The following is a 72089-nucleotide window of genomic DNA, read 5'->3' on the forward strand; positions in this document are numbered from 1 at the left end:
CATAATCTATCTATATATATATATATATATAGATTATTTTATTGTTTCTCTTTCCCTTCCTCTTTCTTCCCATTCTATGATATATATAATATGTAACATAATTCATACCATATAATATACATAATCAATGTAATATAATATAATATGTATATATTCCTTTATTGTTCCTCTCTCTCTTCCCACTCTCCCTCTTGTCACTCAGAGAGGCCCGCCTCTTCTTGCGCATGCGCTATGAGTCCCCTGCTTCAGAGCAGGAGGAAAGTGACGTCACTCTGCTTCTCCCCCCAACCAGAGCCGTGCGTCGCGGGGGAAACGACGTCACTGCTTTCTCCCACCTCAGGGTGGCGCGGAGAAGTGACGTCGCGCTCCTCTCTCTCTGTCTCTCCTTCTCTCTCTCTCTCTCTGAGCTGAGGAGGCTTTGGTCGCGGGGAGATGACGTGGAGCGGCCTGGGCCGGTCTCTGCCGTGTAGGTTTGCCGGAGCCGGGCCCACGTGAGGCGGCGAGCGGGGAGCGGGCGAGGGAGGACCGGGAGGGCCCTTCTCTGTGGCCGGGATGCGCCGAGCGACGCAGGTAGGCCGCAGGCCGAGGGGGCGGGTCCCCTCCTCCCTTTCTCTCAGAAGAGAAGGCAGAATAGAGTTAGGATGTGTGTATATATATATATATATATATACAAAACCCCCACAAACATAGTTACAGACTTGGCAGGATGCTCCATTTCCTTCGACTACTTGGAGTGCCTCTGGTGTCGCTGGAAGAAGGCCCTCCATTGTGCATGTGGCGGAGGCTCAGGCTGCATTGTAGTATTGGTTGATAGATTGATGGGTTGTATTTTTACCCAGATCTATCTCAACCACGAAAAATCCACTTATATCCACATACCAAAAAAGGGAAGTGCTAAAGACTGCTCAAACTTCAAGGGTCTGGAGAACAAGTCCTATGAGGAGCGGCTTAAGGAGCTGGGCATGTTTAGCCTGAAGAAGAGAAGGCCGAGAGGAGATATGATAGCCATGTATAAATATGTGAGAGGAAGCCACAGGGAGGAGGGAGCAAGCTTGTTTTCTGCTTCCCTGGAGACTAGGACGCGGAACAATGGCTTCAAACTACAAGAGAGGACATTCCATCTGAACATTAGGAAGAACTTCCTGACTGTGAGAGGCGTTCAGCAGTGGAACTCTCTGCCCCGGAGTGTGGTGGAGGCTCCTTCTTTGGAAGCTTTTAAACAGAGGCTGGATGGCCATCTGTCAGGGGTGATTTGAATGCAATATTCCTGCTTCTTGGCAGGGGGTTGGACTGGATGGCCCATGAGGTCTCTTCCAACTCTTTGATTCTATGATTCTAACGCTCAAGATCCTGCAAGGAAGACTCCAGCAATACATGGAGAGAGAGTTGCCAGATGTACAAGCTGGGTTTAGAAAAGGCAGAGGAACGAGAGACCAAACGGCCAATATCCAGATGCCTGCATCAATAGGAGCATAGTGTCTAGGTCCAGGGAAGTAATGCTACCCCTCTATTCCGCTTTGGTTAGACCACATCTGGAATATTGTGTCCAATTCTGGGCACCACAATTCAAGAGAGATATTGATAAGCTGGAATGTGTCCAGAGGAGGGCGACTAAAATGATAAAGGGTCTGGAGAACAAGCCCTATGAGGAGCAGCTTAAGGAGCTGGGCATGTTTAGTCTGAAGAAGAGAAGGCTGAGAGGAGATATGATAGCCATGTATAAACATGTGAGAGGAAGCCACAGGGAGGAGGGAACAAGCTTGTTTTCTGCTTCCTTGGAGACTACGACGCAGAACAATGGCTTCAAACTACAAGAAAGAAGAATACATCTGAACATGAGGAAGAACTTCCTGACTGAGAGCCGTTCAGCAGTGGAACACTCTGCCCCAGAGTGTGGTGGAGGCTCCTTCTTTAGAAGCTTTTAAAACAGAGGCTGGATGGCCATCTGTCAGGGGTGATTTGAATGCAATATTCCTGCTTCTTGGCAGGGGGTTGGACTGGATGGCCCATGAGGTCTCTTCCAACTCTATGATCCTAACCAGTCCATCCTCCAGGAAATAAAGCCCCACTGCTCATTGGAGGGAAGGATAGTAGAGGCAGAGATGAAGTACTTTGGCTACATAATGAGAAGACAGGAAAGCTTAGAGAAGACTGATGCTGGGGAAGATGGAAGGAAAAAGAAGGGGGGCTGATCAAGGGCAAGATGGATGGTATCCTTGAAGTGACTGTATTGACTTTGAAGGAGCTGGGGGTGGTGACGACTGACAGGGAGCTCTGGCGTGGACTGGTCCATGAAGTCACGAAGAGTTGGAAACGACTGAATAAATGAACAACAGCTATCTCAACCCCGAAGTGGACTCAGAGCGGTTTCCAAATTGGCAACAATTTGATGCCACATTAACATTAAAAACAAACAGAATACAATATACATTGAACATTAAATCATGAAAATCATAAAGCACTAGCTTATAAATACATTAAATGAGACGTTAAAAGCATTGCACATAGACCCAAAAGCATAATCCGGATGCTGTTCCAGTGACATTGCCATCGCTTCGCCCTGTCAACCTGTTCAAACTTATCTCCTCCTATTAATCATCTCGGAGTCTATGATAGTCTGGGGAGGCCCTGCTTTTGGTCCTGTTTTCTTCACAGGTGCGATTGGCAGGAATGAGAGACAGGGCCTTCTCAGTGGTGCCCCCCCCCCCAGCTGTGGAATTCCATCCCCAGGGACATCAGATCAGCCCCCTCCCGACCTTCCGTAGGAAAGTAAAAACCTGGCTTTGTGACCAAGCTTTTGGAGAACTTGAGAAATAGACATATGGAATTGATGTGCACTGACTAACTGGAACGGCCGGACTACATTTAAGGATCATGTGATTTAACTGCTAATGTATTGTTTTATATGTTTTAAATTGTTTTACTCTATTTTATAACTCTTTATATATCTGTAATTGTACATATCCTATGGCTTCATATGGTTGCCTACTTGTAAGCTGCCTTGAGTCTCTTCTGGGGTAGAGAAAGGCAGGGTAGAAATGCCATAAATAAAAAAATAAATAGCAGCATATAGCCCTGTACTGCCCTCCAAACATTTGGTTCCATAGCCAGGTTTTAACTTGCTTCCTAAAGGACAGGAGGAAAGGGAGGTCCACAGCCGAGAGGCCACTCTAGGCCCTGCCCCTCACCCCCACCAGCTGGACCTACAAGGAAGGTGGGACCAAGAGCATGCCCACCCCCACCCCGAAGATTTTAGCTCTCTGGATGGTTCATAGAGGGAGATATGTTCAGACAGGTAAGCTGGGCCAGAATAGTTTAGGGCACTGATTCTCAACCTGTGGATCCCCAGATGTTTTGGCTTTCAACTCCCAGAAATCCTAACAGTTGGTAAACACTTGGGGACCCACAAGTTGAGAACCACTGGTTTAGGGCTTTATAGGCTAAAGCCAGCACTTTAGTGTATAAAGTTTAGTAAGTGGTCTGTGGCTTGTTCTTCCCCACATTTGCATGTAGAGGACTCCACTTTTAGGCCCCTTGTCTTAAGATTGGTTCTGCACCTCGTGGTCCCAAAGCGCAGCCTGTTCAGCGTCTTCGAAGTCTGTGTGCCCAAGAGGGAGTTTCTCACTCGGTCTCAGCCGCTGATTGAGATTCCAGATTTTAGCCTGCCAGTTTTGGACTCTTGCTGAGGTGTTCCTGCAAATAAATAAACAAATAAATTTTATTTGTATTCTGCCCTATCTCCCCAAGGTCTACTAAAGAAATTCCTGAGATGTGCATTTTCAATTTTGGTTTGTTTTACGACACATTGATTATATTTTTCCCCCCAGAAATCTAAAATGCTCTGAAATGTTCTTGATGTGCTGTTGAGATAGTGACACCTTTGTTTTCTGATGGTTTTGTGCACAAAAGCTTTGTTTTATGCAGAAAATTATGAACATTATTGTCTATAAAATGACTATGTGTATAAGGTGTTTATGAAAAATAAATAAATGTCATGTTTAGACTTGGTCCCATCTTCAAGATATTATGTATATACCGACTATCCCTGTTTCAAAATGCTTGAGATTAGGTGTATTTTGGATTTAGAATTTTAAAGGGGTTTTTTGGGCAATATCTACACATACTGTTTATACATAGTGAGTTAGCTTGTAGTTGTAACCCAAGTCTATTATTTTAATATTTTAATTATTTTATCATGGTTCAATATATTTGTTATACATTGTTTATTTTATAGCAGATACATTTTATTCAATATAACCTACCATACTTTAACTTTTGGCATCTAGTAACCCAAGTCTAAACATGACATTTATTGATGTTTCAAAAATAAATGTAGTCTAAAGGAATTTTGTGCACAGTATTTTAATCATTTAGTGTATGAAACAAAATGTGTGCACATTGAAAACAAAGGTGTCACTATCTCAGCTATTCATGTGAATAATTTTGGACTCTTTTTGATTTTGGAATTCTGGATAAGGGATTCTCCATCTGTACTCCAGATTCAAAATCTGAAACACTTCTGGTCCCATGCATTTTGGATAAGAGACATCCAGCCTGAAGTGAGTTGAGGTGCCTTGGCAGCATATATACCTGGGTTGGGGACTGATCTTCTATACCCCTTTACCTCTGTAAAGTCTGACCTATTTGAGGAAAGGTCAAGCTGGGTTTTCTTGCCAAGAAAAACATAAGTCAGAAACGTCTTGAAGGCACACAACACAGGAATAGTAAACCTATTGAATCAATTCTTACATTGGAAATCATGATGGTTCAGTGGCTCTATTCTAGTTGACATAGCAGTTGGATTTAGGTCACAATTTAAAACCTAGCACTTGACATTGGAGAAAACTGATGAGCAGAGTGGAATATATAGAGCATTTGTAATTGATGCGTTATCACATAATAACCTTTAAATGTGACAAGGCATAGTTACAGTTGAGGATGTGTATGATTTTTCTTTTGAGAGAGAGAAAGTAATCTTCATACCTGCTGAGGAGAAGGGTGTGTGTGTGTGCAGTAATGTTGAAGTAGAAAGGTCTAGCTGTTTTGTATTGCAGCCTGATACCCCTGAGATGTGTTGGATTGCAGCTTCCCCAATCTCAAAGCTAATATGAGTTGTAATCCGACACATATCAAAGGCAGAATGGTAGAAAAAGTATTACTCTGTGTAGTGTACAACAATGTCTATAAGTGTTAATTTTGTCAGGTGAAGAAGAAGTTGCCCTGGGGTTTGCCATGCTGGGAGCAAATATCATTACTTGTTTTTTTTACCTAATGTAATATAGAGAGCCTGGACTTGGAAATTGCTGGTGAAAATCAGATATGAATAGATGTGTGTGTATACATTGGCAGTAAGCACTTGTCTAGAACAGTGGTAATCTCAATGGATCTCTTGCTTCAATGGACTATTGAACTGACGGCTATGGATTATTTGGAGAATGACATGAAATTGTGCATTGTTTTATGTATTTATAGCTGTTTTTAATGTAGGTTAAATGTATTTTATGTCATGTATTGTTTGGAACCGAATGGTGCCTGCTGGTAGTCGTCCTGAATGCCTCTTTGGAGGAGAGAAGGACGGGATAGAAATGCTCTTAATAAATAAATAAATACTTGGTTTTGATGACATTCTGGAAAACATGGTAATTCAGTGTTCAGTTATTATTTTGTAAGTACAGAATGTCGATCACAACTCCCTCATAATAGAATCCAGCAAGTGTGCTACATTGGTTAATATGTACACTTGTGTATGGTGACCCCAATGCATAATGCCTGAAATATCTTACTAGTTAGTAGCCTTGGTGAAAGAATTCTGATTATGCATAGAAATGGTCTAAAATGCCATTGATTCATTAGAAAGCTGTCTTATCAATAATCTTAGCAAGTACATGGAAGGTTTTTTGGAGGTTGGGCTTCATCTCTGTTCTCTGATGTGACCACAGCTCTCCAGGGCTTTCTGCAGATGTCTTTCCTATCATGCAGATATTTCTTGTCAGTAGCATAAACCCATGCTATGCTGTGCAAGAGTGTTCAGATAAATCAATAGTAATGTAAATAACCAATACTTTTTAGTGGAGTAGCAACTTTATAGGCTTGCTTATAGATAGTGTTAACTTGTCGAGTGGTGAGTTGTAGTTCAGATATGTTTTGGTTTATATGCTTTATATGTATGCAAGGTCTGGATATCTTAAGTAATCTTTGTTGAATTTAATGAGCTGCTGTGCAGAAACACAGTTATGTGAAACTGGTTTGTTGAATTGATTTGGATTGCAGTGTTGGCCATGCTTAAAAGTATTAGCTACTGAAATCACAAGGACTTCTGAATAAACATGCTGTAGGAGAGTTGAGAAGATAGAAAAAATGGTTGTTGAGTCACTTGAAATGTACGATAACAAATTGAAGGACTTGGAATTTTGAAGTGCCATTATTATTATTATTACTACTACTACTACTACTACTACTACTACTATTACTACTATTATTATGTTTATACCCCGCTTTCTCTCCACAAGGATACATTGTCCAAAGTATAGAACTAATTTGAGGAAGGAAGAACTGGACTAACTTGAGATCTTGTTTTCATAAAGATGCTTATTCAATCTTCTCTCTATTCTTCCCTGCCTTGTACAGTTGCTTTCCAGATAGTGCTCAATGTTGGTATGGAAATCTTGTACACACCTCAGATTTATGTGTATGAAGTACATAATGGTTTCGTATTTGGAAGTTGTGTGGGAAGTTAGAGGACAAAGCTGATGCAAGTCATTCTTCCCGACTTCATAATTCAGGGCCTGACGTGTAGCTACAAGTCAGTATCTTCTGACATTGGGACAAAGTCTAGGTTGCAGTATGCCAAAGGTGTGACAAACTAGAATTTCAGCAACTTAGGGAAGTCTTGTATTTGACAATTTGCTGGTAGACATAGACAATCAGAAATTCAGCACATGCAAGCACATGAACTGGCGCATGCAGGTGAATGAGGTGTTTGGTACAATAAAGACAGGTTCTCTTCCAATTCAACCAGCCTGGAAACACTGGATTGATTACTTCTTTACAGTGTGAAAAAAAAGGCAAAGATAGATAGAGATAGATAGACAGACAGACAGACACATACTAGCCAGTATAGCAACATACATTGCCTTTTTTGCAAGCTAGCTGTGTTGGTTATAGCCTTGTTGATTTACAGTATCAATTTAGAAGGTTTTGTTAGAAATCTTATAGTTGATAACTATGTTCTTCAAGGTAAAGTCCTGCAATGTTGGGATTTGAAATTGATGACTATAAGATATGAAAAGTGGCTTTTGCAGAGGGTTCTTGAATACCACTTTATAGTGCACAAAATATCTGGTACACACCTTGCTGTTTCTGACAGAATTACATGATCATAGAAGTGGGAGAGACCACAATGTCCATCTAGTCATGTAGGAATAAGCAACTAAAGCGTTCCTCAAAAATGCCCACCCACACTCTGTAGAAGACTTCAAAGGAGAGCCCACTCAGTTTATACAATATTATCCATTGTAAGCAGTCCAGTACAGCTTGAGAGTTCACATATTTCGGTAGCAGCAAGGTTTGCTGAACATGAATCTTACTGCTGTTCTTGCCTAGTAACATCTCTCTGAAAGTGTGAAGATATGCAGAAATTTTCCTGAACATGAAAACTTGAGATCACTATGGAAAGCAAAAAAGCATTTGTGAATAGGTTAAATTATTTTGGGGAAAGGGAGTAGCATACAACTTCCTAAACTTTTTATGGCTATGCCCTTGAGCTTTCCAGTTTCCTTAGACATCTCATTTTATTTATTTATTTAGAGTATTTATATCCCATCCTTCTCTCCCTCAGAGGGGGACTCAGGGTGGCTTACAAAAGGCAACCATTAGATGCCAGCAATGTATAAGTATAATATCACAATTAAAACATTTACGTACATTCAATTTAAGACAGTCTGCCCAGTTCAAACTCATGGCACTGGTCGGCTGGAAGTTGCAAATCACTTTTTAAATAGTTGCCTGTAACTCTTCCTCTTGCATTGTTACAGTCTACATTTTTAATAACCACAGATAGGTTTCTTACCACATCCACATTTTTGCTTTTTGTGTAGTCTGTATAGCTACTGGAATGACTCAGTAAAATAGCTGCTGTAAATGGACAATTACTGCCTTTCAACAACCTTTCTACTGTTTTTAGAATGGACTAGTCAAGTATTTTTTTTAAGCATTCTTAATTATAGTATAATCATTTTGAAGGCTAGCAATAATCACTATTTGCATTTGGTTTGGATGCTTCTTGAATAGCCAATATTTTGCCTGCTCTGCTTTGAGCTGTTTTGCTTCTTTACCATATTCTGCTCGCAAATAAGCTTATTGTTTTCATACATTCTCATTTTCACAATAATTATCCTCCTCCTTGTAGCAAAACGTTGCTTAGATTTGCCACAGTCCCCTGGCCAGATTTTTCCAGTGAGCCTCCTGGCGCTGACTCAGTTGCCCACTTCTGCTTTTAGGGTTTGCTTGTGTTGCTTATTTTACTTGCCAGTGCTGTGGTTGGCCAGTAAACTCTGGTACTTGAACAAAATGTCTCTAGTTTGCATTTTTGTTGAAAGTGCTGGCCAGCAGACAGAAGTGTTACAAAAACTAATTACACGTGGAAATAACGTGTAAGGAGAGATCCATCCAGCTTTGTCAGGTAGACTCTCCTGGTGATTTGTGCCATGTGAAAAATATGCTGTATTTAGTGTCATCAAAGCTTTTGAAGTGTGGGCAGAGCTCTGGGAAGGCTTCAGCAGTCTGTGGAATGTGCAGAAATTTCCAGCCATGAGAATTTCTGCTGTTCTCTGTTCTCTGGGGCAATGAAAACAGACTAATGAGTTGAACTTTCTGTTCTGTTTGTGCCCCCATGTTAGGTCTTTGATGTAGCACTTGGGTATTGGCATGAACGTTCTGGAATGGCGAAATGTTAAATAGGCTGTGTATGTGTATTCAAAAACTGCTTATTTGGCTAAAGCGTCTTGTCCCACCTAGGCAGACCAGTGTCGCCAATGTTATGAAGTCATGACTTGGCAGTCTGGGATCAAAAGTAAGGACTATATAAGGGGAGAGTGAGATTTTTTCTGGTTCTCATTGGAATGTGAAATGAGGAAAAACTAGCTAAAGGGGTAGGTAAGGGTGAAATAAGCTGAGCTAATGTGCTGTTTTTAACAAAGCAGTAAATTTGAGGGTTTTTAAAAAAATGAGAGTTGGAAGAGACTGCTCCGTTCAACTTGCTGCCATGCAGGAATACACAATCAAAGCACTCCAGACAGATAACCATTCGGCCTTTGTTTAAAATCCTTCAAAGAAAGTGATTCCACCACACCCCAAGGGAGCATATTCCACTGCCTAGGAACTCAGAACTGCTAGGAAGCTCTTCCTAATGTTTAGCTGGAAACTCTTTTCTTGTAGTTTAAAGTCATTGCTCAGTGCCCTAGTCTGCAGCCTGGAATCACATTGACTTTTTAAGCTGCTGCACCATATCTTTTTGGGACCATCCTACCTGCGTGACCGCATCTCTGTCTATGAACCCACACGCTCATTTTGGTCAGCTGGAGAGGCCCTGCTCATGATCCCGCCTGCGTCACAAGCGCGTCTGGTGGGGACACAAAACAGGGCCTTTTCTGTGGAGGCCCCCCGACTCTGGAACACCTTCCCCAAAGATCTTAGTCAGGCCTCTACACTGGCAGTCTTTAGAAAGAACCTGAAGACCTGGCTGTTCCGATGTGCCTTCCCAGAATAGGAAATCTCCAATACCAAGTCCCATAAACACTTCATTAAAACTAAGACTGCCGCACACTGCACACTGCACTTGCCCTATAAGCCTTATATACCACCTGTCAAATCAGCACTTTTAATCCTGTACCCATTACTCTGGTCCGGCCCAGTTTTATTGTGTCTTAGTGTATTGTTTATTGCTTGTTGTTTATATTGTTTATATTGTTTTTAATTTGCCTTTGGTTTGTATTGTTGTATTGTGTGTTGAGGCCTTGGCCTTTGTAAGCCGCATCGAGTCCTTCGGGAGATGCTAGCGGGGTACAAATAAAGTTTAATAATAATAATAATAATCTTGATGGATGTTGAGTGTGTGGTCTGTTAAGACTCCTACATCCCTTTCACGTGTCCTCTTGTCAAGCCAGGGGTCACCCATCTTATATCTATGCCCTTCATTTTTCCTGCCTCAGTGTAAAAGTAGAATGTGACAAATTTGTTGGATGTTTAATACTGGTTTTTAGATGTTAAGAAACTAAAGTTACCTTACGTTTCTCTCTGCAGAAATTGAGTTTGCTAGTTTAAATGTATTAAGGTCATTCTGCATTCTGTTACTTCCTTACAAAATAATTACTTCTGAAACTTAATGTATAGTTAAATTACTTGTGAAATCCTACTATAAGAAATCTTTGTAATATTTTGGTGTTTTATAATTTTGACTTCAGAAGTTTTTCTAAGACATTCAGTTGCTAGGAAGCACTGGCATTTACACCATCAGTTTGGACTGTTTCTGTCGCTGCTACAAGGATTGTTCTAATTTTCTGTTCATCAAGTTTTCTTTTGATGCCTTCTTCATAACAATAGCCTCTGTAATTTGTCATAATTTGACTCCTGCATTTCATATATTGTCTTCTTTTGTCCTTATTAGTTTTCCTATCTTTTCTCATGTACCATCACTCATTTTCTTATATCTGCTCTCTTTTGGAAGAGATCTGACACTTTTGTGAACTGGTCATCATTGCATGTTTCTCAGGATGACCTTTAGAGTACAAAATGCTGATTGTTCCTATGTCTAACTGTAACAAAAGATCACTTTATCTTTTGGACAGGCCATTGCATTACATTTTACTGTTGTATCCATACAAATGGATATCAGCAAGTAGAGTTGTCTGAAAATTGAGTGTGAGATATAGCAATATTTCTGGCAGTTATGGTCACTGAGCAGCTTGGCTCAGCCATCCAGGCCTCAGCGAAGGGCTTGCTAGTGCAGTGTGAAAACAATTGTAACTTCCAATCTGAAAAAGTGTAATGCTTTCTAAGGCCACTGTTGCAGCCTCTAAAGCTGAATATGAGTCTTAGTATACTCTTTTTACCACTTTGAGTAACAACATGCTTTCAATATAGTTATGAAGGGGTATGATATATCGCCCCCCCCCCCCAGTGTAGTTTTGAGTTTTGTAGATCTTCCTAGGTATTTTTCTAGCTCCAAAAAGTATTTCAAAAAAGTGAAAGCGAGTGCCCTATGGAGGGACACATGTAGAAACACTAGTTATGAGTCGTGTTTGACTCTGGAGGTTGGTGCTCATCTCCATTTCCAAGCCGAAGAGTTGGTGTTGTCCATAGACTCCTCCAAGGTCAGGTGGCCTGCATGACTGCAAGGAGTGCCTTTGCCTTCCCACCAATGCGGTACCTATTGATCTCACATTTGCATGTTTCTGAACTGCTAGGTTGGCAGAAACTTGGACTAAGAGCAGGAGCTCACCCCACTCCCTGGATTCAAACCGCTGACCTTTCAGTCAGCAAGTCAACCTGCTGCCCCACTGGGGGCATATGTGACCACACTTAAATCAGTTTTTTAAATTATAACCTGAGGATCCACTAACTAGAGCCAAGTGAATTGCTTTCCAAATGAGGAAGACATGCCAAGGAATCTGTTTTCATTCTAAAATTTAATTAATAGATCCCACAAAAAACCCATGCTACTTTCTCACGAAAGATCCATCATTGGTTTTTAGTCTGTTTTTTTCAGTGCAGCATTTAATGGTACAAGACAGAGCCGTTGTTATAGTTAAACAATTGACATTAAAAGTTCTTAGTGATATGCTGCAAAGTGTCCTGTGATCTACCAGCAGATTCCAATCTATTGTTTGTCTAGTTCTCCATAAGGCAGTGGTAACATGTAAATAAAGATATAGAATAGATAGAGCACTGAAGATTGGAGGAATAAATACTAGTCTGTAGCATTTTTTTTAATTACCCAATTAGAACTAGTCATCAGAATGGATAAAGTACTAAATACACTGTCTACTTCCCATGAGTTAAGACTAATGAATCAATGGAGCTTACATATGTGTTGACTTATCACTCAACAGTGGATTCAACACATCTGCTTCATTTCGACTGACAGTTGAATTAAGTGCAAAATGTTGTTTCCTGCATTGCATGGTAGACATTATAGTGAGATTGGCTCTGGATTAAGGAAAAAGTGATAGATCCTCTGGCATTCATCCTTCCCCAGAAATGTGTGCAGATGTATTTAAGTGTTTACATTACTGTACAGGTGGGAACAATAGAACTTGATGGGGAGTGGCTCCCTAAAATGTAACTTATTTTTCTTTTACTGTTGCAGCTTCATTTCAAGATCATAATGCAGCAGAAAAATGAAAGAACATAGGAAAAGTTTACAGCGGAGAAGTCGGTTGCTGGCCGGTTGTCGAGGATGGACTGCGGGATTTTGGGGGCTGAGGCAATATTGCTTCCAAAGAAAGCACCTTTCTGTCCTTAGAAGAAGGAGGCGGCATACTTGGAGGCCCGTTAGCCTTAAAGGAACTAAATTGTGCAGAAGGACGGCTCTTTGGATCCAGAAAAGAGGGGTTCCAGTGGTGTCTCTAAATGTAAACCTCTCGCAAATTGCCCCTCTAGAAAACCACACCTCTAAGCAAAAGAGAGTGAAAAATTCTTTCTCTGGATGCAAAAGCAGAGGACAGCTGGCAACGGGCAAAGAGGTTTTCAAGAAATTCATTTGGAGCAAACTACTAAATGAGTACAGTGGCACAAGGGTTGATATAGAGGCTTGCCAAGGCAAGCATGGTGGCGCTGAGGCCACTGTTGCAGCCTTTCCAGTAAAGGAGGGTGGTCTCACGCAGAATGGGAAAGGGCACGGTAATTATGGGAGCCATGAAATTGTTGTTCTAAATAACTCTCAAAGAAAACGGTGCTGCCGAAGACAACAACAAAATGGAACCTATCGCCTTTTGACTGTGAGGGGAAGGCCAACATTTAAACAGTGTACTTTACAAAGAAGATCCTTATTTATGATGTATAAGAAACTTTCTGTGATTAAGTTTCGGATTAGAATTGCAAAATCTCATCGTAAGCTTTGGAGGGGCAATACCGGCAAGTTGAACAAAAGCAAGCTGAACTGGGTGGACAAAGTCACCAGAGACCAGCAAGAGGACCTCCACCAAGGGACCTTCTCAGCTGGTTCTAGGACCTTGTCTCCCCCTTGGCAACCCAAAAGTCCCTCCTGCTGGGCCTTGCTCAGCTTGTCAGATATGAACAATCACATGCCAGGACCATTAATTGAAGAGAGTCAAACGCATCGGACCGATGCCTGTCTTACAGAGGATGCGCTGCTGCAGTGTAGCGAGCTACTTACAAAGGACCTTGCCTCCAGAGGCCAAAATGGTATTGCTGAAGCCTGCTTGCCAGGGCTTTGTGCGACAGCTTCTTTTAAAGCAGAGGCTGTGCACAAAGAGGATAAGGGGGAGGTGCCCCCATTGGACGGCTGCCCTGGCGATATTTTCATCTCTGTAATGGAGAAAGAGATCTCTGTTTCAGGTCTAGATGGCGAAGTGTCTAGTCAAGCTACAGGGGCCAGTGAGATTGTGCTGGAACCTGCCAAGGTGGACCTGGGCCCAAATGACAGCTTTGCCAATGGACCTGCTCTTGAGGAGATGGTGCAAAACGAAGACAGCCGCAGCCAAATGGAAGTGGAAGGACCTGCAAATGTGGACGTCTTTGGTGCAGAGCTCTTAGATCACCCGTACTGTAAAAGCCCTCTTGATGAGCCTCTGAGAGGAATCACAGGACAAAAAACAGGGACCCAAAAGAGTGGCAAAAGAAGCAATCAGAGAGCTTCTTGCGTCAGCGATGAGCAGTTGGCTGCATGGCTCTGTGGTATATATGTATTCTCTTTTCATGCTTATTATAGGTTTTGCTTAAATATCCCAGAACTGTGGCTGCCACTCTTAGTCCTCCAGATGTTTTAGATTTCCAAGTTCCAGAAGCTTCAAACAATGTGGCGTGTGGCCAGGGATTTGCAGAGTTGAAAAATGAAACACATGGGGGGATATGGGTTGATAACCATTGTCCTAGGAATTCTAAGTTGTTATAGGAGTGCTTTCTTCTAGCCACAACTGTTTCACTCTGCTCCATTTGTGTACATTTGAAATTGGGGTGTTGTCTATGGGGCACTGCAACTGGGCTGGCTTTTATGCCAAACCACCTACTGCAGCCCACCAGGAGTACAGTCTGGCAGGCCACAATAACCTGATCCTGGACTGTATTTGGCTTGTTGGGTGACAGATGGGAGAGGATGGCCCTTGGTTGATCATGCAAAATGGATTGATAATGGGTTGCCGTGAGTTTTCCGGGTTGTAAGGCTATGTTCTAGAAGCTTTCTCTCTTGATGTTTCATCCACATGGTAGGCATCCCCAGAGGTTGCGAGATCTGTTGGAAACTAAGCAAGTGAAGTTTATATATCTGTGGAATGTCCAGGGTGGGAGAAAGAACTCCCACAACCCAGAAAACTCACAGCAACCCAGTGATTCTGGCCATGAAAACCTTCGACAACACAATGGATTGATAATGTCTTAGCACTTTTGTTACATTTAATGAGCTCAGTATAATTCACCAAATGTGAATTTGGTCCCAGAACTTAACTGTTAGCTTAGAAGTCAAAGCCAAGCTCTGATTGCCATAATGAAAATTTCATACCATTGTGATCAGTGTGCTATTAACCACATTGTGCTTGCTGTGGGTATCAGTGTCTGCAAACAAAATCAAGGGGCAATTACCTTTCAGATCTTTTTCCTTGCTTCTTGTGTTACCAAACATTTGGGAGAACCAAGTCTTTGACATAACTTACATAAATTATATGGTCAGTGCTTTCTTTCAGTATGGCAATATTAAATTAGACAACTCTACAATTCATGGTTTAATTCAGTCTTCCACAAGCTGCTGCTTTTCTGGTTTATTGCACTACAATCCTCACTCTCTTTGATTGGGCTGGGTGATGATGATAACTGAGACATGGAAGGCTGTTTTGCCCATTTTGAATATAATACTGTCATTCTGAAAAAAGATGGTGGGCATCTGAGGTTTCTAAGTTGTAAGAGAACTGAAATGGCCTTTTGATCACTTAAAAACTTGCTTTCTGGAGCTATCAGGAATGCACTGGTGCATTCAGCGTCATACTTGTTGATGCACACTATTGCAGCTTGTAGTCATTTCTGGTATCCTGTTTGGATTTATGGGATTCCTTGAGAGTACATGGGTATGAAAATGGTTGTCCAAATGGACCTGACAAAATATTATTTTGCCAGCTGACCTCCATTTCTGTGTATTTATGTTGAACTTGTATAGTATGTATTTATTATTTTATTGACTTTATGTCCTGCCTTTCTCCCGAGATGAGACTTATAGTAATTTATAAAAGGATTAAGCTAAATCCTTTGTTTACAAAAGTTTTAAAAGGAAACAACATTTAAAAAGAAAAGCATAATTAAAAACAGTAAGAACATTTAAAGCATATGCAGGTGCACACAATTAGAGCTCATATTTGTCCACAGTTGCTATGGAAAGCACAAATGCAACACAGATTGTGGTAAATGTAAATGATACTTTTATGACACAAGGCCATATGCATTCCTAGGAATCTCATAGATACTCCCTCCATTGCAGATTTTGCTATTGCTCGGGAAGTGAGACTGTCTTGTTTAAATTAGACTTCCCTTCTGGGACATTTTGTATTCGTCTTACATTGAGTAAATGCTTTCAGTTCTACTTTCATGTTCCACTGTTAGCATGGTAGTTTAACACTGAGGCTAGCAGTTCAGCTGATAATTCTAAGTAGCTATGAATACTGGCATAGTCCACAGCGTGGAAATAATATGTATGCAAGCATTTGGATTGCTTCAGCATTCCTATAGAGATGTATGTGGGTGTTTACAGATGCAGGTACACACTGTTTGCATCTATATTCGTAGACATTTGCTATGGAAAACACAAAATAACACATATTGTTGGGAAAATCAGATGCAAATATGTAGCACTATCCTAAGCATTGGGTGGTAAACTTAAATCTAGGAACACAGGATAAAAAAAATCCCTGGTAAATGGAAGGGATAATCTTGAAGAATGGAAATGCTTAATGCTGCCTTCCTGCTTACTGTTTTTATCACTTCAGTCCTACATCAAGTAGTATGCATAAGTAGGATTTAAGACTGAATATCCCATTTCTTGTGCCACACTTCACTGTGGCAGGGAGTCAGTAGGTGTATTTTGCAAGGCAGTACTTTGGCAAGATAAATATAAAAAAAATCAATGCATTAGAGAAAAGTGTATGTCAAAATGAAAATAAAAATAAAATCTGTTATATTAGGTAAAATTATATATATAATACCCATTTTGGGAGAAATGCACAGGAAAATAAATACACATTTTCATGCAGACTTAAAATGATCACCGATATAGAAATCAAAATAGATGTAAGATGAAAAATGAAAAAAAAAGGAAAAAGAACATTAGATGAATTGAAATTAGCATGTTTGTCCATGTCTAGTGGAGAATTCCAAATCTGATTGATCATATGTTACATTCATGTTGTAGAGATGGTAATAGTGGCACTAACATGTTTAGCTGAAGTTCTAGCTGGTCACTGGTGGAATTGTGACTATAACTACTCAATAAGGAAAAATGTTTTGTAAAAAGTAAGGTACTAACACTGTAAACATTGTTTGATATTACTCATCAGATGGGTGCCAGATATAGGGTGGGATATATATGGTAATTAAGCTTTTGGTTTGTAGCACTTTGTCCTAGAAATATTTCATGGTCTGAGCAAAGTGTGTCTCATGGGCAACATGATACAGTTCCCCAATCCTCTGGACCCCCTTCACCCCAAAGTGTAGAGGCTCCTGATACTTAGACAGCTAATAATGCTTGCCATGCCTTGGCAAAGACAAGCCCCAGCTTGCTATGGCAATCAAATGCTATGCAAATACTCCCCTCCCTTTCTTCCATCTACCTCGCTCATTCCAAACACAGCATAAAATCTCAGCCCTTGCAAGTGTCACCCCCTCCTTTTATATCAGCCCTGCCTTAAAACATTCTTGCAAATGCTCCCACTTATTTGTTCCACCCCCCTACTCCAATTTAAAATCCCATTTCCTCCTTCCACTCTTTCCAATTAAAATTCCTGTCCCCCTTTTGCATACCTTTCAACCCCCTTCTTCCGTCTCATACTCACTCCAGTTTAAAATCTTGTCCTTGTGAAAATTCCCATCCATAACCCTCTGAGGTCTCATCTACACTGCCATATAATCCAGTTCAAATCAGATAATCTGGATTTTATATGACAATGGAGAAGGGGCCTCACTAGCTCCAGTCCTGACTTAAAACTGTACCCCGCCTCAAGCTGCAAAGAGAGACAGGTAGTAAATGTATTATTATTATTACAACTAAAATCTCATCCTTCACTTGCAAATGACCCCCCCCCCTTCCTTCCATTCCCTTGACTCCAACCCCAGTTTAAAATTCATCACACTATACATGGTTGAATGAATTTATTTTTAATTTAATTTTTAAAAAATGCAGCCCTTGAGTTAGTGCAAAATGCCCAAATGCTGCCCCAGCCCCACTGCAGTTGCCCAACCTGGTTAAAAAATCTGGTGATGAAATGGTATATTTAATTGGTGTGTACAATAGCTTTAAGAGTCAACCAAACAGTTATATGCACACAAGTGTTTCAGAAGGATTTGGCTTGCCTTTCCATGGCTCCTTTTTTGAATATCAGATTGAGTTAAGATGATTGCAAGAATAGGGAAGGGCTCCTCCACCACAAAAAAGAAAAGCACTTCAACATGTTCCAGCAAATGCTTTGTAGAAAATAGGTAATATTCACATGGGAAATGAAAAACTAGGTCAGGTAAGCCTGAAATAAGTATACAAAAAATTTTCAAACTGTCTAGAGACTATTTAAAAGCCTCTTCCAAAATCATCCAGGAAAATGTGCCTCCCCATTGGTGCTCAATTTTCTTATAATTTCTTTTTAGGTGGCCAAACCTAGACATTTTAGAAAACATTGTGTGTAGCTGGTGGTAGAAGCTTATCTGCTTTCCCCCTTCATTTGCTTAGCAAAGGATTCTGGAGGCAGCTGCTGTGTGCTTTCCCTGTTGTAGATAAGCACACCTGACTCCAGTAACATTGACTAGGCAGTGGTTCTCAACCTGGGATCCCCAAATGTTTTTGGCCTACAACTCTCAGAAATCCCAGCCAGTCTACCAGCTGTTAGGAGTTCTGGGAGTTGAAGGCCAAAGACCTCTGGTGCCCTCAGGTTGAGAACCACTGGGCTAGAGAATAATCCCATTCTTTCTGAGCTCCAGCTTTATAGCATTGGTCATTGCAAACACACTGCTGCATTCCAACCCTAAAGAGCTCAATTTCCCCAACCCTTCCTCACCATTCTAATAGTGACACTGTTCAAAACTTCCAGCTAGAAGGGACGAGGAGGATAAAGGGGGCATAAAAGCCTCTGCAAAAAAAGTGTTCCTTTGTTAGAGGTTTGTTACCTGAGGTGTACCTGTAACTGATTTGGAAGAAGTGCAGTCAGATTACTATCAAATTGCCTGTTTGTGTTTGCTGTGTTTTCCTTGTTTATCCATGTAACAGTGTGATGGCATACAACCAAGACCTCACTTTGGTTCAGAGGGTAGGCATATATGTATCTTCTTCCCCCCCAAGGCATGTAAATGATAACATGCTGAACAAAACTAGTCACATTTTGTTTGGAAACGCTTCACATCTAAAGTGCAGTTATTCAATTAATGCAGCTGTGTGACTCCGATCATTTTCTCTTCAACTTAGGAAACTCCATACCTAGATGGAGCCTCTGGCATGCTGATGAAAATGGTCCCTTGTTTATTTATCTTAGTTTAGAGATACTGACTTTCCTCTTAAACAAATTGTAGTGACCTATAAATGCATACAGCTTGCTGTGGCTAATGGGGGAGGTAGATATTGGTCTCGGATGAATACTTATTTTCTTGCAGCAGGCTCAAATTCATAAACAAAAAACATTTCAAACTCAGTATTGTTGCAATGTTTTCTTCAGTTCACCATCTGTGTTAGCTTCTGTGTTTGCTTCCTGACTTGAAAACTGATTGTAAAAACTCAAAACATAATAACACAAGCTGGTTTGGTTATTCTTTTTTTTACAAAAAAATCATTTCTATTAAAGGATTCCTAGATGAAGTCATGAAGAAATACGGCAGTTTAGTTCCTCTCTGTGAAAAGGATGTAATGGGAAGATTAAAGGAAATCTTTAATGAAGACTTTTCTCATCGGTTAGTTGATCTTTGTATAATTTTTAGCTCTTCTCCTTTGTACTCCAGATTCCATTGGCTGTTTTACACAGCTGCCTCTCTAATATGCTTGAATAACTTAGCATTGTCTCTTTTACTCTTGGTTTCTGTAAATCTGTTCCAGAAAGCCATTCATCACTAAGGAAATCATGAAGTATCAGACAAGGCATCCCAAATCTTCCACTTGCAATTTCCGGGTCTTCTATAATAAGCACATGCTAGATATGGATGACCTGACAACGCTGGATGGTCAGAACTGGCTAAATGATCAGGTGAAAACAAATTTGTTGTTCTGTTTTGTTTTTTTAATGACTTTTCGCAGTTCTCTCATCTGACTGTCACAGATTGTTGGTTTTTCTTGGGGGGGGGGGAGTGGAACATTTGTTTATTTATTATATTTGTATACCGCCCCTCTCAGCCCACAGGCGACTCAGGTTTTATTATTTTGCTATATTCATCTGGTGTTCTGAAAAGAGCTGTACAGTTCAGAAAAGTATTGCAATGATTAGCTTTGAGGGAGAACAGCTTTTTAAAGTAGCTGTATTTCTTGATGGGCATTTTCATGCTGAGATGAAAGGTTTTCTTTTGCCCAGCAAGGATTTTTTTTCATTAACTACATGCCTTTTGCAGCAAGGGTTTATTTAAAGACACCACAAAGCATATTCTGAAGATATTAAGGCTTCATTTGTGACTCAGGCACTCTCCTGCCTTTTTTCCAATTTCATATATCTTATTTCAATACTTAATGTTTTTAAAACATGTAGTCAAAGTAATAGGCTGTTGGTAATGGTTATTTTTCTAAACTGGCAAGCCATAAATCAGTTGGTATGGGGAAACCATCTTTATCTCCTATTGAAAAAAGGTGGTAAGCAGCAACACACCCAATCCTTTTAACTTTTACTGCAAATAGATCCATCTGTGGGCCACACTGGGGACCCTGGGAAGGCAGATTTTGTTGCGGTTTATGCAGAATATAGTCCAATGAAGACATAGTAGCATCACACAGTCGAAGGAAACATTTACTCTTATTCAGAAGAGTCAAAAACTTACATTTGTAGCATTGCATCAAAAATAAACCCATACAGAGTAACAAACTTACACAGTTCTTGTATGCATTACAAAACGCAGAGAGCATGGCTTCTCCAACTCTTGAAAGAGAGAGCCAGCATTTATCCTAAAACACACCCAGTTATACTCCACTGGGTGTGGTGCAAACTTACTGACCTTAATTAGCACCTGCATATAATGCTCTCTAGCATGAGGGTTTTTCTTTAATACATATATCTATTCCAACCTTGGTGTTGATCCTTTCAAAATTCACCCTGTTTTCAGTATACCTTAACAATTTATTTATTTACAGCTTTTATATTCCTCCCTTCTCACCCCGCAGGGGACTCAGGGCGGATTACAGTGTACACATATATGGCAAACATTCAATGCCAATTTTTGACTTACAAACATATACAGACATACACAGAGGCTATTTTTTCTGGCCGCCGGGGGAGGTGTTGCTTTCATCGTCCATCTGCGATGCTGATGAAGCACTTCCGCATTCCTGCATGCTTCCCTGCTGGAATGCTTTGCTGGAGTCTTCTTTATGGCCTCAAAAATCAGTTAATTTAGCCTCCCCACACTTTAAGGTGGTACCTTATTTTCCTACTTGACAGATGCAACTGTCTTTCGGGTTGCAAAGGTCGACAACAGGCTACACACAATTGGTTGGAAACCCACTCCAACCCGGGCTGGCTTCAAACTCATGACCTTTTGGTCAGAGTGATCTTAATGCAGCTGACACTCAGCCAGCTACGCCACAATCCTAGTGCTTTAAAATCTCCAGAAACGGAGGCTCCACCACCCTCCAAGGCAGCATATTCCGTTCTTCCTAATGTATGGGTGGAATCTTTTTTCATACTATTTGAAATCATTGCTCCTTGTCCTCCAGAGCAGCCAAAATAAGCTTGCTCCCTCCTCACCGTGACGTCCTTTGAAATAATGAAAGATGGCTGTCATGTCCCCTCTCAACCTTCTTTTCTCCAAACTAAACCTACCCAGCTCCCTAAGCCGCTTCTCATAGGGCTTGGCTTCCAAACCTTCGATCATTTTAATTGCCCTTCTCTGAACATGGTCTAGCTTGTTAACATCCTTCTTTATACTTCCAAGATGATAATTTTGGCCTTTCAGGTGTTTTTAACCTCAGCTCCCAGAATTCCTGATCTGGCTTTAATTTCTGGGACTTGATGTTCAAAACCTCCGGAGGACCATAGGTTGAGAAGCACTGATGTAAGGGAGGATGTTGATGATGGTAAACTCAAGTATGGGTATTATATCTCACAGCCACATAGGTTCAAGCCCAGGAGATGTAACATCAAGGCTTTGGGAGGGTTTTTAATAGCTAATTGTCAAAGATTTGTGCATTTCCTTTATAGATATCAGAGATCCCAAAACAATGCATTAACTGAACTTTAATCCTATGTATTCTCATTGCACATAGATGTGCTGTCCTGTAATTGCTACGAATACATTTGTGATCAAGATTCTTGTAAATCAGGACATTTAGGTGGCCAGTTTACTACCTTATTGTTTTGGATTCCCACTATTGAGATGAATTCAGGGCACTATGGAATGGGAGCTTCATGTTTTCACTGAAAAACTAAGCTAAAATTGCACCCCAGATGGCACAAAATTGCATTGTGACTTTTCTTCTCTGCCTTTCAATTGGTCAGAAGCCTATATTCTTGATGGCTATCTGCTGCAGAACATAAACGCTAACTGTACTTCAATGCAGTGATGATTTGGGTTGAAACTAATTGGACCATCACAATGCAACAGGATGTTTTGATGGGTGCCAAACTAGATCTTTTAATTGGGTGACAACTAAGACAGTGAAATTCTACAGCTGAAATGTTTAATCCATTCTAGTATTAGTATGTACTTTACAGTTAACATTCTTACTCAGTGGAATGAGAAAAAGAAGCTTCTAAAGATACTCAGTTGCACCAATAAAATAAAGACAAAACCCTAAACCCATGACAGCTTCCTTTTCATACTTGTCTGCTACATTAAGTGATGATCTGCATGGCTGCCTAAAAATGAAAAGTGAAAATTCCCTTAAAGATGTGAGCTTGGGACATGCTCTGTTTGTCTAGAAAAAAAAAGTATTTACATATTGTTTTATGTTTGTATATCTAAACCCCTGCAGCCGCTTTGATTATTTGCAGAACTCTTTGTGTGCTGCAGAATAGTAGCCTCTTTCTGTATTGAGAGAATAATTTCTGCTTCAGAAGGGGTGCAATCCATCAGTTTGGCAGCAGGCCAGGAAGTCATGCATCAATCATGTCTGCTATGTTAAAGTCCACAAAAACAGGCTGCCTTGTTTGATACCTACATAAAGGCTCCGAGTCTTCTTAAGTGTAGACAGATCTGTTAAATTTCAAATGAATCATCTGCCTTCAAGTGAGGAACAGGCCCAGTTAGTTCATCTCCAGTCCTGCCATTCGAGCTTGACCTCTATCACACTCAGTGTCCATATCTGGCCAAGCTTGAGAAGCTCAGATGGATAAAACCAATTACCTTTCATATCTATTTTCTTCCCTCCCTTTATGGAGTTCAAGGCAGCATAAGCAGCCCTGACCATTTCCTCTTTGCAAAATTCCTTCAAAGAAATATCAACTCCTTCTGTGGTTCAAATCCCAGTGTGGTGTACATTGATATGCATATGAAAATAAAATATGTTTTGGTGGAAACCAAATAGCTTAGGCCTAATTGCCACTCCTTTTTCTTGGGACGAGGCATAATTATTTTAATAAGTAATTTAATTCTTGCAAGAATACTCTCTGGAAGGCTATTGGGCGTAAGAAGGAGTCAACAGTATAGGCTCACCTTGCGAGGTACATTCCTAACCTTTCGTGCCTATATATGAATGTCATCAGAACAGAGAGAAAAATACATGAAAAAGCCTTTCATACATAAGAGAAGCTGGTCGTCCAGACTATCTTATTATCTTTTTAGTGGAAGAGTTGGATATATACTGGGGCAAAGTGTATATGGATAGTCTAGTCATGTCCAATTCCTGTGGAGTGGTGCTCATCTCCACTTCTAAACCGAAGAGCAGGTGTTGCCCGTAGATGCCTCCCAGGTCATGTGGCTGGCATAACCACACGGAGTGCCGTTACCTCCCCACTGGAGTGGTATCTATTCATCTATTCACAGTTGCATGCTTTCGAACTTCTAGGTTGGCAGATGCTCACTCTGCTCCGCAGATTTGAACAGCCAACCTTTTGGTCAGCAAGCTCAGCAGCTCAGAGGTTTAACCTGCTGCGCCACCGAGGGCTCCAACATGGATAGCTTACAAAGTCTCTCCCTATGATCTTATTTGGTGCAATGTAGCACTACCAGAAAGTCTTCTCCAGATGAGCTCAAAGACTGAGTGGGTTTATAAGACAGACTCTTGGGTATTTGGGTCACAAGTTCTGACTTAATGTTCCACAATTGATTAATTGGATATGTGCAGTTGGGTTTAGGTTGTTGAGCTTATTACCTTCTTCTGTAGAGGAAGAATTTCAAAATGTGAAGAGAACCTTAACTCTCTAAACTTTTTCAGATTATCAACATGTATGGTGAGCTAATAATGGATGCAGTCCCTGAAAAGGTAAGCATGCTTTCTTCGTTTTGCCTTTTATTATAAAGAATTTGCTCAATAGTATAGGAAGAGAGGTAGTCCACATGCGTCTCTTTCTTTTTAAAAGAGTACAAAGGTAACTGTTGCAGCATGTGTTTAGTGGGAATAGAGGCTGACAGAGAGAAAGCCCTAGCATATTGTCTTTTTCTGACTATGTTTTTATTGTGAACTTCTCTGCAACATGGGCAAAGGTCGGGTTCACATAGTTCCCCAGGGCAATAATGGTAGGTAATACATTTTATTTGTTACCTGCCTCTCCTCAAGGCAGTAGAAAAGGGTACAAAACAGACAATACATACAAATAAAACACATTAAAATATTAAAATTCATTAGACAAAGAAACACTAACACGAATAAAACATAAAGTTAAAATTCATGGTTTCAAATTGAGTAGGCCTGCCAAAAGAGATAAGTCTTTAATTGTGCCTTCAATTTAACTGTTGAATCATGTTTAACCATGGTGAGCCGCGGTGGCTCAGTGGGTTAAACCCTTGTGCCAGCTCAACTGTTGACCTGAAGGTTGGCGGTTTGAATCCGCAAGATGGGGTGAGCTCTCATCTGTCAGCTTCAGCTTCCCATGCAGGAACATGAGAGAAGCCTCCCACAGGATGGTAAAACATCTGGGTGTCTCCTGGGCAACATCCTTGCAGACGGCCATTTTTCTCACACCAAAAGTGACTTGCACTTTCTCAAGTTGTTTTTGACGCAATAAAAACCCCTTGGTGATTAAAGATAATAAATTGTAAGACAGGAGAGTCTCACTAAACTTGGGGTGGGGATATCTGACACCTACTGTTTGACAATAGAAAGTGACTGACTATCCTTAGTTGGCACTTTTAAAACACATGTTGGATAGATTACAGCATTGGCAAGGAGTGGACTAGGTGACAGTTGTGTTTTTGTGGAGATGTGACTACTAATTATTTGCTTCTCATTTTTGAGCCCATGGTTTTTGTAGAAATCCTGACTCAGAATAAGCTAGAGTTCCTTGTTTAGTCCTAGGGGCACTGTTTATTTTTCAGCATTTGGCTCACTGATCACTTTTTGTCTTTATAGGTTCATTTCTTCAACAGCTTTTTTCATAGACAGCTGGTAACCAAAGGCTATAATGGGGTAAAACGATGGACAAAAAAGGTATGTATCTACTTATTACTACTGAAATCTTGTAGCTGGTTAGTAATGCTGAACCATTTTAAAGGGGAGCATTTGTGTTAGAAGTATATTTCTTAGAAATGCCCCAGAGAAATGTGTGTTAGAAGTGTTCCTAAGTCTTGACCGGTGTTGTGCTAGGTCAATAAAATATATTTTAGAGTCCTGTAGTATTCTTAGCATAGGGTAGTATTCTTAGCATAGAACAAACCAATTTTCGTAATCTTTTTGTTACATAAAAGGTTCTAAGCTTCTGATGGTGTGATGGTTTCTGTTATCTTAATATGGGAAATACCTGGTTGAGATATGAGTGTATTCCTGCGTCGGCAAAAGAAAAAGACAGGTGACATGGGAAGCTAAAAAAACCTACAGGAAATGTTTGTATTAATATATACAGAGGGCCCTCAATATTCTTAGGGGATTGGTTGCAAGATGCAGATGGTCAAGTGCCTTGCATAAAAAGATGAGAACAGAACCTGAGCACTCGAAATAAAGTTTTATTATTATTATACCCTAACTGCCCCATATTCACCCCAAAGTTTGCAGCTTGCACATGCACATAACCAGCCTCCTGCTAACACTCTTCCTCACTCTCCCGTGTGTGAGCGAACCCCAGCCATCTCTTCCCACCTTGGCATCTATTTTCTGCTCTTCTTCCTTTGTGCCCCCCTTGGTCCCACCTCAGTGGCTTCACCATAGAACAACATACTTGTATTATATATGGCAATATGGCATTTGGATTTGGACTCTCTAGTGCTAACTTTTGTAAGGCCTTCAGTCATATGAAATCTAAAGTGGTTGTTGGTTGGAGGGAGACCTTGATGTTGACCAAGGTGCATTTTAAATACCTATAAGTACTCCTTTTGCTAATGTATAATTCATGATGTGGTCAGGATGTATGGATAGTTGTGGAATGGTGTTGATTAGAGAACCGAATTCGGACATGGGGAAAGAGACAGAGGGAACTGAATGGGATGTTCTGAAAAAAAGGCCTGCCTGATCAGAACCTTTAGCATTCCGCACTGTAGCATTTTGTTTCAGGACCCTTGTGAGTATTTGCTGGCATCTTTCAAACATAGGGTTTTTTATTTTCACCACCCCAAAAAAGCTACCTGGATTTTCTCAGATCATGCTTTGATCTATTGGTCATAAATATTTCACCTTTATTTTCCTACCCAGTTTCTATACCTTTAATAGAATTTCAGCAGGTGTAGCATGTCATGCAAACAGAACCTACTGACATTCCCTCTTTTACACAGCGATTAAAAGTACAGGAGCCAAGCCCAGGATTTTAACTGGAAACACTAATCTGGTGCATTGGATTGAACATAGCAGAACTGAATCAGAAAGGAATACTCTTGGGAATAAGAGTTGTTGCAATTGTCCAGTGTGTTGATTCTGTGTGTTTATTCTTTATTGGACAGTTATTATTTTAATAAGAAAAGATCTTGCTGGGAAGTTTATGAAAGGGATCCACGCAGGCTGCCTCAAAAGGAAGAAACTGAAAATTGTTTACAGAGAGTCCTTTTTTATGAAACAGTAAGCAATTTCTGCCCAATTCCTGTTAAATATAATTTTGGCATATTTCAGATTTTGGAATTCCAGATAAGGGATGCTTAACCTATATAAGACTGCTTAGTATCATCCAAACTATTAAGGCCATAAAAGTGCCAACCCCTCTTCCCAAACACAATCTAATTGCCCTTGTGCTCTTTTGAGGGCATTAGAGACATTTCATTTACATGGGGTGCATTGGAAATTGGTTTGTTGGTTTTTTTTTTTGTCGTGTCTGGAGCGACTTGAGAAACTGCAAGTCGCTTCTGGTGTGAGAGAATTGGCCGTCTGCAAGGACGTTGCCCAGGGGACGCCTGGATGATTTGATGTTTTTATCATCTTTGTGGGAGGCTTCTCTCTTGTTCCCGCATGAGGAGCTGGAGCTGATAGAGGGAGCTCATACACCTCTCCCCGGATTTGAACCTGCGACCTGTTGGTATTCAGTCCTACCGGCACAGGGGTTTAACTCACTGTGCAACCGGGGGCTCCTATTGGGAATTGGTGCCCTCAACTGTCTTCTGGGTTGCTAATATGATCCAGTGATCTTCTAAATTTGCCAGTCTTTGTTGAGAGCTAGGAGGGTTTATGGGCTGGATTTCCACCACTATTTAAAACATACAGGAAGTATCTCTGAAGAAACTTAGTTTAAATGGAGGTTGTACAAATTGTTGGTCCAGATATTGGACTATAATGCTGAGAAGCCCTAGCTAGCATAGGCAATGGAGCAAGGATACTGAGATTTACAGCACAACATCTTTGCAAGGCTACAAGTTGCCCAGTCCTGGTTTAAATCTGCTTTTCTTCCCTTCTTTCATGATTGTAATCTGTTGTTCAAATAACCTTGATTTTAAAAAAACAACAACAAATAAACACTGCACTGCTCTTACCACTGTGTTCCCAACATTTCCAGTGTTCTGCTCTTCTTTAGTTCCTCCATGTAATACAGAAGTAAAGTACTTATATATAAAAATGTGATCTCTTCAGTAGCTTGCCTGGGCCAACCCCCTCCAAATTCTTTGGGAGATAAAGTCAGTCCTTTATTGTAAGTATTCATTGAAAACAGGGCTTCATAAATTGAAATGTACCCGTTCTGCTACTTGGAATGGGAAATTAAATTGGATTTTGTTACTTAGCTTGCACAGAAGAACTCTCCTTTTGTTTGGCTCTTGCTTTGTATGTAGCATTTTGAGTTCGGCTGCAAAGGCCTGTCTCACCCGACTGGATTTTAATTAAACTTAAGGGTGCATACACTTTCCCCTAGAATAAGAGCATCTGATTTTTGCTCTCACAATGAAGATGCTCTTGTTCCTTCCTCAAGAAGTAGTTGATTTCCACTGTATGATTTCTGGGTACTGATGTAGTGTCCTGGTGTAGTCAGGAAACCCATCTTAAATCTCATCTCTGTCATGGATACTGTGAGGCTAACTAGCTATTAAATGACTAGACTCATTGACAATATTGACCTGTCATTTGGCAATCAGTGTAATGTATCTTCCCTAATTTGAACTAACAATTGCATTTAGATTTTGGGCAAGCTTCTTTCTTCTTAACCCAAGTATCATACCTGCACTGTGGGATAATATTGTCCTATGTTGCATTAAGGACTGCACCTTGATAATTTTTGTGATGTGCTTTGAACACTTGGAAGTCATATAGGTTGATTATCCCTTATCCAAAATGCCTGGGATCAAAAGTATCGGGATCAAGAGTATCCTTTATTTGAAATGCTTGGGACCAAATGTGTTCTGTATTTCAGATCCCCCCCTCCCGATTTTGGAATGCATGTAAATATATAATGAGATGGGAACTAAACCTAAACAGGAAATTCATTTATGTTTCATATATACCTTCTATAGCTCATACATATAGCCTGATGACAATTTTATATGAAAATTTAAATAATTCTGTACATGAAAGAAAGTTTGAGTACATTGAACTGTCAGAAATCAAAGGTGTCACTAGCTGAGTCATGCATGTGGATGATTTTGGCATATTTCAGATTTTGGAATTCCAGATAAGGGATGCTTAACCTATATAAGACTGCTTAGTATCATCCAAACTATTCTTTAAGGCAGTAATTGCCAACCTTGGATCCTCCAGCTGTTTTATACTTCAGTTCCCAGGAGCCTCTGTCAGCATGACAAATTCTTGAAGTCCAAAACATCTGGAACACCAAAGGTTTTAGTTTGACACTGTAATGACATCTGAGACTGCTTCTTTAGACCAGTAATGTCAAACTAGTGGTCTTCCAGGTGTTTTGGATTTTTGCTCCCAGAATTTGTGGCCATTAGACTGAGAGTTGGAGGCCCAAACATCTGGAGGGCCACAAGTTTGACACCTCTGGTTTAGATGTTTCTTCACGCTGGTGTTTATCATATTGTTTCCTCCCCATTTGTCATTGTGGGAATGGTTATTCTAATCAATTGCTTTGTCAGAAGATAAAGGATCTCTGTTTCTTTTAGCAGAAGTAGATTTTCCATTGTGTTCACATAAGCAAAAGCTTTGACCTCAATCCTACATCCTTCAGAATAGTATAAATATCTGTATGTGCTAAACTGAGACATCTACCCTGCCCTTGGCTTACTGATAAGTCCTTGAAACTGCCTTGCACAGCTGTTCCATGCTTCGTAGCAAACAAACACGCTCAGGAAAGTGTTTGGTTAAATCTGTTGTTGTTTGTTGTATTCTTTCTAACTTATGGTAGTTTGTGACTTACAGCAATCCTAAAGTGAACCTGTCATGGCATTTTCTGGGGCTGAGAGTGTGCAACTTGCCCAAGATCTCCTAGTGGGTTTCCTTGGCTGACCATGTAATTAGACCCTGGTTTCCATAGTCATAACCCATCATTCAAACCATTCCACCTTATTGCTTCTCTAAATCTGCATAGACCTAGGTGTAAAATAATTGGGGCATCACTAAGGTCATTCAAGGTGGTTTCAGGGGCCTTTTAGTAATTTGGGGTAGGTGAGTGCCGAGGAGAAGGAAGGGAATACCAACCCCTGCAGCCCTCCAAAAGGACTTCTGCACACGGAAGGGAGACTTACATGCAAATGTACCTACCAGAATTCTGACTTTTGTCTGCTGTCGCTTCACTGAAGATGTCACTAGATGGTAGGAGAGACACAGGCATGCTGCTGAAGACACCAGTCCCGTTTCTCTTTCTCTGCTGTATAATCAGAGGAGACTGAGCATATGATGTACTAAATATAGGACAATGTCACTGTGCTGAGGTTAGAATAGCAGAGACATGGCACTGCTAATACAGTGATATGTTGTGCATCCCTTCCTGTTGAAGAAGAAGAGACATACATGGAGATTTTTCTTCTCAGTGGCATGAATGTGTCTGTCATGGTGTCTAATTTTAACTCCCATTCAAATCCTTGCTCCCCTATTAATTTGAATCTTATAGATCCAGTTTTGACACTCCTGTCTTGATCCCTTCCATCACTCAAAACATGTCACATTTCTCCATTGTCACTGCAGCAATGCATGAGCTGCTCAGCCCCAGCCAGTATTTAGTTGGATGCTGTCATAGCAGAGATGTCCTATTTTCATATGCGGAAAGCCATACTTCCTTATTTAAGTACAGATAGAAACAGAAGTTCCATTTTTAAATGTGAGTATTGCTGAGCTCAGTAAATACAGGTCAACGTTCTAAACTTTTCAGGAAATGTGTTCCAGTCAACTCTAGATAGGAGGGCCAGCTTAGAGAAGACTGAACTGTTGGTTGAGTCATGCCATTTGGTTCTTTACTCAAGCATAGCTGTATGGTAGGAGGGAATTCTGCCAGGTTCAAGAAGGACTAACCTGCTGAAATTAAGAACAGTGTGCATTCAGAGTAGTTTAGGTAGGCGGCATGATACATGGGCTAAATGTGGTCATCTGCTTGACTTTGCCTGCATGCACTGCTGCCTCCAGAAAGAAGTGTGTGCCTTTTTTTAAAAGGCAAATTACTCTTTGTTTCCTGCAGACCTCATGGTGCTATAGAAATATGAAGATTTAGAAGAGAACTGGAAACATTAAATGGGACCTCACCATTTTATTTGCCCCAGATCATTTCTAAAAACAATATTACGGTTAGAGATTTATGTAGGATGGTGTGCAGCATTTCACATCTCTGTAATTGCTGGTCTTGGTTTCTTTCTTTTAGTTCTTTTTATAGGAAGGGGTGCTTCAGGCTTAGTACTATGGTGGAACCAGATGAGACAAAATTATCTTCTTCTTTGACTAGTATAGATAGGTTTTTACCTGCTTTAATTGATTTATTTTTGGCCTTCTTGTATTAGGGTTCTTTATAGTCCAGGTGCTCCTTATACTTCAAGACCTGGTAGCTTCATTTGTAATAATAATATTTAAAGAGTACATTCAATTTGTAATCACTTCCTGAGCAAACTATAACTTTAATAATTAAATAAAATAATGAAATTAAAATGAAATTTTAATTGCATTTTATTGTATTTTAACTTGAATTCATGACACAAATATTTACTTTCTTGTATTTGCCTTGTTTTTAAATTTTATTGAGCTGTGTTATGTTATTGTTTGCCATCTTGAGTCCCTATGGGGAGAAGTACAGGATTGAAATGAAGCAAGTGAAATTAAATAAAAATACATAAATAGAATACTTCTGTTCTGAACAAAGGTATACAACATTTTATGCTATCTAATTAAACAAGTGGCTTTCAGTCTTACTTAGACGATCCCTCGTAGCCTGAGGATGATAGTCCTCCAAGTCTAGTGTCTTGGCAGTAGTTCAGTAGGTGGCTGTGGAGCTCTATTCTTGATCCGCATGTTCAAGTGAGGATGTCTGTTTCCAAGTGGAAGGCGTTCCCGGTCAGGGTTGACTTGATGCACCTTCCTCTTGGCATATTTCTCCCTTTTGCCCTCCATTCATGCCTCTTCGACTTCCACAGCACTGCTGGTCATAGCTGACCTCCATTTAGAGTGCTCAAGGGCCAGGACTTCCCAGTTCTCGATGTCTAAGCCACAGTTTTTAAGGTTGGCTTTAAGCTCATCTTTAAGACTCTTTTTCTGTCCACCAACATTACATTTCCCATTTTTGAGTTGGGATTATACTAACGGCTTTGGGAGACGGTGATCGGGCATTTGGAGAACTTGGCCAGTCCAGCCATGTTTCAATCTATAAATCTTGCTTGTATCCCCCCTCATAGTTTTCCCTTTAATGTTATTTCAATTTCCCCAGAAAACAATTCCCCATGGCTTGAACTGCTGGGGTTAGACTCTAGGATCTTTTGCATAAAAAGTGCTTGCAAGCTCACCTTTAGCTGCAGTGTCCTAAGTATGCATGGGTAAGATTGATTTCCTGAAGAATGTGTGAACCAGGATTTTGTCGGAACTAGATCGTACACCCCATCTTCCAGGGTTCTTTTTGGAGTAATAGGAAGCTGCCTTAAACAGAGTTACAATCACTGGTCATGTAGTTTTGTATTATCAGCTCTGCCTGGCAGTGGCTCTATAGCAGGCAATAGCAAACTTTGGCCCTCCAGGTGTTTTGGACTTCAACTCCCACAATTCCTAACAGCCAGTAGACCTGAAGGGCTGAAGTTTGCCCATGCCTGCTCTATTGGGTTTCAGGCACAGTTCTTTCCTGACTTTACTTAGAGGCCTTTTTCTTATGCCATAGCAGTCAGTGGACCCACATTAATATTAAACATGAGGCCAGCCTTGCAAAAATGTTTGTCCTATCCATTAAGTGGCAATCCTTTTCACCTGCCTGGGGCTATTTCCATCTCTTCATATGCCTTCCAGATCTTCACTCATGGAGTGTATGCTGAACAGTGTTCCTTCATTGGTTTTTGACTGTGGCCTGCTGGCATATGTATTTGTGTACTGAAGGTTGTCTTTTAGAAATGCTAATTTCATGCTTAAAACTTAATGCCATCACATTGCACGCTGTCAAAAAAAAATATTGATTTTGAATAATTCAGCACGAAGAGATATAGGGCAGTAGCCGGTGCATGTTTTCCTGAAAATAAATTGAAGCTTCTGTTTAAACAAGCAAATGGTGTCAAATAAACGGCATCTGGAAGGAAAACAGAACGCGGAGTGACTGTGTAAGGTTTGGCCTACATCAGGAGCACCTGAGGTGGCAGAGCAGATTTGGTGTGTGTGTATTTTAATGTTATTTTGGTAGAAAGTGTTCAGAAATTATTGATTGAATTAAAAATATTTTATGCCACCTTTCCCCTTTTGAGGTGAAGCCCCCAACCCAACAATTCATGAGGCAAAACCTTGAAAACAAAAATGCATATAAAATCAAGTTAATTAAAACAGTATAAATATTTAAAACAGCTACTGACAGTTTAACTAATCTGTTTTCTTTTTAAATAAACAACCTGGAACAACCTGCATGAAAAGCAGTTGGGGAGGAGGCTATGTACATGAACGTTACTATAGAAAAGAGTCTATTGCTTATGCTTGCAAACCTAAGTGTGCCTACCAGCAGGGATCTGAGCCACAGAGTAAGAAACTCCTTCCCTTACTTGCTATGTAGGCATGAATTAGCAGGGAGTCTTGTGTGTATAGAAGCATTAAAAGTAGCATTCTCACATGATGTGCGTACTTCCCATGTGCACGGAGCTCCCAGTGGTGCAGTGAGTTAAACCCTTGTGCCAACAAGACACATAGGTCCACTATTACCAAAGTAGAACCATACCAAGCATATATTTCACAGCTTGTACAAGATACAATATCTTGTACAAGCTGTGATATATATGCTTGATATTGTTTTACTTCGGTAATAGTGGACCTGTGTGTCTTGTCTTAGGGAATCCACTTCGTTTCAGTTAAACCCTTGTGCCAGAAGGACTGAAGACTGACAGGTCGGAGGTATGAATCTGGGGAGAGCAGGGATGAGCTCCCTCTGTTAGCTCTAGCTCCTCATGTGGGGACGCAAGAGAAGCCTCCCACAAGGATGGAAAAAATCAAAACAACCGGGCATCTCCTGGGCAATGTCCTTGCAGACGGCCAGTTCTCGCATACCAGAATCAACTTGCTGTTTCTCAAGTCGCTCCTGACACCAAAAAAGTGCACTCTGATTAATTTCAGGCTGGGACTCACTTGGGTGGAATGGGAGAGAGGGGAGTGGAAAAACTGTGGTCTTGTTTCTTCCACATACCCTTCCCCTGACACCGATGGTAGTCCCATACCATTGAGCATATTCAGTTGGGCAGCGTAGTCTGCGTCCTGCCTGATTACTGTTAGAAATAGAGCATGGACAAGAACCTGTTCAGCTGGAATGGATGTTGGATTGCATTCCCCAGTATCTCAGACCACTGGTTATGTTGAATAGGTCTGCTTGGACCTACAATCCATCCATATGTGGAAGGCCACGTGATTCTCACATTTGCGTTAGAATCATAGTCATAGAGTTGGAAGAGTCCTTGTGGGCCATCTTGTTCAACCCCCTGCCAAGAAGCAGGAAATCACATTCAAAGCACCCCCTGACAGATGGCCATCCAGCCTCTGTTTAAAAGCCTCTAAAGAAGGAGCCTCCACGACACTCCAAGGCAAAGAGTTCCACAGCTGAACAGCTCTCATAGGTAGGAAGTTTTTCCTCATGTTCAGGTGGAATCTCCTTTCCTGAATCCATTTTTCCTTGTCCTAGTCTCCAGGGCAGAGCTTGCTCCCTCCTCCCTATGACTTCCCCTCACAGATTTAATAATGACCATAATGTCTCCTCTCAGTCTTCTCTTCTGCAGGCTAAACATGCCCAGCTTTTTAAGCCACTCCTCATATGACTCATTCTCCTTGATCATTTTAGTTGCCCTTCTCTGGACACATTACAGCTTGCCAACATCTTCCTTAAATTGTGGTGCTCAGAAGAAACCAAAGTAGGACTCAACCCCATACAGAGGTACCTTGAATGTAGATTGATCCTACAAGGGAAATGAAGCACTCTCAGCAATAGCTGGAGGGCCCACCATTAGATGAAATGTTAACAGTTTCATTGGCTTCATACAGCTGTTACAGAACATGCCTGTGTATTTAATGGGCACCAGGCAGTGGAAACACATCACTTCTATTTCTGCCTCTTAGGCTGCCTGCCCATTAGCTGTCAAGTCCATGTAAAGGGGGTAGTTAATGCTGGAGGCCCTAATTGGGAATGTAAGAAGTGAAGAAGAGGCTGGCTGCAGAATTTCAAAAGCCCCTTGAAGTTCCTCTCTTTGGCAAGGACAATCACCTGTCCCTCTCTGGCAGCCCACAAATGAGGAGGGAGAAGGGGGCAGCCACCAGAAAATGAAGGGGATTGCTGTCCCCATGTTTGCCTCAGGACATGCTCTCTTTCAGACCCAGCAGTAGATTCTGACTAAGAGAAAGTGACCCATTGACAGAGAGAAAGTTTCTTCAGCCTTCATCTTAGCCCTGACACTGTTTAGAGGACCACTTCTCTGTTGCCACAAAAGGGTTCAGTGATATTTTTGCTCTGTGTTCTGTATCACTGATAGGATGCTACCTAATATCATAAACCACCTTGACTAGAGTATTCTTGGGAAGGCAGGTCATAATGGTGTGTGTAAATGGCATCTATGAGAAGCATGTAAGGATGTTATTTCATGCTTCTGGATACAGGCGACATCATGTTTCAGTCTGCCCCATGGATTCATATTCCTTCCTGTGCCATTTGAGTATCTAGTGTGTCTGAGCATGTGAGTGTTGATGAAAGAGATGAAAAACAAGGGACAAAACTATCTGGACTGACAGGATGTATACTATCCATTCCACATGAGGGGATGTGTGTGTGTGTGTGTGTGTGTGGGTGAGAGAGAGAGAGAGAGAATATTACTCCTGTCAAGACCTCTGCTGATGTCCATAGAAGCTGCCCCCCCCCCCCAAAAAAACAGAAGTCTGTTTTGATTTCACATTGTCTTTCACTTGCCTTGCCATTGCCCAAACCTCTTCTGCCATAGCCATATTACTCAGAGGTTGGCTGCAACTGTCCTTTCCCTCTCAGTTCCTCCATCGCTGTGTCCTCAGTCTTTCCCTTGCTGTTGATTGTCCAGGTGCATGACTACTTCTGAATCTCGAGCAGCTTTAAGTAAACAGATGGTACTTTGTAGATTTGAATTAGTAGTTTGAAGGGTACTTGAAGAAGCCTTTGCCTTTCACGAAACATGTGCTCTTTGGAGTTGGAAGAACTCTTCTCTGAGGCTTTGCCTGCTTGGAAAGAACAAGTTGAGCGGGCTTGTTTCCACTCAGAAGGTTTGCTGGTAGCCCCATTTCTTGCAGAATTGCTGTTATGAAGTCAGAGCCAAGGATCTTAATTTGATTTGGCAGAAACCAAATTAGGACTCAATCTGCCGTTATCACCTTTATATGTCCTTTGAGAAGATACCGGGGGAAGGGGGTAAATTAGGAGGGTTCTTCTGTGTTGCAGTTTAGTTTGCTTTTATTTTTTGTGTGATCCGTACTAGTAATCTAATAACAAAGTTCTAAGGGCATTTCACACTATAAAGCAAATTAACAGTAGTGGTTCACCTGGATGTGATGACTGACTCAGTGGCTGTTATGGATTACAGCAGGTTTAAACTTTGCTCCAAGTCTAATTCTGCTCATTACGTGGTTTTATCTGTCCATTAAAAATGGAATAGGCGACTTTGGGTAATATTATTTGTGTAACCCTGGATCTGGCCAAGTAAACTGACGCAGTGGACAAGTATGTGCCAAGACTGGCTTACTGAGTGGAAGTGAAAGCCTCTATATTTCTAATCCTCCTCTTATAATTGCCAAAATACAAAACACCATGTATAGTTTCGCATAAATTGAAAAAAATAAACAAAAACACCCCACCCCACCCCAAATTAAGTTGATTTGTTCAAGGATCGGGTACAGTATTAACCTAGGCTTCCCACCAAAGTGGTGCCAGCAACATCTCTTTAGTGCTTCTCTGCCAAGAGAGTAGAGGCGCTTCTTTTAGACTCTCCTGACTATTGTGGTTCAGTCAGCTGATGACAATGAAGGGATTGTTATTCCAGCATCTGGGAGAGTGGATGGGTTTTTAAAATGAGGGGAATAAGGGGAGTTTAAATCCTGTCTGTGAGAATGGGCTTGAAAGGGAAACTTCCTCAGAGCCCAATAGACAGAGATGCATCAGCTGGCAAAGGCTTTTCTCCTAGTAGTTTCATAGCAACTTCAGATAAGGAGTTGGATGGGCAAGAAAGTTCACCTGAAAACACACCTGCACTCAGCAGAAATCTCAGACTTCATCTCAGGGAAGAAGCAAGCAAATTAAAAGGTCACAGAGACTGTGAGAAACGTCAGGAGAAAATGCCTCTAGAACATGGCCATATAGCCCGGAAAACCTACAACAACCCAATATGGGAAATGTTACAGGTGAGGCAGTTAAGGTCACAGACATAACTTCATGACTGTGGACCTCACATCAGAGAATTGTTCCCTTTAGAATTCAAATCAGACAATGCCGCAAAGCAGTGAGGATCTCAAACCTTGTTTCCAGTTCATGTTTTGAGTCTACAATCTTGGAAGTTTGGATTCATGTTTTGAGAAGTTTCTATAGTCTTGCTTTTGGATTCATATTCATGTTTTGATTCTTGTTTTTCGGGATTTATGCTCATGTTTGAATTCTGGTTTTCTTGTATCTTGTTTTCTTGAACAGATTTGGACTGTTTGGAGTGTTTTTTTTTCCTATTGCCAGTTTGGTTTGGCTTATTATTTGTTGACTGTTTTTCCCATTGGATCTTGCCTTTCTTATTTCTTCTGGTGGCTTTTCCTTTTTATATGTACTTTTTTCCAATAAACTGTTTTACTACTAATTTTGGATTTCTGGCTGCTGATGAGTGCAAGGTGAATTCTGGCAGGAGTGCATCACCTAGGATGGTCTAAGCCAGTGGTTCTCAACCTGCGGTCCCCAGATGTTTTTGGCCTTCAACTCCCCCAGAAATCCTAACAGCTGGTAAACTGGCTGGGATTTCTGGGAGTTGTAGCCCAAAAACATCTGGGGACCCCAGGTTGAGAACCTAAGCTTTGCCTTTTGCCTATCTATTCAGAGAAGGGGATGGTTACTTTTTTGATAAAAGTTAAGTTACAGTATTAACTCCTATAACCCTCCCCAAAGACATTAGACAGGCCCCCACACTGGCAGTCTTTAGGAAGAATTTGAAGACCTGGCTGTTCCGATGTGTCTTTCCAGAATAGGAAAACTCCAGTAAGCACTTTATTAGAGTCCCAGAAACACTTTATCAGAACTTTAAGATTCTCTGCACACTGCACTTCCTTGAAATCCGATAGATCACCTGTCACATCCAGCACTTTTTAATCTGTACCCATTACTTGGCCCGGCCCTGTTTTTATTGTGTTATGCTGTATTGTTTTGTTGTTTTTACTGTTATTGCTTTAATGTTTTTGATTTGCTTTGAATTGTATTGTTATGCTATTGTGTTGTTGAGGCCTTTGGCCTTTGTAAGCTGCATCGAGTCCTTTGGGAGATCCTAGCGGGGTACAAATAAAGTTTAATAATAATAATAATAATTAATAATAATATAAGGAAAGGAACCATTCCTTTATCTAAATAAAGTGACAAAAGGCAGTGGTGACACTAGGGTTGGAATAACCCCCATACATTGTCTTCCACATTATAATCTCATGTTTACTTCGGGGCCACTCAGAGCTGGGAGGAAATAGTTTACTCCTGAGTAAGCTAGTGGAAGATCACCAGGCCACCTCCTGTCTTGCCCATTGCTTTTTTATGACCAATCTTCTGTTTTTGTCAGGTGGACCTCTTCAAGAAGACTCTCTTGTTAATTCCCATTCATCTGGAAGTCCACTGGTCCCTAATTACTGTGAATCTTCCTAACCGTATTATTTCATTTTATGACTCTCAAGGCATTCATTTTAAGTTCTGTGTCGAGGTAAGAGCGACTGCTACAGCTGTTCTAATAATATATTCCAGTCTTTCCCAAAATAAGACTTGTTCTCTCATTCTGTTAAGATTTTGTCCGTTTGCAGTAATACTTCGGAAAGGAACACTTGCTAAATCTGTGAGTCACAGATACTCTTTGGCCGAAAGGGGAGAACATGAACTCTCTCAATTTGGTTGCTATAGAAACTGGTCCAGAGCCAGAACCCGAAACGTTTAGCACTGGCATGTTAAATAATTGTTAAAATATATTTGTTTCTGTTATGGCACTGGAAGAAAGTTACAGAACTAATACATTATTTTTATCTTTATTTGCATAGTGTATTTATTTAATCTTTTAAAAAAAACTGTTAAAAATTCTAAAAATGTCTTCTGGTTCACCAAATTAGCTGCAGATAATGAATTCCAAAATCCATTAATGATTACTTTCAAAAAAGCACTTGCTGTTTAATTATTGAAATCACAAAGTTTAAGATTATTATTCCTCATTTAAATGACTGTTAGTTTGTGCCTGTTATGTATCATGGTTATATCCTGCTTCTCGTTATAAGAATCTCAGGGCAGTGAATGTAGAATGGTTGCAAAGATGAACTACAGTATGGCCCCCATATCTGCAGGGGATATACAAAACCATGGATAATAGTGAACCATATGAAAATGAACTTCTAAGTTGGGTTGTTGAAGGTTTTTCTGGGCTATATGGCCGTGGTCTAGAGGCATTTTCTCCTGACGTTTCGCCTGCATCTATGGATGCAGTATCCTCAGGATGCTTGCCATAGATGCAGGCGAAACATCAGGAGAAAATGCCTCTAGACCATGGCCATATAGCCCGAGAAAACCTACAACAACCCAGTGATTCCGGCCGTGAAAGCCTTTGACAACTTCTAAGTTGTGCTGGAAGTCCTAGAAATGTTTAGAAAAGACATTTTGTGCAGGGGGAGAGGAATAAATGAAATTGTGGATATTGGTCCCACTGATATAAGTTCCATTGGATCCTTGATGCTAAGAGCTAGAGGCTTCCTTGAAGTCTACCCAGCATACTTTGCAAACTCAAGTTTCCCAGGTTCAAGTCATGACCAGTCAGGGAATCCAATGTGAGTCAAATGTTCTTCACTATATTGCATTGGAACATATGATGTGCAAGGAAACAGGTTTTCATGGAGCAATTTAAGTAGCCGTGATTCATATCTCCTCTTCCTTTCTTTTTTAAAAAAGAACATACGGAAATACTTGCTAACGGAAGCTAAAGAGAAGAATCATCCTGATTTCCTTCAGGGTTGGCAGACTGCTGTGACAAAGGTAAGTATCATATATGCATCATTTGGAGTGGTGCCTTTGTAAAGTGAAACGAAGTTATGCTCACAGGTCACCATCTTGGGTGAGTGAAGTTCTGTCTTTGTTCTCGGGAAGCTCTGAGAAGTACCCCATGGATATGAGTAGTTGGTAGGAAGGAGCAAAATCATGAGGATGCTGAGCAGAAGTAGGATGGGTTAAGCTTACCAGGCTCTCTACTCATCGCCTTTGGTACTCTGCTCTCTTTTACTTCTCTGTGAGATTCATACTGGAAATTTAATAGTTGCAAAATCTGTGGCATTTGTGGATCTTTCTTGCAAGTAGAAAGAACCTTCTAAAGATGTTTCTGATAAGAATACTACACCTAACAGTGGCTATACTTGGCTTCTTCCACATATTCTTTCTCGGTCCTAATTTCCACTGAAGAGGGTTGTTGTTATCAATGTAGTTGTTGCTTTCAAGTAATTTCTGACCTATGATATTGGGGTTTTCTGGGTTTGGGGATGTGTGTCTTGGCCAAAGTCATGCAGTGGGTTTTCATGTCTGAACCTTGATCTCCAGAATTGTCATTTAACACCAAAACCACTACACCACACCAGTATATAAAATATCATAAAATGAATGTGTTCTCTTAGCTAGGTCAGATTTCGAGACCAATTAATTTATTTTTCTGTGAATAGTCCATTCTGTCCAGATGTGATTTCTGGCTTGAAAGAGTCCAATAAGGAGACAAATTGAGTAGTGTGGGAACCATGCATTGTAATAGTGCAGTGCATGAAAACATCCTCTTAATATTCAGATGCATCAGTTCTAATTAGAGTGGAGATCCATATGTGGACGGGAGAGTGATTTTATGGTTTTTTGTCATGTGCAGACTTGCTTGCTGACAGAAACGCTGCTCTGCAACAGAATTAATGCCTGGTTAAAATGAATGCCTTCTAGATCAGGATGGGCATTTTTTCTTTCTTTTGGGAACCGCATCTCTTTTGGGATTAATCTCTTTGAGCTTTTGCAGTAATCAAAATAAGGAAGCTCATTCCTTTTTGTCCCTCTTTCTGTCCTCCTTCCCCAAACCCTCCTTCCCTTTTGCTACCCATGTGGGGAGCTCTAGGAGAAGGAACAAGTAGTTCTTGGAGAGCTCTGAACTTGTCATTTGCACAGGGATTTTCACAGACTCCTAGAGGCTGCAAGGGCCATCTGGTGCAACCTTCTGCCACGAAGAAACACAGAAATTAGGCTGAGTATGAGATCATCAGGATAAGGATGCTCAGTCTGGTTCTAGATCAAGCCTGATGAAAGTCTGGCCTTTCTAGTGTGCCCCACCTGACCCCAACTGCTCCATGCTTGAACAAAAATGTTTGGAATTGCTGCAAATTACCTAATATATTGCCATAGTGCCTCATGGATTGTATTTTAACATCTTACTTAACTTCCCACCAATCCATGCATACATAAACACAAACAGGCTGAAAGCCATCTGAAAAAATGGAAATGGAAAACTGAAGGCCTTTCTGGTCACATATGGGTCATATCTTAGGCTTTTATGTTATTTAAAAATTACGATCCAGTTCATCTGGCTTCTGCGGCAGTTTGCGGGCACCTATTGTTTAGGAAGTTTAAGCCAGGGTTCTACAAGCTTAGCAGCTGCCCATCATCCAATAGCAAATATGGCTTTCCACTTCCAAAAACTGAGACATCATGAAATCAGATTGAAACATGAAGGACAGCTTTCAAAAACATTGCTAATCTAGTACTGGTACCATATGGTGAAACTGCTGTTGAACCATAAAAACCCTTCTGTACTCTAAAAATGTGAAAAAAAGCAAGCGTGACAATATTCCTTGTTCGAAGGGTCTATGAATTTATGATCTGACTAGATTATAGTTTAGGGCTGCATTAGTGAATTCTAAGCTACAGTGGACAGCACCAATAGAAAGGTGCCTTGCTAGGAAGTGTAAGGGAGCTTGCATATCATGGATGATTTTAAAGTTAATGAAGATAACTTTTTTTTCCTTGGGTGGGGTGGGGTGGAGGGGGTCATCAAGACTGCAATGGATGCAACAGCCCCTCATAACCATATTCAGTCTGGCAGTGATAAAAGGGAACAACTTGTGTGAAGTGCAAACGAGGGGATTTGTGACTTGCATAACCACATCGTGTCATAACTCCAGAGAGATAAAATGGGTCATTGAACATCAGATCGTCTCCCAGTGGTTCCTTGATCACAATACAATGTCTTGAAGCTTTATTGCTGTGTGAGGTTGTTCTCCCACTTGCTTGATCTTTGTGAGGAGAGGAGAAGGTAATTTGAGGTCTAGGACATAACTCAAACTTATGAATGTCTGGTGGGTGTTCTGTTGGGAAAACGCAGTTGAAGAAACAATAGAGCTTAAAGTTCCAAAACAGCATATGGACAGGACTCTGGCTTTGTGTAGCCTCTCTGCTACATTCTTAGGGCCAAATCTGCTTATAGTTATCCTTGCAATAGACCCATGTATTGTACACAAAGCAGTATCAAGTTGCCATCTTTGCCTTGCTGCTCTTGAGGGTGTGCATGATGTTCCCTGCAATCTTCCCATATCTTGACAATCATAACAGAGTGTGTGCATCATTTGCTAGATTGCTAGTGTAAGAACAGTTATTCCTTCCAAATAAAGCAGAGAAGGCAAAAGAACATAAGAACTGCTATGCTGAATAAGACCAATAATAATAATAATAATAATACTTTATTTATACCCCGCTACCATCTCCCCAGGGGACTCGGTGCGGCTTACATGAGGCCGAGCCCACAATACAACAATACAAATAATAACAATACAAGCAATTAAAATCAAACAAAACAATAAACAATAACATAAGGATCAACAGTAGGACAACACACTTTAAAATCTATGGGTAGGCCAAATATAATTAAAATTTAAAAATAATGACCAAAGGCTTATCCTGTCCTCAGGGGCCAACTGGATGTCTATATGGAGGTCTGCAATGAAAACAGAGTGAAACAATACTCTTCTGGTTGTGTTCCTCAGCAAGTGATATATAGGGGCTCAAGGCTCATTGGTACTTAAGGGAATGTGTGTGCATCATGATTGAGAACTATATGTAGTCCCACCTTTCATGACCTTTGGAAGAGATGCTTGGAATAGACTTATCTCTTGTTAAAATTGGTTTATTAAAATTATGTCTATTCCACAGCTAACATACCAAATTACCAATTTTTTTGATATTGAGAATGGTTTTTTAAAACTCCTTTGGGGGCCTGCCACACACATTGTGAAGAAGTCTATCTGTGTCTATAAGTCATTATGGCTGTATGCGACTTCTAGCTTTGAGGGCAGATTGCTAGGAAACATCAACAAGAAGGTGGTTCTGTACCATGTTCTGTTAGACATCGGTTGGCTGCTGGGAAGACAGACTGTTGGGTGAGATTGGAGTTTGATCTAATCCGGCATGGCTCTTCCTTGCAAATACCTTTGCCAGTTTCTCTGTGAGTCAGTGTGGTTTAATGGTTTGAGTTGTTGGGACTAAGACTCATGGTTCAGATCCTGGTTCATTTATGGAAACCTACTATGTGACCTGAAGAAAACTTGCCAAAATGTCACCTCAACTTGGAATCAATTTGGAGGCACACAACAAGTACAACAAAGTTTCTACCACTTTTTACCCTTCTCAGATCTCTAACATAGCTATGTTTCTTGGATATAATTGCAACCCTGCCTTTGCAGCTCTCTGGGCCTATTAAGGAGGAGAGGTATAGAAATCAGTATTCCGTGGGAAGAAGCTTTGAAGCAACAACTTCTCTGAGCTGTTCGTGGGTGTGTATGTGTGTAGGCACTCGTGTGCAGGCACAATTAAATTGTTCCTTTGTAAAGCAGATAGCAATGTTCAAATATTTACTTAAAATAATTGAGAAGAAACTATCCTGCCGAGGTCATTAAAATGTGGTATTGGGTTGGGAGATGTAATTTGTTTTCTATTATAAAATATGCATTTGTGTTAAATTCTTTGGCCTGATCCATACAAGGATCTGAGCGTCACTTGAGTACAAAGCCCTTGCTGTGTGCTGCGTGACTTGGCTAGGCCTGTCAAGGCAACTCTCAGGTTGGATTATGTTAGAAGAACAATTCCACTCAAACCTACTATTTAATACTGTTGTGGGTTTTCTCTAGGTTAAACTGAGCAACTTTTTGCATTGAGTAGAGCGGCAGGATCTCTAGTTGGGAGGCAAATGTGCTCGTCATCTCTGTGGCTCTGAATAGTCAATTGATGGTTTCACCACCACAGCATTTCTACCACTAGCCCAGAAACAAACCTTTTCTTTTACGAAGTGTGCACTAATCTTTCCCCAGTTGAGTTGCTAGTTGGGTTGTTGTAGGTTTTTTCGGGCTGTATGGCCATGGTTTAGAGGCATTCTCTCCTGACGTTTCGCCTGCATCTATGGCAAGCATCCTCAGAGGTAGTGAGGTCTGTTGGAACTAGGGAAAAAGGGTTTATTTATCTGTGGAATGACCAGGGTGAGACAAAGGACTCTTGTCTGCTGGAGTTAGGTGTGAATGTTTCAACTGGCCACCTTGATTAGCATACATTGGGCTGACTGTGCCTGGAGCAAACCTTTGTTGAGAGGTAATTAGATGTCCCTGCCTGCTTCCTCTCTGTTGTGCTGTTGCAATTTTAGAGTTTTTTAATACTGGTAGCCAGATTTTGTTCATTTTCATGGTTTCCTCCTTTCTGTTGAAATTGTCCACATGCTTGTGTATTTCAATGGCTTCTCTGTGTAGCCTGACAAGGTGGTTGTGAGAGTGGTCCAGCATTTCTGTGTTCTCAAATAAAATGCTGTGTCCAGGTTGGTTCAACAGGTGCTCTGCTATGGCTGACTTCTCTGGTCGAAGTAGTCTGCAGTGCCTTTCATGCAGTGCCTTCCACTGATATATAAACATTTTTTCCTAGTTCCAACAGACCTCACTACCTCTGAGGATGCTTGCCATAGATGCAGGCGAAACGTCAGGAGAGAATGCCTCTAGACCATGGCAATAGAGCCCGAAAAAACCTACAACAACCCAATGATTCCGGCCATGAAAGCCTTCGACAATACAGAGTTGCTAGTTCTTTACTGGCTCTAGAGGAGAATTGCAGCAGGAGAGTTGAGATGGGAGGCAGTGTCCATAAAAGCACCCAGGCATACACCTAGTAGGAATTGGGGACCCTCCCAAATCATTCTGTAAACAGTTGAGAGAAGTATGGTTATCTGTTCAGCATCGAGCAATTATCCTCCTAGTATGATTGACAGAAGAGGAGAAGAACATAGCAACTGGTTTGGATATGATTGCTGCCATACGAAATGTGAGGTTTGGATATTTATCTGGTTTATTACAGAGAAGACCACTCTTTTTACTGGGTTGTTGTAGATTTTTCAGGCTATATGGCTATGTTCTAGAAGCATTCTTTCCTGAAGTTCTCCTGCACCTATGGCAACCATCCTCAGAGGTTGTGAGAATGCTTGCCATAGATGCAGGCAAAACGTCAGGAAAGAATGCTTCTAGAACATGGCCATATAGCCCGAAAAACCTATAACAACCCAGTGATTCCAGCCATGAAAGCCTTCGACAATACACTCTTTTACTGCTTGTCAGCAAGTCTTCTGGACAGAAGACCAATCAACCTTAAAACCAAGAAGGATTAAAATGTAAAGAGAATAAAGAGTTCTAGTCGGTCAGAGTGCTTAGTCTTCACTTAGGCAGCAGCTCTCTAGGATCTTAGGCTAGACTTCCTTTAAAGTAGAGCTGGCAAAGTATGGAGCCTGTGTCCCTTTATGTATAAATAGTTTTCTGCCACTCGGCTTTAACCTTTTCCCCGATATTAGTATGGTGGGTGTGTCAAGGTGGCATGGCTGCCATCAAGACAAAAAGTTGGATGGAGAACTACGAGGGGTATTTTTTAAGTAAGGTCCGTTGGAACATAAGTACACAACAAAAGTTTATTTCAAAAAAGTAAATTTATTTTCAGAAAGTACATACTTTACTCTATTTTTCGACATAGTTGCCAAGTTTGTTCAAACACTTATACCTCTGAACCAATTTTAAAATACCCTCTTCATAAATCCTCGCTTCAACTGAAGCCACCAAATTGTCTGTAATCAAAGAAGGGCAACCGGAGTGGTCCTCATCATGGACGTTGTCACGGCCATCTTTGAATTGTCGTACCCACATACGCACTTTGCTTTCACTCATAACAGTATCACCATACACTTCACAAATCTTTCGATGAATTTCTGCAGCAGGCAGGTTCCTTGCTGACAAAAACTGTATCACTGAGCGAACCTCACATGCGGCGGGTGAGTTGATAGTCTTAAACATTTTTAAAGCACAGAACCGTACAGGTTAGCTACAGAGCGGAAACTGAGCACAGTTGTTCCCGAGGCATGCCGGTACACGACGCACACGCTCGTTGCGGTATGTGCGCGAACTACTAGTGTCTACAACAAAACAGACCTTACTTAAAAAATACCCCTCGTATTTGTTTCTTGGTCTCCATCATGTATGTGTTAGGTGTTAGTTGGTAATGTGGAGATGAGGAATTCTGGGAAGCAATTAAGTTCCAAATCCACTCTCCATAACATCCAGTTAGGTTTGGGAAAGACCTCTGTCTGAAGCCAGTACTGACCAGTGTCACTAACACTGAATGCCTCCCAGAGCTTTGGGAAATTGTTTTTTGGGACTACAACACCAGCTGGAAATTATCAACTGTTGTAGTTTCACAAGTCCTGTGTGTGTGTTAGGTGGCTTTCATATAACATCAGGATCGCCCATACTCAAAATCAGAGTTTTTGAATGCGCATCCAAAACCCATACCTGTCTTTAACCTCTCTTGTCATGCTTTCCTTGCAGTGCATTCCACAACAGAAAAACGACAGTGACTGTGGGGTTTTTGTACTCCAGGTAAGGTTGCCGTTTTTTAAAAATCCCCAGTCTCCCTTTTAGAATCTGCTGATGGCAATTTCTGGTCTTGATTTCTAAAGATTGTTTCCCATCACTTTCATTTCTCCCCTGCAGTACTGCAAGTGCCTCGCCTTAGACCAGCCTTTTCAGTTCTCCCAGGAAGACATGCCTCGAGTACGGAAAAGGATTTACAAGGAGCTGTGCGAATGCCGACTAATAGACTAATGGAAAAGTAAAACAGGGAGAAGGAGGAGGAAAAGAAGAGTTCCTGCTTCTGGCATTTTTGACGAGCCCCTGCTGGTGTTTGTGTACTTGAATTTTTTTCTGAAAAACTTCCGTGAATTTCAAACGCAAGTCTTGGTGGAGCGGTGTGGCCAACGTAATTACCTCAGCCTTTTTTTTTCCTGACTTGCTTCTTAACTGGTGGACCTGCCACAAAATGATCCCAGTGTCAGTTGTTTTTTTTTTCTAATGTTCTTTCCTGTATTTAATATTTATTATCTTTAACGCATGCGCATAGGCAAAGCATGCGACTAAAAGAGAGAAGTATAAAACTGTAGAATTGGTGCACCTTTGAAATGTAGCTAGAAATGACAAGAATAATACAGGTTAAGCGTTTTTTTTTTGTCTGAAAACATAAAATGTGCATGATCCATTTTTCCTGATGCAATAATGCTTTGAATGTACAAAGAAATCCCAATGCCATAAGGAGAGCAGCTAGAACACACTTTTTTCTTTAGAAAGGAAGAAAGAGAGAGAGAGAGAAAAAAACTTTGGATTATTATTCTATCCATACTTTTTATCCCCAGTTTTTTATTTCGTTGGGAAGAAGACTGATGTTGGAAAATAATCTACATACCTAGATTTGTGGAAATCTGTTCTTTTTTTAACCCCCCAATTAACTTCTGTGGCTACTAGATCACCATCTTCCTACGGTTCAAAAGCAATCCATTGTACAAGAGACTCTTTAGTGCTAATAAAACATGGAGATGCTCATTCTGTTGGTGTTGCTCAAAGACCTTCTCTAGAACATTTTCTGTGGATCTCTTCTCAGGGTGACTTTCAGCCCATAGCTGAATCTACAGAACTACCCCCAGCCTCCTTTTCATATTTTCCCTTCCATCATCCTTGTGCTTATTCATTAGTAGTGTTGGTTATGGGGTCAAGAGAGCAACCTGTGTCTTTAAAATCATGGTTAAAGACTGGAGAACCTTGGATGTAAACAGCCCATGTCTAATTATCTCTGCCTTTCTCTGGTTTGTTAGTCCCCAAACTTTAGGGTCAATGTGATCATTTCACCCAGGCGGACTACTGTGTGCTTGGAATAAATCTTGTAAAAATGTAGATAAAGTTGCTTTGCTTACTTGCAGAATGTATGATCTTCTACTCTCACACTTTGGGAAAGAAGTGGCTACTAGTTTGTTTTTTTTTTGAGTCAAAAGCATTGTATAAAATAGTTTACCTAAAACTGATAAAATAAAGGGATCACTAGCTGCTAGATAGTTTTAGACCAAAAACGGGCAACAGTGACTGCATTATCTGTAAAAGGTAAAGGTTGTCCCCTGTCATTAAGTCCAGTTATGTCTGACACTGGGGTGTGGTGCTCATCTCCATTTCTAGGCCAAAGAGCCGGCGTCGTCCATAGACACCTCCAAGGTCATGTGGCCGGCATGACTGCATGGAACGCCATTATCTGTAGCTTTAAACAATTACTCCTCTGTGCATGAGGCAGGGCATTGTGGGCAAGCATACAGATGCTGAGTTGTTTGTTCTACTCCACAGTCACACAAGGTAGAGGATTCTTCTAGGTGGTGCCATTTTGCCAGGTTGTCTTTTGATCTGCCAACTCCGCTTCTGAGTCTGTTCAGGGACTCCCAAGTTGCCCATTTCTGGTTTGGCCCTGGAGGAAGACCCTCGTGATGGTGGTGGTGGGGGCATCCAGTTGCCTGATTTTTCTGCCCACAGGGATGTTCTTGCTGTCACTGGGGGAACATTTAGAGGAGTGGTGGTTCTCATGAAACTTTTGCTTGATTTAAATCTACTGGGAGGAGGTTGATAGCCATGCAGTGGGTGGCTTTCACAGTGTTCAACCTTCTCTCGCATTTGGTAGCAACTTTCTATCACACATCAGGGGGACAATTCCAGTTACTAGTTGAACCCGTGAGGATCGGAAACAGAGAGAGAGAGGTTGATAGTTATAATATCTAAACTACTACTGAGCAATTCTATCACTTCAGATCTTTTTTCTTACTGAGCTTCCATATTCCTTCACTATTCTTTATAATGGTTAGACCAGGTAAGAGTTGTAGGCCACAAACAACTGGAAGGTGATAGTTACTTACAGCTTGTATACAATGAATGCAAATCTGTTGCCTTTGTATAAATTGCACATGTGCTTGCATACAGAAATATGCAAGTCAGTGATACTGATTTGGCTCCAGTATTTTTATGTTATCCGTTGAAACTGGATTTGTGGGTTCCCACTCCAAATTCTTGATTTTGCTTTGCATTATAAAAACAAGAAGAGGAAGAGAACATTGGGATGGGGGAAGCATTAAGACACTTGTAGCATCTTTAAGATTTTGTGACACAAAGTTAGCCATCTCAGTTGTGAAAGCTCTCTCCTGAACTTTCAAAGACAATTGATATCGGGCGATTGATTCTGTTTCAAATTTGAAGGGGAGCGCTTCATCTTGTATCCCCAGCATCACCTTCAGCTGCCTTTCCCAGCCTGAGCTCCTCCAAATATTTTGCACTACAATTCCTGCCAGTCCATGCTCTGAGATGATGGGTGTTTTAATTCAAAGCATCTTGGAGGGACTCGGATTTGCAAGCGGAAGCTAGTGTAATAGTGTTCAGAATTCTTTAGAGTTTGGCATGTCCCAGCATGTGTTTTTATTAGATACATTAAGTATCAGGGATGAAAAACTGGTCTGTGTGATGTATACTTGGCCCCCAGGGCCCCTCTATGAGTCAGATATGTTTTGCAAAACAATTATTTAAACACCCCTCCCCCTACACACACTCACTCAAATGCTCTTTAGAAGGAATGGGGCATTTTTGTTATGTTTTTGCTTCCTCCTTCTGTCAATTGAGGCTTAGTCGATGCCTGTTTTGAATCAGGAAGTGAACTGGTGAAAAAACACACAGAGATTTTCCTTTGTCCAATGTGAAAGCCTGGTAAAAATGTCCCTTAGAGGAGCATTAATAGGCAAAAGTAGTTTTGTGGGGTAGTGCAGTGTGGGTCATGGTCCCCACCCTCCAATGTCTTTTGATGGGCTCTTTAGCCTTCCATAGTTGCCCCTAACTCCCATTATATATGGTCTAGTAACATAACCTGTCTTTACAGTAGTGGGCACTCTGATTGCATCTTGGGAGTTGTTCTGAACAGAAGTATTTGAATGCAATGGCTCTTCTACAGTCCGCCCTCCATATTTCTATAGGTCATAGAATCCTAGAGTTGGAAGAGTCTTTGTGGGTCATCCAGGCCAACCCCCGGCCAAGAAGCAGGAAAAGCACATTCAGAGCACCCCCGACAGATGGCCATCCAGCTTCTGTTTAAAAGTCTCCAAAGAAAGAGCCTCCACCTCACTCCGGAACAGAGAGTTCCACTGCTGAACAGCTCTCACAGTCAGGAAGTTCTTCCTAAAGTTCAGGTGGAATCTCCTTTCCTGTCATTTGAAGCCATTGTTCCGTGCCCTAGTCTCCAGGGAAGCAGAAAACAAGCTTGCTCCCTCTTCCCTATGACTTCCCCTCACATATTTATACATGACCCTCATCATGTCTCCACTCAGCCTTCTCTTCTGAAGGCTAAACATGCCCAACTCTTTAAGCCACTCCTCATAGTGCTTGTTTTCCAGACCCTTGATCATTTTAGTCGCCCTCCTCTGGATACATTCCAGCTTGTCAACATCTCCCTTCAATTTATTTATTTCGTGTGCTTCTACCCCACCCTTCTCAACCCCCGAGGGGGGACTCAGGGCGGCTCACAAAAAGGCACAATTCGATGCCTACACAATAATACAGATAAATGAATAAAACAGCAATTAAAACAGTTATAGCAGTTAAAAACAATATATGTCACAGTCAATAACCAATCTCAGCTCAGCGTCCGCCAACTCAGTCCATATTTCATTCTACATTGTCTGTTCCTATCGGTCGTCGTAGTCCTTTATTTATCTGCCAGATTGCCCAAACGCCTGGTCCCAAATCCATGTTTTTAATTTACTTCTAAAGGAAAGGAGGGATGTTGCTGATCTAATTTCCCTGAGGAGTGAATTCCATAGGTGAGGGGCCACCACCAAGAAGGCCCTGCTCAATTGCGGTCCCCAGAATTGGACACAGTTTTCCAGGTGTGGTCTAACCAAGGCTGACTAGAGTATGGGTAGCATGATTTCCCTGGATCTAGATACTAGACTTCTATTGATACAGGCCAAAATCCCATTGGCTTTTAAAGCTGCTGAATTCTTGTCTCATGTTTAACTTGCTCCCCATGAGGACTCCAAGATCTTTTTCGCACATCCTGCTGTCAAGCCAGGCATCGCCCCCATTCTGTATCTTTGCATTTCATTTTTTCTACATATTTGGAGTATCTTGCATTTGTCCCTGTTGAACTTCCTTTTGCTAGTTTTGGCCAATTATCTCTCTAATCTGTCAAGATCATTTTGAATTCTGCTTCTGTCTTCCGGAGTATTGGCTATCCCTCTCCATTTGGTGTCATCTGCAAACTTGATGATCATGCCTTCTAACCTTCTGGTCCTCGGGTATAACTCCATACTTGACATTCTCCGGTCACGCTGGAGGACTTGGATCACTTCTTTAGGAATCTCTTTATGTTTTTTTCCCACTTTCATGGGAGCCCTGTACCCCTAAACCCCAGCAAATGAGAGGAGCTAACTGCACATTCATGTCTTCCTGTACAACACAGGTATGTTTTCATTGAGATTACAATACTATTTCCATTTATTTGGGATTTAGTCCTATTTGTATCATGATTTGATGTTGAATGGGAGGGCTGTGCTGCTTCTCAGCATTCTCTCCAAGTAGCTACCAAGGATATTAGAGTCCTGGAAATTTTGAAGATTCCATTAGAGAACTGTGAAATTGTTGGTAAGTTGTTGATATACACACACACACTTTTACTAGCTTTACTTGCTATACTTTTGATTACTTCCTTGGATTCAGGAGGTTAAAAACCTCTGGCAAAATGGCAAATGTTTTGTCCCTGCTGACCTTATCTTCAGGCCATTTGTCATGTAAGCCTAGGTAGGAGGAGTAACATCCCTGTCCTTATTGCATTCATTTTTTAAAAAAAAAATCCCACCCTGCCTTTGCGAGGGAGGAATAGTGTAAACTTGTTAAATATTTCTCACAGACAGTGAGCGCTAGAAGCCAGATGATTAAAATACAGAATCGTAAAAGAGGCAACCCAAGCTCTTGCCAGGAACAATAATTGCTATTTATGTGTAATGGTGATCGGCAGTAAAAGACCAGCCGTGTTTGATTGCGCCGAAGATTAATGGGTTTTTCAAGCAGCGGCCTAGAAGAAGCTTGGCCTTGGGTGTCATCCTCTGAATTTGTGTTCTACAGCCCGTGCAGTTGGGAGGAAAAACACCCCGAGGAGGGAGGAGAACGCTTGGCTGTTCTTGATAAACAATCTTCACTCTCTCCTGTGAAATTCAGCCATTTTTGGCCTGTACGTCTTTGTGGAACATGAGATACAGCTGCTGGATGCTTTTTTCCAGAAGCAGTTTTATTTCAAAGAGCTCAGGATACCAAATGCCGTGTGATGTATCCCACCCACCATTTCTTACATCCCAGGTTGAATATGGCTTAGCAGCAAAGGAGGCAAATAATGTTCTAGCCTGAATAATTTTCAAGTCTATGAAAGGTGTAGATGATGATGATGATGATGATGATGATGATGATGATGATGATGATAGAACCTTTATTTATATACTACCTTATCTCCCCAAGAGGACTCAGGGCGGTTCCCAACATAAGGCAAAACATTCAATTGCCAGAAGGGAAAACATACAAACAAATTAAAATAAACATCATAAAACATAAACACAAAATCCTGCTAAAACAAACACAAAAAATTAAAAACCAGTTTCATTATAACTCAATCAGATGGGTTCGAAATGTTCATTCGTTCAGTCGTCTCCGACTCTTTGTGACCTCATGGACCAGCCCACGCCAGAGCTCCCTGTCGGCCGTCACCACCCCCAGGTCCTTCAAGGTCAGTCCAGTCACTTCAAGGATGCCATCCATCCGTCTTGCCCTTGGTTGGCCCCTCTTCCTTTTACCTTCCACTTTCCCCAGCATGGTTCGAAATACCAATGGTCAAAATTACAAAACTGACATGGCCAACTATAAAAGGAGTGGGCAAGGGCTGGTGCAACAATGTCATAGGACCACGGAAGTGGATAAAGTGCAGAGCAGGGTCCTAGCTAATGGCCAAGGAAAGGGCTTAGGGACTAATCAATTCTTGAAGACCTCATGGAATTTCTGGGTTTTCAGGTCCCTACGGAAAGAGGACAGTGTGGGGACTTGCCTAATATTTCTGGGGAGGGAATTACAAAGTCGGGGGACCACCACTGAGAAGGCCCTCTCCCTTGTCCTCGCCAACCATGTTTGTGACGGTGGCAGGAGCAAGAGGAGAGTCTCCCCAGCAGATCTTAGGGCCCATGCCAGTTCATAGGGGGAAGATGTGATCACGAAGATAGGCAGGGCCTGAACAGTTTAGGGCTTTGTAGGTCATAACCTGCACCTTGAATTGGGACCGGCAACTTATCGGCAGTGGAGCTGCTTTAGTAGGGACATTGTGTGCTCCCTATAGTTAGTTCCAGTTAGAAGCCTGGCTGCTGATCTTTATACCAGTAGGGGTTTCCGGGCCATCTTCAAAGGCAGCCCCACATAGAATGCATTGCAATAATCCAATCTGGATGTAACCAAGGTGTGGACCACCATAGCCATGCCTGACTTGGTTACCTTCAGATCATTTCCAACTTAAGACATCTGTCAAGGAGTTTTCTTGTGGGGCTTGCCTTTGCCTTCCTCTAAATCTGAGTTACTTATCCAAGTCATTCAGTGGGTGCATCTACACTGTAGAATGAAAGCAGTTTGAAACTGCTTTAACTGCCATGGCTCCATGCTTTGGAATCCTGGGAGTTCTAGTTTGGCAGTGTTTTTAAGACTTCACTGGCAAAGAGAGCGGATCCCTCACTACACTACAACTCCCAGGATTCCATAGCATGGAGCCACATAAGTTGAAGTGTCAAACTACATTCATTCTGCAGTGTAGATGCACTCTCTGTTGAAAAGGGGAATCCAGCCCTGCTCTCCAGAGTTGTTCAGCACTTGAATTATGACACTACACTAGCTTAGTGAGGGAAGTAACAATCCCTCTATATTGTGTGCTAGTCACGCATCATCTGGAGTACTGCATTCAGTTCTGGGCATCTCATTTTAAGAAGAATATAGGCACATTGGAATGGGTTTAGAGAAGGGCAATGAAGACTATAAGAGCATGGAGAACACTATATGAGGAAATATTGAAGGAGATGGGCATGCTCGGCCTGATGAAGAGAAGATTAAGGTGACATGCTTGTACTCTTTAAATATCTAAAGAGCTGTCAGAGGAGATAAGACTAGTGTAGGACCAGATCTAAGTTACAGGAAGATAGGTTTTGATTGATGGAATGTCTTGATGACAAGAGTGGTTCAGCAATGGAACCAATCCCCTAGAGCTGGATGACTTCAAAAAGAAGCTGGACAGCTACTCACTGGGAATGAGTAGCTTAAGCGGCTGAGGGGGGAAAGGAAGGGGCCTGAGGCTGTTAGGAATTGTAGGAGTTGGAGTCCAAAACATCCAGAGGGCCGAAGTTTGCCAATGTCTGCTATAGATAGATAATCTGGGGGAATGGAGGCCCAACTGTTTATGCAATTGTATTATTCAGATTTTTACTATTTTCCACAGTAAAGCAAAACTATATTTTAAAAAACCTTCACCTTACAGTCAGATACTATTCATCACGGGACATTAAGTAGAGCTACACAGTATTTATGAACTATATTTTTTTCAGCCATCCCTCAGCTGTTGGCACACTTTATGCATTCCCCCGACCTCCAAGTATAACTTCATAATCCCAAGTGCTAGAGATATGCACATTTTTATTTTGATCTCTGCATGTTTTGATGCTGAATGCATTACCTTACAACAGAGCTGTCTACCTCGATAGGAGATGGGATTCAAAACTTTGTTTGTGGAGTTCCACAAAATGCCACCATCTCAGCATCTGGATTCACGTGAGGTTATATCTTTAAGAGGCCAGTTAAGAGTCTTGTTTTGCCACTGATCAGTTGATGTAAATGTCAGCAAAATCACAAGGTAACTGGTTAGACTGAGGAGTCATTTCCTTGACTTCCTTGTGAACTTAAGTTTGTGTTTAGAGCTTGTGTACCTCAATTGTTATGTGTCATAGGTTGCATACAGTGAAGACAAGTGAGAATTGCACTTGCTTTAGTGCTTACATATGAGAAAATTCACATTATGTACATGGGAATTGGAATCCTCTAATGCTTTTCTAATGGAATTGGAATCCTCTAATGCTTTTTCTAAAACTGCACAAGGAGGTATGCAATAGATTCTTACGCAACAGTATTTTCCAGGTGACTGGATCGCACTTGGGCACCACATTGATCTCTTGACCCAAATGTTATTTATTGACTGCATGACAAACTGGGAAATTGTCCTTGCACTTCTGCTCAGCTCATCATATTCCATTCCTTGTTCCTTGCTCCACCATCTTCATGCAAGATTGCAGCTCAATCTGATGTCCTTTCCTCCACCCCAGATCTCAGTTTTCATATCCCAAGAAGGAGTTTGAATCACGCAGGCTGCAATCTGAAGTTTTGTTTCTGGATGTGCCCAGCATAAAAACATCATCTGTTTTGTGCCAAAAGAGAAGGAGACATTAATATGGTTCTCCATATCCTGCCCCTTAGGGATGAAGTATTTGTTTCAAGGCACCATGGAACTACAGAGATTCGTGGAGCATATACTCCTTCTGGAAGGTTTACTGTACTCTCATGTATAAATGTAGAAACTTAGTCAAAAATGTATTATTGAATGCTTTCATGGCCAGAATCACTGGGTTGTTGTAGGTTTTTTCGGGCTATATGGCCATGTTCTAGAGGCATTTCTCCTGACGTTTCGCCTGCATCTATGGCAAGCATCCTCGGAGGTAGTGAGGTCTGTTGGAACTAGGAAAAAGGGTTTATACATCTGTGGAATGATCAGGGTGAGACAAAGGACTCTTGTCTGCTGGAGCTAGGTGTGAATGTTTCAACTGATCACCTTGATTAGCGTTTGATGGCCTGACAGTGCCTGGAGCAATCTTTTGTTGAGAGGTGATTAGATGTCCTTGTTTGTTTCCTCTCTGTTGTTGTGCTGTTCTAATTTTAGAGGTTTTTTTAACACTGGTAGCCAGATTTTGTTCATTTTCATGGTTTCCTCCTTTCTATTGAAATTGTCCACATGCTTGTGGATTTCAATGGCTTCTCTGTGTAGTCTGACATGGTGGTTGTTGGTGTGATCCAGCATTTCTGTTTTCTCAAATAATATGCCGTGTCCTCGAATAACAAGGACATCTAATGACCTCTCAACAAAAGATTGCTCCAGGGACTGCCAGGCAATCAAATGCTAATCAAGGTGGTCAGTTGAAACATTCACACCTAACTCCAACAGACAAGAGTCCTTTGCCTCACCCTGGTCCTTCCACAGATGTATAAACTCTTTTTCCTAGTTCCAACAGACCTCACTACCTCTGAGGATGCTTGCCATAGATGCAGGTGAAACGTCAGGAGAAATGCCTCTAGAACATGGCCATATAGCCCGAAAAAACAACAACCCACTTAGTCAAAAATGAAACCCAAAAATCTGGGTTGATTTATCCACAGGTTGATATAAGTAAGTACCCTACCTTAAATTTATTTTAAAGGAACTTTTTCCTCTAAGTAGGGTGGCAAAAGGGGACCACTTAGTCCCAAGAGAATCTAAAAGAAGAACCGACCCCTTTACTCTCTGTCCATATTCTTTGAAGGGAAGCACAAAAAAGTCACTACTGCTTTCCCGTCTAGGTGCTTCAGTGCTTTTCTTAGATTCTGCTGGGACAAACCCTCAGCTTTCATCATTACTCAGAGAAGGGGAATAGTTCCTTTTTTGATGAATTAATACTGTATCTTAACTTTTGTCATAAAAAGGAACATACTCTGAATAGAGTGGTGAAAAGCCTTTCTAAATACTTTGTGGGAAACTTACTTACTTAGGTGATCCCTCGAAGCCTGAGGATGATGGTCCTCCAAGTGTAGTGTCTTGGCAATGGGTCCATAGGTGGCTGTGGAGCCCCATTCTTGATCCGCATGTTTTTCCGCAGTGAGGGCATTGGTTTCCAGGTGGAAGACAGTCCAGGCCAGGGTTGGCTTGATGAATCTTCCTCTTGGCACGTTTCTCCCTTTCGCCCTCCATTCGTGCCTCTTCGAATTCATCTCCGGTGGGAAAATGTGGCAATGGCAAGAAGCATCTAGCTCCATCAGACAGGTGCTGGTGCTTTCTCATTTCCATAGAAACTTATCTATCTGACTGCCCTTTCACCTTAAGAACAGACAAGCATCCCGAGCTCTGAGGATTACCTGGGAAGGAATCCCACTGGTGCATTGCAGCACACCCAAATACCTGGGAGTCACTTTGGACTGTGCTCTGACCTACAAGAAGCACTGCCTGAACATCAAGCAAAAAGTGGGCGCTAGAAACAACATCATATGAAAGCTGACTGGCACAACCTGGGGATCACAACCAGACACAGTGAAGACATCTGGCCTTGCGCTATGCTACTCTGTTGCTGAGTACGCATGCCCAGTGTGGAACACATCTCACAATGTTAAAACAGTGGATGTGGCTCTTAATGAGACACGCCACATTATCACAGGGTGTCTGCGCCCTACACCACTGGAGAAATTACACTGCTTAGCCGGTATTGCACCACCTGACATCCACCGGGAAGTAGCAGCCAATAGTGAAGGATCTCTAGCTCATCCCTTGTTTGGGTATCAGCCAGCATGTCAACTACTTAAATCAAGACATAGTTTTCTTAGATCTACAGAGACACTTGCTGGAACACCTCAGCAAGTGATAGTCCAAAAGTGGCAGGCCCAAACCCAGCACCTCAATCTGTGGGGGATACCAGATGAGAGACTCCCCCCCCTGGGCACACAAAAGACTGGGTGACTTGGAAGGCACTGAACAGACTGCGCTCTGCACCACGAGATGCAGAGCCAACCTTAAGAAACGGGGCCACAAAGTGGAATCCATGACATGCGAGTGCGGAGAAGAGCAAACCACTGACCACCTGCTACAATGCACCCTGAGCCCTGCCACATGCACAATGGAGGACTTTCTTGCAGCAACACCAGAGGCACTCCAAGCGGCCAGATACTGGTCAAAGGACATTTAATTAACTACCAAGTTTGCAAAATCTGTGTTTTTTTAAAATGTGTTTGTTTTGTTCTGTTAGAAATGTAATACAATGGTATGGTTGCTGATGACACGATAAATAAATAAAATGGGTCATAAACATCCATAATTTTGGACAACTGCCCTCAACTTATACGTGGGGACAATTTCTGCATAAGTATGTTTGGTATGTTTTCAGATTTTGAAAAACCTAGCAGCCGTGATCCTCTTTTCTAAGTTTTTCCAGGAGGCACTGTTTTGGATAGGCAGTTTTATTATCTGCAGTCAAAGTGATGGAATAATTCAGTCACTCCCAAGGCGTTAAGCAGGGAAATCCTCTGACAGCTTCACAAAAGTCCCTAAGAAATATTTCTTCTCATCTGCTGGCAGTTCTCTAGTCATACACTGGTTTTGTGATCAGTGCATGGGATCGTCACTTCCTTCCTATTTTTTCTCCCTAAAAGATCACATGCGGTGTACTGCCACTTTGTTGCTGCAAAGCTACTAGTTGCAAGAGAATCATTTCCCCTAACTTGACAATGTATCCATAACAACAGGTAAAACAGGCACAAGTTCCCTATTCTCCCCAAAAAAGAACTAGTCTCCCGCTAATCCCAACTTGCAGATAAAAAAAATTAAAGCACACATTGTCTGGAGTCCTTTTTATTTGCTATTTTCTGGTATTGCTGGCATACTTGTAAGCAGATTGTTGTACTCCTAAGCTCTAGAAATCTAATTTTAAGATGCTTAGGAAGCCAGTTATTCATACAATATGGCTTATATCTGTATAGGATACATTTCACATGGATACTAATAGCTATGGATAAGAGCAAACTATGGAAATGAAGGATTTCCGGTCCAAGATTACCAAAATAAGGATATATGAAACCACGGATATTGGCTCCACAGATATGGGGGGTCATAATGCTTTAACTTTTATGCTTATAGTGTGTTCTTGGTATATAGAATCATAGAGTAGGAAGAGACCTCATGGGCCATCCAGTCCAACCCCCTGCCAAGAAGTAGGAAAATCACATTCAAAGCACCCCTGACAGATGGCCATCCAGCTTCTGTTTAAAAGCCTCCAAAGAAGGAACCTCAACCACACTCCAGGGCAGAGAGTTCCACTTCTGAACAGCTCTCACACTCAGAAAGGTTTTCCTAATGTTCAGGTGGAATCTCCTTTCCTGTAATTTGAAGCCATTGCTCCGCATCCTAGTCTCCAGAGCAGCAGAAAACAAGCTTTCACACCTAGCTCCAGCAGATAAGAGTCCTTTGTCCCACCCTCGTCATTCCACAGATATATAAATCCTTTTTCCTAGTTCCAACAGACTTCACTACCTCTGAGGATGCTTGCCATAGTGCAGGCGAAACGTCAGGAGAGAATGCCTTTAGAACATGGCCATATAGCCCGAAAAAACCTACAACAACCCAGAAAACAAGCTTGCTCCCTCCTCCCTATGACTTTGTCTCACATATTTATACATGGCTATCATGTCTCCAGAGCCCCCAGTGGCACAGTGGGTTAAACCACTGAGCTGCTAAACTTGTTGACAGAAAGGTCGCAGGTTCGAATCTGGGGAGCGGTGTGAGCTTCCGCTGTCAGCCCCAGCTTCTACTAACCTAGCAGTTTGAAAACATGCAAATGTGAGTAGATCAATAGGTAGCACTTCAGTGGGAAGGCAAACAGGCACGCCATGTAGTTCTACTGGCCACACGACCTAGGAGGTGTCTATGGACAACGCCGGCTCTTTGGCTTAGAGATGGAGATGAGCACCAACTTCCAGAGTTGGACACAGCTGTCAGGGGAAAACCTTTACCTTTACCTATCATGTCTCCTCTCAGTCTTCTCTTCTTCAGGCTAAACATGCCCAGCTCTTTAAGCCGCTCCTCATAGGGCATATGTATAACTTGCTGCAAGCCATGGCATATCCCACAGAAAGATGAGCCTTTCAATTATAGCATCAACTCTATATACCAAGTCGGAAAGCTGTTAGGAATTGTGGGAGTTGAATTCCAGAACACTCAGAGGGATAAAAATTAGCCCATGCCTGCTATATAGGGTCGATGCTATAATTGAAAGGCTCATCCTTCAGTGGGATATGCCATGGCTTGTAGCAAGTCATACACATACCGCTAGGCTATTAGAAATTGTGGGAACTGATGTCCAAAACACCTGGACGGCCAAAGTTTGCCCATGCCGGCAATATACTGATGTACCAAGCCACCTGGTCAATCTTTCCTGGCAGGTCAAAGTACCTTGTTGACTAATGCTATGTTTCTTGCCTATTTTTCATCAGTTGGAGCAATTTGGACAGCTGTGCGCAGGGGGAATTGTGGGTGAGTTTCAATAAGGCAGCTGAAGATATTTCAGACTCCCCTGAGTGGTACCTCTGCAATTGCTCAAGAGTTGACTCCCATCATTTGCAGAGCAAACTGTTGCCATTAACTTCTGACCTTCCATGTTCGGTGAAATGAAAGCAGGTGCCCTTCTGTCAATCTTCTGTGTCCTCTTTGAGGTGGGTGGGGATTTCTCGTCTTACGTAAAAGAAGCGGATGGGGGATAGATCTTGCTGGAATACCTCTCCTCTGCAATAGCTATGATTTTCACAGTCATTTGGCAATTTTATATTACATTCCTCACTGCGGTTAGAAGGGACAACAACTATTAGGTTTCCCAAATGCTATTTTGCCATCTTATAAGGTTCGGATTGCACTGCAACAGTCTGTTTGTACAATTTTGAACTGAATGGACTGGAACATTTCTTCTGATGAATGCTAAGACAACAGAACAAAGATGCTGAACAGAATAATGGATGTAATTTTTTTCTTGTGTATCAGGAGCAACTTGAGAAACTGCAAGTTGTTTCCGGTGTGAGGGAATTGGCCATCTGCAAGGACATTGCCCAGGAGATGCCCGGATGTTTTGATGTTTTACTATCCTTGTGGGAGGCTTCTCTCATGTTCCCACATGGGGAGCTGGAGCTGACAGAGGGAGCTCAACCTGCTCTCCCTGGATTCGAACCTCTGACCTGTTGGTCACAAGAGTTTAACCTATTGTGTCACCAGGGGGCTCAGTGGATGTAATAATAACATATCTATATAAATAAAAATATAATGTTCATTTGTGGGATTAACATAACTCAAAAACCACTGGACGAACTGACACCAAATTGGGACACAATACACCTTTCAGGCCAACAAGTGACCATCTCTCATAAAAACACTGGAAAACACAGCAGAAAAGACTTCAAAAGCCAATATATATATATATACACACACACACACACACACACACATGTATATATATAAAATACATTACAACGCATGCACAAACCCAAATATATACACATCTACACAAATATATATACACACATATATACACACAAAACACATATACACAGACTGGGCAACAGCAATGCATGGTAGGAGATGGCTAGTTGAATATAAAACAAAACAAATAGTAAAATCTTCTTAACAGAGGCACCGGCAGCAAAACAACTCTTCCCTATGCTATCCAAAGTGTGAGTTTGCTCTCTCTCTATATACAACAGGAGTTACACTTTTAAAATGTACCTGTTCCAATTCACAAACAAATTCAACTTAACAGCAAATCTATGAAACCTATTTTATTCGTAACTTGGGGACACCCTATATAAGCTAACAACCATGATGTTTACATTTTGTCATTTATAGGCCATTCTATAGTCATCCCTCCACATTCACCATCACTAGGGGCACTGGTGGAACCTCATTAAAGTGAAAAACTACAAAATATTTCTTTTGGTCTTTCTAGGTTGTCCAGCATGATTCTAGAGTGGCCAATTTCCACTGGAAGCTGACCACAGGATTGCATTTGAGTGCCTTGGGATTCATAGAAATGTGTTCTCCCTTGAAACTCTACGTCCTACAACATGACTGAAGAAGCTGAGTGTAGAGAGCACACTGAATCATTTAGAGATTTATAGAGTGAACATAATAATGTTAATAATCAAATATAAATAATCAAATCTGCAAAAGTCAACATTGCAAATGTAGAGGAATGACTTATGATACCATTATATTATTATTGAATTACATGCCCAGTGTGGAACACATCTCACCACACTAAAACAGTGGATGTGGCTCTTAATGAGACATGCCTTATTATCACAGGGTGTCTGCACCCTACACCACTGGAGAAATTACACTGCTTAGCTGGTATTGCACCACTTGACATCCTCTGGGAAGTAGCAGCCAATAGTGAAAGGACCAAGGCAGAGACATCTCCAGCTCATCCCTTGTTTGGGCATCGGCCAGCACGTCAATGACTTAAATCAAGAAATAGTTTTCTAAGATCTACAGAGACACTCGCTGGAACACCTCAGCAATCGAGAGTCCAAAAGTGGCAGCCTCAAACCCAGAGCCTCAATCAAATGTTACCCACATTTAAAAATGTGAAAAACGAAGGTCATCAACGTTTCAGGACCTTTGGTTTCATTGGATGCGGATGTACCTGACTCTGGATTGGCTGGAAGTTTAAAAGTCCATGAATTTGAATCACTGATTGGCTGAGAGGTCTGGTGGGAAATTCAATACAATTTCATTGGTTGAATTTGAAACTCCTCTATTGCCTAGTGTGTCTGCCTACCTGGGAGAGTCTGGAATTTGTGTATGGCTGGGAGGTAATAGGCACTTAAGAGGATTATTCCTGAGGACACAGTTCCCAAGTCTGGGAAAATGGACACCCCAGTGGGTCCTGAGATTTAGGAACAATGTGTATTTAGATTATGATGATGATTGGGTTGCTGTGAGTTTTTTGGACTGTTTGACCAATTTCCAGCAGCATTCTCTCCTAACATTTTGCCTGCACCTGTGGCTGACATCTTCAGAAGTTCTGTTGGCAGTGAGGCAGGTGGAGTGTATCTTTTGTTGTTGTTCATTCATTCGGTTGCTTCCGACTCTTTGTGACCTCATGAACCAGCCCACGCCCTGTTGGCCATCACCACCCCCAGCTCCTTCAGAGTCAAGCCAGTCACTTCAAGGATCCCATCCATCCATCTTGCCCTTGGTCAGCCACTCTTTCTTTTTCCTTTCATTTTCCCCAGCATCATTGTCTTCTCTAAGCTCTCATTATGTGGCCAAAATATTTCATCTTTGCCTCTACTATCCTTCCCTCCAATGAGCAGTCAGGCTTTATTTCCTCCACAGATATAACAAAGGGGTGAGGGGGTGGGTAAATGTTTTTTTGGTTCCTGCTGGGCTTGGAATCTTTGTGATTCAGGAAAATTAGCCAAGACGATTCCTACTTATAATGACATGCTGGAAGAAGCAAAGATCACCAGCATTGAAGCAATGGTCCTCCGCCATCAACTCTGCTGGACCGTCCAGGTTGTCCTGATACCCGACCACCGTCTCCCAAAGCAGTTGCTCTACTCCAAACTCAAAAACAGAAAATGGAATGTTGGTAGGCAGGAAAAGAAATTTAAAGATGGGTTCAAAGCCAACCTTAAAAACTCTGGCATAGACACTGAGAACTGGGAAGCCCTGGCCCTTGAGCGCTCCAGCTGGAGGTCAGCTGTGACCAGCAGTGCTGTAGAATTTGAAGAGGCAGAAATGGAGGGAGAAAGAGAGAAACATGCCAAGAGGATGGCACATCAAGCCAACCTCGACCGGGACCGCCTTCCACCTGGAAACCGATGCCCTCACTGTGGGAGAAGATACAGCTCAAGAATAGGACTCCACAGTCACCTACGGACTCACCGCCAGTACACTGTTCCTGGAAGACTATCCTACTCAGACAACAAGGGATCGCCTAAGTAAGGTAGGTAAGACGTTACAAACATGGGACTAGCCCAGGCATGGGCAAACTTTGGCCCTCCAGGTATTTTGGACTTCAATTCCCACCATTCCTAACAGCCTCAGGCCCCTTCCTCCCCCCCCCCCCTGAGCAACTTAAGCAGAAAAGGAGAAGAAATGGAAGGGGCCTGAGGCTGTTGGGAATGTTGGGAGTTGAAGTCCAAAACACCTGGAGGGCCCAAGTTTGCCCATGCCTTGGCTAGTCCCTGCAGTTAGTTTTATATAGAAAGGAGGGAAGACGCTGACCTGATCACTCTTGGGAACGAGATCCATAGGTGTGCAGCCACCGCCGAGAAGGCCCTACCCCCCATCCCCGCCAATTCACTTGTGAGGCTGGTGGGACCGAGAGCAAGGCCTCCCTGGATGATCTTAAACTGTGAGACGGGACATAGAGGGAGATGCGATTGGATAGGTAAGCAGGAACGGAACCATATAAGACTTATAGGTCAAGACTTGAGATAAAGGACAGAATGGGACCTCATGAGGCAATTCATCCATTGTATTGGGGTCTGTTTTCGATAACCGTGCTATGAATGCTCATGGGTCTCCATCTGCTGTGGATTTTGCCCTGCCAAGCACTTAGGTACCCCTGTTCTGCCGCTCCCCTCTCTTTTCTGTGTGCAAAACTGGGCAGGATGCCATACAAGTTCTGGAGGCCTGGACTATGTAATAGACAAATTGGGCCTCTGACCCTATGCTTTCTGTTTTCCCCCCTTTTTCTTTCTAAAGCACAAATGTATCACCAGCTGCTTTGAATTCTCAATATGTGCAGCACTTTACAATCTCACCGCTTAAACCTTGAAATGACAGAAGAGAGGGGGAAAAAAGGATTTACCAAAAAGGGGGAGAAAAGAAGGAAAAAGGTTAAGACAAATGCAAATATAGCTGTATGTATGAAACTTAAAGAATGGCAAGACCTGGAAGAGAAAATAGCAACTTTAACAAATTGCATCTGTTCCTTAGGATCAAGCTGTCGGAATAATTTGGGGGTTTGCTTCCTTCGATGTAAGAAGGATTGGAGAGAGGAAAAAGCGCAAGATCTTTATCTGTTTTCTAGCATTATCTAGGGGAGGAAAAATCAAATGGCTTTTTCACTGGAAAAGCAGCAAGCCTGCAGGTATACATATTCATCAAGGGCCCATTTGATCTTGGCAGGCTTTTCTTTTTCTCCGGCAGGCGATATTTCAGACAACCATCATTCCGGGTTTTAAAAATGTAGTGAATTTGCAGAGCATCTAGCCGGAAAAAAAAAAAAACTAGTTCATGAGCGGTGTGTGTAATGTGTTGGATTAGGATCCACTCTTAAGACACACACAATTTTCTCCCTCTTTTTCTAAAATGAGGTTTCCAAAGTTCAAATAGCTTCACTGCTCAGGAAAATCGCATCCACGTGAGTTCTGTGTGAGATGGAAAGTCACCTCTCTTCTCTATACAAAGAGGCCGTCAGCTGTGGCTCTCGATGCTTTCGGATTGCAACTCCTATAACTCTTTATGCTACCTGGGGATTGACAAGGGTCTGGAGAACAAGCTCTATGAGGAGCGGCTTAAGGAGCTGGGCATGTTTAGCCTGAAGAAGAGAAGGATGAGAGGAGATATGATAGCCATGTATAAATATGTGAGAGGAAGCCACAGGGAGGAGGGAACAAGCTTGTTTTCTGCTTCCCTGGAGACTAGGGCACAATGGAACAATGGCTTCAAACTACAAGAAAGGAGATTCCATCTGAACATGAGGAAGAACTTCCTGACTGTGAGAGCCGTTCAGCAGTGGAACTCTCTGCCCCGGAGTGTGGTGGAGGCTCCTTCTTTGGAAGCTTTTAAACAGAGGCTGGATGGCCATCTGTCAGGGGTGATTTGAATGCAATATTCCTGCGTATTGGCAGGGAGTTGGAGTGGATGGCCCATGAGGTCTCTTCCAAATCTATGATTCTATGACAGGGGAATATAATCCAACACATCTGGAGGCCCTCAGGTTGAGAAGTGTGGTGAAACGAAAATCACACATAGTACATGCTTTAAACTAGGGGTCCTCAAACTAAGGCCCGGGGACTGGATACAGCCCTCCAAGGTCATTTACCCGGCCCTTGCTCAGGGTCAAACTAAGTCGGAAATGACTTGAAAGCAAACAATAACAACAACAACCCTATCTCATCAGCCAAAAGCAGGCCCACACTTCTCATTGAAATATAGATAAATTTATATTTGTTTAAATTGTTCTTCATTTTAATTATTGTATTGTTTCGAAGAGTTTTTTTGCACTACAAATAAGATATGTGCAGTGTGCATAGGAATTCATTCATGTTTTTTCAAATTATAATCTGGCCCTCCAACAGTTTGAGGGACTGTGACCTGGCCCTCTGTTTAAAAAGTTTGAGGACCCCTGCTTTAAACAGTCCACACACTGTCTTGCCAGGAAAAGAAAATATGCCGTGCAAGTGGTCAGTAAGGAATAAGAAGGTTACTCTTTGTAATGCAGAGCAATATATATATATATATATATATATAGAGAGAGAGAGAGAGAGAGAGAGAGAGAGAGAGAGAGAGAGAGAGAGAGAGAGAATCACGTGAACAGTTGTATTGACTCACCCAATGTCCTTTGAGAGACATTGAAATGGTCTTTAGATTTATTTATTTATTTATTTTGGACTCAGGGCGGCTTACACTGGGAACAATTCGATGCCACAGATAAAACACTATAACAAATAAAAAATCAATTTAAAACAGCGAATAAAGCCTCAAGGTAAAACAGATTAAAATCCCATTGAAACATTGTCAACAATTCATACAACCAATTCCAGTCCGATCCAAAGTGCTGTCATGGTTGCTGTCCAAAGACCTGGTCCCAGGACCATGATTTACCTTCTTCCTAAACGAAAGGAGAGAAGACACCGACCTGATCTTGCTGGGGAACAAGTTCCATAGGCGTGGGGCCACCGCCGAGAAGACCCTGTCCCTCATCCCCACCAAGAGCACTTGCGAGGCTGGTGGGACCAAGAGCAAGGCCTCCCCGGACGATCTTAAACTGTAAGGCGGGATATAGAGGGAGATGCGCTCAGAAAGGTAAGCTGGGCCAGAACCATATAGGACTTTATAGGTCAAGACCAGCACTTTGAATTGTGCTTGGAAATGGACCGGCAGCCAGTGGACCTGATACAATCGGTATGCTCCTTAGATGTCCATGTAGTAAATCTTTTTCCAGCAGCTCATGTAGCAAAAACTCAAAATGTTTCTCTGTGCTAGCTCCTGCACAGCTCAAGCCTAAAAAACTAACTGTTGCCAAAACTCCCAGGCTCAGCTAGTCTTCTGGGCTTTGCATTTTTCAGTTAACATACTCACCAACTGATTTTTTACATGCCCTAACAAGAAAGACCGCCATACACAATGCAAGCTGCAACCATTCCCAAGTGCATGTGTTATAGGCAGCTATCTTATACCAGGGTGAGACTGCTCAACAGGCATGTGCAACTAATGCCGATGCATGTTCAGTCATACGTGCATAAGCTTCACCGGGAGTGTCAAGTACACTTACATCTAAAACCACATCAGCTTTATGGTTACCTTCAATAATAATAATAATAATAATAATAATAATAATAATGATAATAATAATAATAATGTATTTTCGAATGATGTGCGCAGATCCAAGTAAGGTGGCCTTTTGCAGTTGACAGATCGTGATTTTGTCAATGTTTATTGTTTCCAAATGCCGGCCGAGATCTTTTGGCACAGCACATAGTGTGTTTCCATAACTTTGTGGTTTTCTGGCATTGTATATTTCTGCCACTTCATTACACAGTCCTAGACGCTTGGGAAGTGTTTAACTTGTGATTTTATGATACGAAATCCAGCATATAGATCTCATTTGCTGTGACATACTATTTTTTTGTGTTAGTAAAATAATTTATAAATTTATATTTATTTATCATGTCAGGCAACCGAACAGTTGTATTACATTTTTGACAGAACAAACAAACAAACAAACATACAAAAGACACAGAGTTTGCAAGCTTGGTAGTTGATTAAATGTCCTTTGACCAGTATCTGGCCACTTGGAGTGCTTCTGGTGTTGCTGCAAGAAGGTCCTCCATGGTGCATGTGGCAGGGCTCAGGTTGCATTGCAGCAGGTGGTCAGTGGTTTGGTCCTCTCCACACTCGCATGTCGTGGATTCCACTTTGTAGTCCCATTTCTTAAGGTTGGCTCTGCATCTCGTGGTGCCACAGTGCAGTCTGTTCAGCGCCTTCCAAGTCGCCCAGTCTTCTGTGTGCTCAGGGGGGAGTCTCTCATTTGGTATCAGCCATTGATTGAGGTTCTGGGTTTGAGCCTGCCACTTTTGGACTCTTGCTTGCTGAGGTGTTTCAGCGAGTGTCTCTGTAGATCTTAGAAAACTATTTCTTCATTTAAGTCGTTGGTCCAATCTTGAAGATAGCATCTCCATCTATAAACCAGTGCAAACTCTAAAATGACATGGAGGGATGGATTTGGACCATTGACCTTGAGTTCGCCACATAGGAAAGAAGGCTAATGTTTTGAAAGAATTGTATCTATAATTCAATGATGGGCAGATTCACAAGACCCTGCTGCCATTAGGTAGATTGAGACAGCTGTTTTAGGTGGCAGCTTTGCACTCCAAATAGTTCTTATCCTTCTGAGAAGTTTGCTTTTGCCTAAGTCTCCTGGGAAGGGAAACATTCTCTTTCTCTCTCGTCTCTATATCGGCTATGGGCAAACTGGGGCCCTCCAGGTGTTTGGGACTCCAATTCCCACAATTCCTAATGGTCTCAGGCCCCTTAAGCACTTAAGTGATTGAGGGGGGAATGGAAAGGGCCTTGAGGTTGTTAGGAATTGTGGGAATTTGAGTCCAAAACACCTGGATGGCCCTGAATTAAAATATAGCTGCCTAGTTTAACATTATATATGATGAATCTTTGCTTAGTATTTACTTTTTTATTGCTTTCCTTTCATTAAAAATATATATGAAAATTGCTATGTGCAATCCATGGACCCCAGGAAAGAGCTTTCTGTATTGTCGAAGGCTTTCATGGCTGGAATCACTAGGTTCTTGTAGGTTTTTTTCGGGCTATATGGCCATGTTCTAGAGGCATTTCTCCTGACGTTTCGCCTGCATCTATGGCAAGCATCCTCAGAGGTAGTGAGGTCTGTTGGAAATAGGAAAATTGGGTTTATATATCTGTGGAATGACTGGGGTGGAGCAAAGAGCTCTCTGCTGAAGCTAGGTGTGAATGTTTCAGCTGACCACCTTCATTAGCATTTGAAGGCCTGGCTGAGCCTGGGAAAATGTTCTGTTGAGAGGTGTTAAGATGTGCCTGGTTGTTTCCTCTCTGCTGTTTTGCTGTTGCAGAGAGGATACAACCAGGCACATCTTAACACCTCTCAACAAAAGATTTTCCCAGGCTCAGCCAGGCCTTCAAATGCTAATGAAGGTGGTCAGTTGAAACATTCACACCTAGCTCCAGCAGAGAAGAGCTCTTTGCCCCACCCCAGCCATTCCACAGATATATAAACCTATTGTCCTAATTCCAACAGACCTCACTACCTCTGAGGATGCTTGCCATAGATGCAGGCGAAACATCAGGAGAAATGCCTCTAGAACATGGCCCTATAGCCCGAAAAAACCTACAAGAACCTAAAGAGCTTTCTGATGGAGGGCAGATGTGGCCGCTGTTCCTCTCCTGGCCACCAGGTGTCGCTCAAGCGCTACACAAAAGGCCAGCCTGGGATTCCTGGATGTGGTATTTGTCAAATGGCTAATTAACAGCAAACTCTTCTGATGTTTGTAACCTGTCATATTAGCAACCGGTATGTTCGCTCATGAAACCTGAAATATGCAAGTCTGTTTTTGAAAGCCTCTTGCCATCTGTCAAATCCACCCAACGGGGCCTTTGTCTTAAATATACAAAGAGCACCCTTGATTTTGGGGGTTGGGGGGGGGGGTTGGGGGAGAAGGATTTTGGAGTTGAGCTCCTTGCATTATTAAATGACACACCATCCCGCTTTGCGCTTGCCCAAACAGTCATCTCGTTGAAATCTTTCTCCGTTTGATTATTCCATGCAAGCGCTTTGAATGGAATACGCAGAGTTTTCGCGCAGCCTGTGATTCCTAGTAAACGCACTGCTTCGAATTGACTGGGGTTCTGTACTGTGGCTTTCTTCTTCTTCAAATGAGAAACAAGTTTCTAGCCCATGGCGGCTTTGCAGATACATTTCAAGATACGGACGGGCACTACCTAAGGGCCAATGTGTGGAGGAGGTTTTATAGAAAGCAATTACATTTATGCCATGTGTAACTAGCTTTATATTGCAAAAGACTATATTTTCCCCAGAAACTGCAAGTCGCTTCTGGTGTGAGAATTGGCCATCTGCAAGGATGTTGCACAGGGGATGCCCGAATGTTTTTGATGTTTTACCATCCTTGTGGGAGGCTTCTCTCATGTCCCCACATGGGGAGCTAGAGCTGACAGAGGGAGCTCATCCACACTCTCTCTGGAGTCAAACCTCTGATCTTTCGGTCTTCAGTCGTGCCAGTACAAGGGTTTAACTCATTGCGCCACCAGGGGCTCCACGAAGGACTATAATTGAGTGGTATGCATGCTTTGTGTATGTATGTATGTATGTATGTATGTATGTATGTATGTGTATGTATGGGTATGGTTGTTTTTTGTAATAATTGTGCATTGTAATTGCTTATTGGTAATTTATGGATAATGTGTTAAGTCAATTTGTTATATGTTGTATGGAACCACTGCTGTTTCTACTGTTTTTACTGTTTGTGAACCGCTGTGAGTCGCCTTCGGGCTTGAGATACAGCGGTATATAAGCAAAGTAAATAAATAATAAATAAATAAATATGTGTATGTGTGTGTGTGTGTATATATATATTAGCTGTCCCCTGCCATGTGTTGATGTGGCCCAATCTGTGTATATGTCTTTCTTTTATGTGTATATATGTGTATATGTGTGTTTATATATTTGTGCATATGTGCATATATGTGGTTTTGCGCATGCATTGTAATTTTTTTTTTTGCTTTTTAACTCTCTTCCCCTGTGTTTTTTAGTATCCTTCCCTCCAGTGAGTATTATTTGTCTGGCTGCTCACTGGAGGGAAGGATATTAGAGGCAAAGATGAAGTACTCTGGGTGCATCATGAGAAGACAGGAAAGCTTGGAGAAGACAGTGATGCTGGGGGAAAAGGAAGGAAAAAGGAAGAGCGGCCGACCAAGAGCAAGATGGATGGAAGGTGTCCTTGAAGTGAGTGGCTTGACCTTGAAGGAGCTGGGGTGGCCACGGCCGACAGGGAGCTCTGGCATGGGCTCTTGGTGCCGGCAGGATTGAAGATTGACAGGTCACAGGTTTGAATCTGGGGAGAGCACAGATGAGCTCCCTCTGTCAGCTCCAGCTCCCCATGCAAGGACATGAGAGAAGCCTCGTATTTGTTGTGAACCGCTGTGAGTCGCCTTCGGGCTGAGAACAGCGGTATATAAGTAAGGTAAATAAATAAATAAATAAATAAAACATCCAAATATTCAGGGGTCCCCTGGGCAACATCCTTGCATACGGCCAATCCTCTCACATCTGAAGCGACTTGCAGTTTTTCAAGTCCCTCCTGACACACACAAAAAATCCATGTGGTCACGAAGAGTCGGAAGCAACTGAATGCATAAACAAGTTGATTTTTTCCTGTTTGTATAGACTCACTCCAGGTTTGTCTGTTCTTTGCTGTTAATAACTTTTGCCATCTCAACCACATTCCAATGTTGGGCATTATTTCCTGGAGAATGGAGTGGTTGGATCTTCTTGTGATCCAAGGCACTCTCAGGATATTCCACCAACATCAC

General features: G+C 41.7%; 1 protein-coding gene across 2 annotated transcripts; it reads left to right on the forward strand.

Moving 5' to 3' along the window:
* Positions 1–321: 321 nt before the first annotated feature.
* Positions 322–47884, forward strand: SENP5 (SUMO specific peptidase 5). 2 transcript variants are annotated; one of them, XM_060767420.2, is made up of 10 exons: positions 322–466; positions 12365–13914; positions 19257–19362; positions 19505–19652; positions 23981–24028; positions 25115–25192; positions 38512–38649; positions 39873–39956; positions 46835–46885; positions 47000–47884. In XM_060767420.2, exons 2-10 carry the CDS (start codon positions 12396–12398, stop codon positions 47108–47110), a joined length of 2283 nt encoding a protein of 760 aa, XP_060623403.2. In that variant the 5' UTR covers positions 322–466; positions 12365–12395; the 3' UTR covers positions 47111–47884. The 2 variants fall into 2 exon arrangements, with proteins under 2 accessions (XP_060623403.2, XP_060623402.2); XM_060767419.2 differs by having other exon boundaries at positions 323–570.
* Positions 47885–72089: the final 24205 nt, after the last annotated feature.

This window comes from Anolis sagrei, chromosome 3, assembly GCF_037176765.1.
Source record: "Anolis sagrei isolate rAnoSag1 chromosome 3, rAnoSag1.mat, whole genome shotgun sequence".
Lineage (NCBI taxonomy): Eukaryota > Metazoa > Chordata > Lepidosauria > Squamata > Dactyloidae > Anolis > Anolis sagrei.

Excerpts from the sequence above, each read along its gene's own strand:
- SENP5 (XM_060767420.2), top strand. The coding sequence starts at position 12,396 with ATGAAAGAACATAGGAAAAGTTTACAGCGGAGAAGTCGGTTGCTGGCC. Across the intron at positions 19,363-19,504 it reads AATGAAGACTTTTCTCATCG|AAAGCCATTCATCACTAAGG; the intron begins GTTAGTTGATCT and ends AATCTGTTCCAG. Across the intron at positions 46,886-46,999 it reads GTGGGGTTTTTGTACTCCAG|TACTGCAAGTGCCTCGCCTT; the intron begins GTAAGGTTGCCG and ends TCTCCCCTGCAG.